This window comes from Rhinolophus ferrumequinum, chromosome X (assembly GCF_004115265.2).
Source record: "Rhinolophus ferrumequinum isolate MPI-CBG mRhiFer1 chromosome X, mRhiFer1_v1.p, whole genome shotgun sequence".
Classification (NCBI taxonomy): domain Eukaryota; kingdom Metazoa; phylum Chordata; class Mammalia; order Chiroptera; family Rhinolophidae; genus Rhinolophus; species Rhinolophus ferrumequinum.
The window spans coordinates 72,506,225-72,578,313 of NC_046284.1; the positions used below are offsets into that span (position 1 = coordinate 72,506,225).

General features: G+C 35.5%; 1 pseudogene; it reads left to right on the forward strand.

Annotated features, from left to right (window-relative positions):
• The first annotated feature begins 31,187 nt into the window (after positions 1 to 31,187).
• Positions 31,188 to 31,713, forward strand: LOC117027661 (transcription factor BTF3-like; annotated as a pseudogene).
• Positions 31,714 to 72,089: the final 40,376 nt, after the last annotated feature.

A 72,089-nucleotide genomic window follows, 5' to 3' on the forward strand; every position in this document is an offset into this window, starting at 1 on the left:
CTATGCTCTGCTGTGGTCTGAGCCAACCTCCAAGTATATTAGTTCTGGGGCCTCTTGCAAGAGGCTCCAGTGCAGACCCAGGTCGCCCACTGCCTGTAGCTGGCCAGGGACTACCTGGTAGGAGCTACAAAGTTATCTTAAGTTTTTAGATGCCTGTGCTAACCCTAGACACATGTGGGAGAGGCCATGCTGTGAACCGAGGACATCTGCTACCAGTACTGGGCGTAGGGTAGCTCCACAAAAAGCCAGGACACCCCAAGGCCTGTTGCCACCTACTGACTCAGTTAAAATTCAGCTACTAATAAAGCCTCATGTGGCACACAAGTTTAGTGACGTGGGGTCTTAGAGAGTCACTAGAGTGGGAAGACTGTAGTCAACAGGTTAATGTAGACTCTGGTTTGGTGTCAGTGCTGAGCCAGGACCTACTCAGCAAAAGTCTCAGAGCACACTGTTCTATAATTTAGTTCTAATTTTAATATGTTCTTGGAAGAAAGCAGGCACAGTGTGTGTCTACTTTGCCATCTTGGATCTCCTGAATCAACTCAAAGTTTTATTGATTTTCTTTTTGTGTTCTATTTTATATTTTGTTAATTTTTACTCCAATGTTTATTTGTTTCTTTCCTTTTGGTATCTTTAGACTTAGTTTGTAAATTCTTAATTTTCTTGTTCCTTAGGGTGTAAATTTAGGATGTTAATTTGGAATCTTTCTTCTTTTTTAATGTAAGCATTCATAGCAATCCATTTCCCTTTGAGTACTACTTTTGCAGCATAGTATAATTTTAATATGTTGTGTTTTCATTTTAATTTAACTTAAAGTATTTTCTAATTTCTCTTGTGCTTTCTTCTTTAACCCATTGGTCATTTAAGAGTATGATGTTTGAGAAATAACGAGAATTGGCAAAGATGTGGAATAAAGAGAACACTTGTGTAGTATTGGTGGGAATGTAAATTGTTGTAGCCACTATGAAAAACAGTATGGTGTTTCCTCAAAAAATTAAACATAGAACTACCATATGATCCAGCAATTCCATGTCTAGATATTTGTCCAAATAAAACAAAAACACTAATTCAAAAAGATATATTCATCCTGTGTTCATTGCAGCATTATTTACAATAGCCAAGAGATGGAAACAACCTAAGTGTCTATCAATGGATACTTCATAAAGAAGATCACACACACACACACACACACACACACACACACACACAGACATACACACAATTTATCCATAAAAAAATTAAATCTTGTCATTTGCAACAATATGAATGGATCTTGAGGGCATTATGCTTTTAAATAAGTCAGACAAAGAAACATAACATATGATTTCACTTATATGTGGAATCTAAAAAAGAAAAAGAGAAAAAAAAAAAAAACAAAAACAAACAAGCTTATAGATACAGAGGCCAGATTGTTGGTTGCCAGAGGTGGGAGACGTGGAAAATGAGTGAAGGGGGTTTAAAGGTATAAACTTCCAGGTATAAAATATTTGTCATGAGGATATAATGTGTAACATGGAGACTATAGTTAATGATACTGAATTGCATATTTAAAAGTTGCAAAGGAAGTAGATCTTTAAAGTTCTAATCACAAGAAAAAATTTGTTATGTATAGGGTCAGATATTAACTAGACTAATTGTGCTGATCATTTCACAATACCATGGTTCCCGGAAAATAAGACCTACTCCAAAAATAAGCCCTAGCATGATTTTTCAGGATGACATCCCCTGAACATAATCCCTAATGTATCTTTTGGAGCAAACCTTATTATAAGACCCGGTCTTATTTTTGAGGAAACACAGTATATACAAATATTAAACCATTATGCTGTATGCTTGAAACTAATGCTATATGTCAATTATACTTCAATAAAAAGAGCTATATCAGTAAATTGTTCTTAATTTTCAGTCTAACTCTAATAAAAAATTATAAAATGGATGTGTGTGCATATAAGTATAATATGCAATAATAATGATTCAGAAGAGAAGGCGTGAGATTGATAGGATACTTAACCCTCATCTCTATTCCAATATTTGAATTGATATTTATTAGAGGGTAGAAAAAGTGTGTTGTTTAATTTTCACATAATTTAGTATTTCATTTTGCCTTCTGCGATTGTTTTTCAGTTTCATTCCATTGTGATCTGCAATGGCGCTTCTTTTGACTTCAGTCTTTTTGAATTTATTAAGACTTGTTTTATAAGAATGTTCCATATGCACTTGATGAAAATGTGTGTTCTCTTATTATGAAGTGGAGTGCTCAAAGTTCAATTTGTGTTGTTCAAGTCTTGTATTCACTTACTCACCTTCTTTCTGGTTGTTATCCCCATTACTTAAAGTGGGATGATGATGTTTCCTGTTATTATTTTAAAGCCGTCTACTTCTCCTTTCAATTATTTCAATGATTGCTTCATGTTATTTACGATCTCTGATAAGATACATATGTGTTTATGAGGGTTATATCTTTTTGGTAAATTAATCCTTTATTATTATATAATGTCCTTTTTGTCTTCTACTAGTTTTTTCACTTAAAGTCTATTTTGTCTGATATTAATACAGTCTCCCCCCACACTTTGGGTAGTACTTGTATGCAATATAATTTCCCATCTTTTTCAACTTTGACCTATGTATGTCCTTAGGTCTCTTGTAGATAATTTATAGTTTGATCTTGTTTTTTTTTTTTAATTTATTCTTCCAATCTTTGACTTTTAATTGGGGAGTTTAATTTATATAGATAGATAGATAGATAGATAGATAGATAGATAGATAGATAGATAGATAGATAGATAGGGAATGGCTTATTATTTTTCTTTTCTTTTTTTAAATTAAAGTTTATTGGGGTGACAATGGTTAGTAAAGTTACATAGGTTTCAAGTGTACAATTCTGTAATACATCATTTATATATCACATTGTGTGTTCACCACCCAGAGTCAGTTTTTCTATCACCATATATTTGACCTCGTTTAACCTCATCTGCCACCCTCCTCTCCCCTTACCCTCTGGTAACCACTAAACTATTGTCTGTGTCTATGAGTGTTTGTTTCTTTGTTTGTTTGTCTTGTTCCTTTGTTGTTTTCAGTTTCATATCCCACATATCAATGAAATCATGTGGTTCTTGACTTTTTCTGTGTGACTTATTTTGCTTAGTATAATAATCTCAAGATCCATCTAAGTTGTCACAAATGGCACTATTTCATCTTTTCTTATGGCAGAATAGTATTCCATATTTTTATTTTCTTATTTGTTGCATGTATGTCTTAAAGTATTTTTAACCCTCATTTCCTCCTGTTATGTAATCATTTGTTTTCAATCGATATTTTGTGTTATCATATGTTGATTCTTTTTTCATTTACTTTTTATCCTAAATATATTATACAGTACATTGTTTTTGATTACCACAGAGATTATATAAAACATCATAAAGATATAATAGTCTATTTTAAATTTATACCAACTTAATTTCAGTTGCATGCAAAAATGTATTCTGTAGATTCCCCCATATTTTAAATTGATGTGATAAATTATATTGTTATTTCTTGTGTACTCATTGACATATTTATAATTACTTTTTATGTTTTTGTCTTTTGAATCCTATAAAAGAATAAAAAGTAGACTTATGTACCAAAATTACAACGTTAGAAGTTTTTATGTGTCTATTTAGTTATTTATTTTTAATTGACATGTAACATTGTGAAACTTTAAGGTGTACAGTGTTTTCATACATTTATATATCACAATGTGATTACTACTGCAACATTAGTTAAAACACTATTCATGTCACATAACTGTCTTTTGTTTATGTGGTGGGAACAATAAACAACTAGTCTCTTAGCAACTTTGAAGTTTATAACACAGTGTTGTTATCATTAACCCCAACACTGTGCATTAGATCTCCAGGATTTATTCATCTACTGGTTGCAAGTTCGTACCTTAAACGATATTTCCCCAATTCCCCTGATCCCTGGACTCAGGTAACCACCATTTTACTCTCTATTTTTATGAATTCAGCCTTTGCAGATTCCACACATAAGTGATATATCATACAGTAGTTTTTTCTGTTGGACTTACCTTGCTTACCATAATGACTTCAAGGTCTTTTCATATCGTCACAAATTGCAGGAATTACTTTTTTTTCTTGTGGTTGAATAATATTCCATTTTTAAATATATACCACATCTTATTTATCCATTAATCAAATGACAGACAGGTAACTTGTTTCCATAGCTTGGCTATTGTGAATAATGATGCAATAACATGGGAGTGCCTGTAACTCTTTGATATCCTGTTTTCATTTTCTTTGAATATATAACCAGGAGTGGAATTGCTGGATCATGTAATAGTTCTGTTTTTAATTTTTTGAGAAACTTCCATACTATTTTACATAGTATGTCACCGACTTTGAATTCCCACCAACAGTGTGCAAGGGTTCCTTTTGTCTCCATGTCCTTGCCAACACTTATCTCATGACTTTAATTTTGTTTTCAATTACAGTAGCATTCAGTATTATTTTATACTAGTTTGAAGTATACAGTACAGTGGTTAGACATTTACATAATTTACAAAGTAATCCCATCAATTAGTCTGGTATTTACTGGGAACTATATGCAGTTATTACAATATTATTGACTACATTCCCTATGCTGTGCTTTACTTCCCCATCACTGTTTTGTAACAACCAATTTGTACTTCTTAATCCCTTCATCTTTTTCACCCAGTCTTTCCCCAAGCCCCCTCCCATTTGGGAACTATCAGTTTGTTCTTTGTATCTATGAGTCTGTTTCTGTTTTGTTTGTTCATTCACTCCATTTTTTAGATTCCACATAAGTGAAATTGTATGGTATCTGTCTTTCTCTGTTTGATTTATTTCACTTAGCATATTACCCTGTACGTGCATCCATGTTGTTGCAAATGGTAAGATTTCATTTTTTGTGGCTGAGTAATATTCCATTGTAGATATGTACTATTTCTTAATCCAGTAGTCTATTGATGGGCACTTAGGTTGCTTATATCTTGGCTATTGTAAATAGTCCTGCAATGAACACAGGGGTCCATACATCTTTTTGAATTAATGTTATGGATTTCTTTGGATAAACACCCAGAAGTGGAATTGCTGGGTCATAAGGTAGTTTTATTTTTAGTTTTTGAGGAAACTCCACACTGTTTTTCACGGTGGCTGCACAAATTTGAAATCCTACTAAGAGTGCATGAGGGTTCCCTTTTCTCTACATCCTCTAAAACACTTGTTGTTGCTTGTCTTTTTAATAATAGCCATTCTAACAGGTGTGAGGTGATAACTCATTGAAGTTTGATTTGCATTCCCCTGATGATTTGTGGCATTGAGCATTTTTATGTAACCATTTATCACTTGGATTTCTTCTTTAGAAAGATATCTATTTAGTTTCTCTGCCCATTTATTAATCCAACTGTTTGTTTTTTAAATTGTTCTTGCTATTGAGTTGTACAAGTTTTTTATATATTTTGGATATTAACTCCTTATTCAATATACAGTTTGCAAGTATTTTCTCCCATTCTGTGTTTGTCCTTTTATTTTATTTTTATTTTGTTTCCTTTGCTGTACTGAAGCTTATTTGTTTTATTCATTCTCACTTATTGTTTTTTGCTTTTGTTGCTTTTGCTTTTGGTGTCGTATCTAAAAAGTCATTGCTATGACCAATGTCAAAGAGCTTCTTTCCTATGTTTTCTTCTAGGAGTTTTACAATATTAATTCTGATGTTTAAGTATTTAATCCATTTTGAGTTTATTTTTGTGAGATGTGTAAAATAGGGTTTCAATTTTTTTTTTTTAATGCATGTTGTTATCCAGTTTTACCAACACCTCTTTTTGAAGATGTAATCTTTTCCCTGTTGAGTGTTCTTGGCTCCTTTGTCTTCCATTTGCTCTACTCTACTGAGGCTGTTCTCCTTTGCATTTATCATTTCATTCGTTGAGTTCAGTTCCAGAATTTTTGATAGATTCCTTATTATAATTTCCATCTCTTTAGTAAATATCTCATTTTGAACCTGCAGTTTTTATGTGTGAATTTTACTGAATTTTCGTGTTCCTTGTAGTTTCGTGCTGCTGCTTTTACATTTGAAGTAATAGATACTTCCTTTAATCTTTGCTGGTTACCTTCAGAGTATTTTTACATTGGTGCTCTTATTATCTGGGATTATCTCTGCCTTTGTATTGGTACACCTATTCCACTTTTTTTCTTCTTCTTGGGGCAGAATCCTTAAGGTTTCTTTTCTTTCTTTTTTTTTTTTTTAATTGGGAAATATTGGGGAACAGTGTGTTTTTCCAGGACCCATCAGTCATCCTTCAATCTAGTTGTGGAGGGTGCAGTTCAGCTCCAAGTCCAGTTGCAGTGTTCAATCTTAGTTGCAGGGGGCACAGCCCACCATCCTATGTGGGAACTGAATCGGCAAACTTGTTAAGAGCTCATGCTCTAACCAACTGAACCATGTGGCCATCCAGCAGCTCAGCGGCAGCTCGTTGTCTTCAATCTAGTCGTGGAGGATGCAGCTTACTGGCCCATGTCAGAATCAAACCTGCAACCCTGTTGTTAAGAGCTCGCACTGCAACCAACTGAGTCATCCGGCCTCCCCAGAAACCTTAAGCTTTTGGTTTTCTATGATTTTTACAACTCACCAAACTGGCTCCTTGAAACCTCTCTCTTACTTTCCAGAAGGCAGTACTATAGGTCACATTTTTGGTTTCTCCCTTTTCTACAAATGTGGCCTGTTTACTGAGTGCCATCCTTGCCTACTGGTGTTTGTTCTCACCACAATGCTCTGGAGCACACAGAAAAAGCCAGCCACGGATTAGGGGAAACTGTGGCTTTAGCACTTGGGATATTGGGACTGCCTGTGGACCCAGTATGCATATCCTCAGGTTGATACACCCAGAGGCTTGTGGGTGGACTTCCTGTTAAGTATAGTCAGCAATAATAATTTCCCTTTAATGACTTTTGATATTCTTATCTGACTCTTTATCGATCTCCTCTCTCTTCCAAGACATGGAGGTCCTGCTGCAGAGAAACTGATTTATCTAGCTGTCTTGCAACACTGGGGTAGCTGGGCATTCACTCATCGTACTACTTTTTCCTGCAGGTGAGGTTGCTGCCACCTAATTCAGTGTTGCCTTCACTGAGGGTTGGTGATGGTAATGTTCCTACTATCTCTACTGTACCTAAACTTTTTGTTGCTGTTGCTCCAATGCTATGCTGGAATCTCCCTTTAGGAAGGCTGGATTTCTGCAATTTCTCTCTCATCCCTAAGTATCTCTCCAGCTTTGAACTCTCCATATTTTTGCATGGCTGCAGTGAGAGGGGTTGGGGCAAATTTGCTGCTCCACTAGATCTACAGCCCATACAGAGATCAATCTGCCTATTACTAGATGCACAAGTGGGCGAGCCTGATCTGCATATGGTCCTGGATCTCACAGCTCTCACAAAGATGCTCTCGTTCTTGGATGAATATTTATATAATTACTTGTTGAAAAAGAGGGACAAAAAAAGAGGATTTTCCTACTCTGCCATGATCCTGATGTTACTCCCATTTGTCCATGTGAAGAGAACTTTTCAGACAACTTTATATTTTTGCTTGCTTTTGAGTTACTGTCTAGATTCCTCTCATTTCAACTTAAAAGACTCTTTTTAACATTTTTTTTTCTATAGCAGGTAGATCTAGTAGTAATGGACTCCCTCAACTTTTGTTTTTCTGAAGAGTATTCATTTCTTCCTCATTTTTGAAGGACACTTTCGCCAGATATAGAATTCTCAGTAGACAGTTTTTTTTTCATTATTCACTTTAAATAAACTATCCCACAACTTTCTGTCATACAGTTTCTCTTGAGATAGCCGCTGCTAATTTTATTGAGTATCACTTGTATGTGACTGGTTGTTTTTTTTTTTTTTTCTTTTTTCAAAATTGTCTGTTTTGGCTGTATATGGTTTGAGTATAATTTGTCTTGATGTGGGTTTCTTTGGATTCATCCTACCAGGATTACTGAGCTTCTTTTCTTCTATTTTTTTTTTAATTTTTTATTTGTAGATCTATGTCATTTTTCAAATTAGGAAGTTTTGGGCTATTATTTTCTCAAACAAGTTCTGTGCCCTTTACTCTCTTGTCCTTCTTGGGCTCTCATAATGCATATATCATTCTTTTTTATGGTATTCCATAAATTTTGTAGACCTTGTTCAGTTTTCTTCATTCTTTTGTTGTTATTGCACTTTTCACTACTCTTTTTTTTCTTGAAATTTAGTAATTTGAAATAATCTGTCTTTAAATGGACTGATTATTTATTGTTCCTGGTTTAGTCTGTTTTTAATCTCTTTAGTAAATTTTAAGTTATTTTAAAATAACTTAAAATTTAAGTTATTGTGTTTTTAGTTCCAAAATTTCTGCTTATTTTTTTTAAATAAGTATCATGCCTTTGTTAATATTTTTATTTTGTACATATATCATTTTCCTAATTTTATTTTGTCCTCTGTCTGTCTTTTCCTTTAGCTTTTTAGGCATATTGAAATGATTGTTTTAAATCTTTGTTTAATAAATCAGAAGCGTCTCTTTCTTTAGGGTCAGGTTCTGGATATTTATCTTATTTCTTTGAATGATCCATGTTTTCTCTTTCTTTGTGTGTCTTATGATCTATATAACTGTGTGTGCACTGGTTCTTTTTATGATCATTTTTTGAATGTTGTAAATTTGAAAGAAAAAAAAAAACCTCTTCTAGTCTTTGCGACTGGCTTTGCAAGAGAACAGTTTCACTAATCAGCCTGACATGAAACAATTTTCAGGTTTTTACTAGGCATGCATTTTCCTGGTCCCGTGTGTGTGTGTTTTCCTCCAATTTACCCATATACATAGCTGCTTTTAAATGTCTTAATTTCCCTAATTGTCTCTCTTTTATTTTTACTCTTAGGTGTTTTATTGCATTCTTCAGCATGTAATATATTGTCCCCATGCTTCTGCTTGTCTGTAGTCCTCCTTTAGCATTCACATGCTTCAGTACCCACTACTGTTTTCTGTGGCATTCCCAGCCTGGGATCAGACCTATGCTACCTTATTCCTATCTGAGCTCTTGTCAGTGAGACTCTTGTCATTTGAGACCTGTCCCACAGCATCTCCCAAATAGTCCATAATTTTGCAAAACTGTTCCATTCTTTTTTTTTTCCATCCAGAAGAAAAAAAAATCAGGAATTTAGCAGCTTTCTCTTGACTGCACCACACCAAGGAAGGGTAGGTCAAAACAGAAAAAATGCTGTCATTTTCTACTATTTTAAGCATGGCTCTTAACTGATTCAGCATTTGTTTTGTTTTGTGCTGATCCTTGACTGATTTCTAGAGCTCCCATAAAGCTCTTTTAATCAGTTTTTTTCTTATTTAATTGATGTTTCCTTGGAGGAACAAAGGGCTGGAGCTTTCTAGTCCATAATTTTGTTGACATTTTAGTCTGTTCCATTTTAGTAAAAAACATATATATTAAAGGTCACAATTGCATTTTATGCATTGATTAGTAAGATTGCTTTCCATCATTTCAATGTTCATGGTTCTTTTTATGGTCTTTGCTACCATGCAAAGCAAGGACTGCCTCTATGTATTTTTATTCCTGGTATCTCATTCAAGCTCCAAACTTGTACTTCTTATTACTTTCTGGATATGATCATTTGGATGTCTTCATGGCACTTTGCTTAGCTCATTTAAAGATTAGCTTGCCATATTTCTGTTAAACTACTACTACTACCTCTGAATCCCTATCTTGCCTAATGGTATATCAAATCTGTAAATAACCCAGCCTCAATATTTCACAGTAATTTTATAGTTACATCTGATTTTTTTCTTCAGCTTCCTCAACCCTAGTTCCACTTTCTTTTAGAATCATTGAATTTTAGAGATATAAGGAGAAGTTTTAGAGATTATTGTATTAACCTCATTTATTTTTCAAATAAGAAAACAATGTCCCAGTGAGGTTGAGATATAAATTGCAGTAAATTTGGGTTAAAATATAGGTTTATTGACCTATATATAAAAGCATATTCAGTGCTCTTTGACAAAAATAAGACACGTTCTCATCCAATATCTCTATTTGTCCCTTATCTAATTCTTCTCCCATGCCATTGTTCTCCATCATGCCTTATATTATCACATGCTTGGACCAGTGTACTATCCCTCAATATACCTGTCTGCTTCTAGTTCCCCTATTCCCCTCCTTGCCATATTTTATTTTCTACTCTATGATGTTCTTTATAAAAACATTTTAATTACATGACAAAATGTTTAAACATCCCATGTCTTCCAGTTTAATTTCCAGAAGTTAGAACTCCATATTTGCTTAGTTGATGAATAATTTCCTCTCTGCGGTCGAAACATCATAATCAATTTTTTTCTCTGTCTCTTTCCATACTGCTCTTGATATTGTCATACATATCCCACCTATCATTGCTCCAATCTCATCTTTTTTTGAATCCTCTTTGATCATATTATTCCCATTTGGAAATTATGTAGCACTTATTGTCTGTATTACTTTCTAGCTCATGGAATCAGCAGCCTTTCAGGGCAAACATATTTGCCTTGTGCCTTTAATTACCTGATCAATTCTTGAATGCAAGAACCATATCATATACCACTTGAAAATTCTCTCATCCTTTGGCACAGTTCAATGCTCAGAGGAGGCTCTTAATATTTTATTAATTGCTAACTGACATGCAAAACCACTAAACAAATGTTGAACAAGTAAATAAATTAATAATCCCTACATCCTGTAAACATGCAATAGCATATGTTTACAAGATACTTAACACAATGTGAAAAGAGGCTGAAAAAATCTTCCCAGTCTACTCCCCTGTTACAAAAATGGACTTGCAATTGCTTCCAGATACTCCATCATGATTTTCTGCACTGAAAACTGAAGCTCACCCATCTATTTCCCCTACCCCTTGCTTATACTTTAAAAAAATAATTTCAGTACTGCCATTTTTTTAAACCAAGTTCTCGGCAAAGACTTCCAATTTGACATAATTCTTACAGTGCTTCCCCTTGGAGTCTGTGGTTGCTTTGTTTGTCACTGATTATTCCCATATGTAGTGCACTAAATTCTCCTGCAAGGGAGCGGCACCCAATTTCTCGAGAGAGAGAGTTCTTGTCACTACCCCTGCTGCCATGTACCTAAGTCATTTGGAACTCAGCTATAGAGTGGCACTGTAATGATTTAGTCCTCTTGCCCTCATGGGCCAAATTTGTTACTGGCAATTTAGAAAGAAAAAGGAAGAGGAAAATAAAATGAATTCTGATCCAGCTTTCTAGGAATCAGCAAATCTAGTTTCTACTACATTCAGTGGTTTCTGTATTTGCCCTTAGAATGTATTTTGGGCAATGTTAATAATGTACAATTTCCCTTGCTGAACATTTTATTTATTTGATTATATTTAGACAGATCTGAAGCTGTAATTTATCTTATTTTCTCCCAATGTTACTGCAACTGACTATTTCTTTCATACTCAGTTTATATGATACATTAATAAAAGAACACCAGTGACCAAAATACTGCAGGACCTGCCTCATAAATATTTCTTCACTATTTTTTGCTCTGGACATGCTAATTACACCATAGTTAGCTATATACAAGGACCTAAACTTGTTTTTCATTTACAGTGGGTGGTAAGAAGGCCAACATCTGCCTTACATAGCAGTTTGCCTACGTAACCCTGCATAGTTTTCTATTGTTCCGAGAACTGTTCATGCATATAATAAAAATTCACTGAGTTTAGACCTCCTGTTTACAATAATGTTTTAGGGAATTCATTTTCTGCCACACTTTGGATTGCATTATTTTAAGATGGTCACAAAAAGTAAAATATTCCTAAGGATCATTTATGTTATTAAAATGCATTGTTTTATTTCCATAATTGGCAATGTCTTATGGGGGTAGAAAAAGTGGTCCTTCAGATGTTATTAAAATGAAAATGTGTGACTCACTCTACATATTTTACAATACAACATTGAAGAAAATCTGTAGCACAATACATCTAGTGTGTGATAGGAATAATAATCTAGATACAGATTGAGATAATAACTAAATAACTTTACTCACCAACTCCCTTAACTATTTCAATTATATAAGATCAAATTCAGTTATCATCTATGCCAAAGTTTAAGATAGAGCATTAATATTCAAAGAGTTGTTAGAACATCAACTATTACAATATTGAATCTGGTATAAAACATGGCTCCCTAATCTCTAATCTTAATTGTTAGAATAATTTTTTTCCTAAGAAAACAAAACTCTGTCCTAGTCCATTCAGGCTTATTTACCCAAAATACCATAGACTGGGTAGCTTATAAACAACAGAAATGTATTTTTCACAGTTCTGGAGGCTGGAAAGTCCAAGAATCAAGTGCTGGTGGATTTCATGTTTGTTGTCAGCCCACTTTCCAGTTCATAGTTAACTACTTTTTCTCTGTTTCCACCCATGGCAGAAAGGGAGTCAAATCTCTCTGTGGCTTCTTTTTTAAGGACACTGATCTTACTTCTGAGGGTTTCACATTCATGATTTAACCACCTCCCAAAGTCCCTCATCTTCAAACACCATGGGGATTAGGTCTCAACATGTGAATTTTGAGAGGATAAATAATATTTAGTCCATAGCACTCTCTTTAGGTGATTCTTATGTGCAAGAACTTTAGTGAGTCTCTGTTACATTCAATATAAAATTCAAAAATTGTGTTCATCTTTTAAGGCCCATTTTCTTCTTATTCCATAATTTCTATTAAATTGGTGCAAATGTAATTGAGGTTTTTGCAATTATTTTTAACCTTTTAAACTGCAATTACTTTTGCACCAACCTAATATATAACTGTATTTCACACTCACCTCAAAACCACACTATCTTGTCTAGTCAGATAAATTCTATCTAGTCAGATAGAGTTTCTCATGCATTCCATGTGAATTACCAACTCCAAGCCTTTATTTTCTCTGTGCTCCAGACTGAATAACTTTTCTTAACCGCCACTATTTAAAATATATTAGTATTTCAAGGACCACCTGAGTTCTCATTGTTTCTACAAAATCTTTCCAGAATTACTTTAGTATGAACTATACTTATCACTTTTATAAGCTCCTATCACACAGAGGTTTGTTACCACAGGACATAAGTGATTGGAATTCAATCCTTACTGCTCTAATTGATAATTTCTCATCTTCGTAAGTGTATTGTAAGTTTCTTAGGGATAATAATTTCTTATATTTTACTTTTATATCCCACTGAACACCTGCAGTAGCTCTGAGCATGTAGCAAGTGTTGGCTAAAGTTTTGCTTAATAGATGCCAAAACACAAAATCAATGATAACACAAATATAGTTAGTATAAATTTTCTGTGATATAATTCCTCTAGTTAGTATACATTTTCAATGGAGTTTTAAGCTTATAGCATTCAGATATATCGTTGAAATTATGTAATGTCCATTTTATAATAGATCACTACATATTGGTTCTTTTAAAGGTGAAAACAATCATCTAGAAATTACTTGTAGACAATATCAGGACATTTATAATTAGATTAGAACAGAATTGTTCTGTATTAGGGGCACTAGAAATGGTTTTCCATGAAAGCATTAACCCAAGTATTTGAGTAAAAACTTTTACTCGACATTTATGTATATGTAAGTAACATTGACATTGTTAAGGAAAGACAGTATTTCCTGTAAATTTATTCATCTCTATGCTGAAAATATTGCAGCTATTGATATTACTCTTATGAACTATGACTAAGTTATGAAACCCAACAGTGGAGACTTCAGAATTTATTTTTTTTATTTTTTAAGATTTTTATTAAAATATAGCTAATATACAATATTATATTAGTTTTAGGTGTACTCAATAATTATTCAAATTTAATATACCTAAAGAAATGATCACCATTATGAGTCTAGAAATCATCTGACACTGTACCATGCTATCACAATATTATTGACTATATTCCCTATATTGTACATGACTTATTTGTGTTTTTTTAATCCCCCTCTTTGTTTCACCTCCCCCCCCACTCCAGTTCAAACCATTGTTTATCAGTCTAGTTGTGTAAGACAGCTCCCTGGCCCACGCTGGTATTATGAGCCTTGCGCTCTCCCCAGCTGAGGCAGTCCATCACTAGTTGTCAGTTGGCTGCTCACAGCAGCTCACAGCAGCTCTCGCTGGCTGCTGGCTGCTCACGCTGGCCACCAGCCACTCATGGCAGCACATAGTAGCCCACGTTAGCACACAGCAGCCTGTGACAGTACACAGCAGCCCAGCTCCAGGAAGAATTGTTGTTCACAATCTTAGCTGTAGAGGGCGCAGCTCACTGGCCCATGTGGGAATCGAACTGGCAACCTCGGCATTAGGAGCACGGCGCCCCAACCACCTGAGCCACCAGGCTGGCCCGACTTATTGTTTATTTTTTTCATTTTTTTTATTATTTTTTTTTTACTGGAAATTTGAACTTCTTATTCCTATTCATATTTTCTCCCTTTTAAAAATTTTTTAATTATAGTTGACGTTCAATATTATTTCATATTAATTTCAGATGCACAGCTCAGTGGTTAGACATTTATATGATTTATGAAATTATCCCCCTGACCAGTCTAATACCCACCTGGCATTACATATAGTTATTGCCATATTACTGACTATATTCCTTATGCTTTACTTTATGTCCCCATGACTATTTTGTAACTGAATTTGTACTTCTTAATGCCTTCATCTTTTTCTCCATGCCCCCCACCCCCTCCCACCTATCTCCCCGATAAATCTGTTACTTATCTAACACCCTACATAGTTATTACAGTATTATTGATTATATTCCTTATGCTATACCCTACATCCCCGTGACTACTGTGCAACAACCAATTTGTACTTCTTAATCCCTTCTCTTTTCAACCACTGGCAATGGTCAAAATGTTCTTTGTCTATGAGTTTGTTTCTATTTTGTTTGTCTGTTTGTTTTATTCTTTATATCCCACATAAAAGCAAAATGACATTACATCTGTCTTTCATTGTCTGACATACTCCACTGAACACAATACCTTCTAGGTCCATCCATGCCGCCGCGGATGGCAAAAACCCATTCCCTTCCCTGGTCAAGAATATTCCATTGCATATATGTACCACCTCTTCTTTATCCACTCATTTATTGATGGACACCCAGGCTGCCTCCACATCTTGGCCATTGTAAATAATGTTGCAACGATCATATGGATGTACACACTCCCTTGAAGTAGCATTTTGGGTTTCTTCAGAGACATATCCTGAAGTAGGATTACTGGGTCTTTTGTTGTCACTTGTTAAAGCCTTGGCTTGAAATTTATTTTGTCTTGTATAAGTACTGCTCCTCCAGTATTTTTTTTTAATTCCATTTTCATGAAATATTTTGCCCATCACTTTAAGTCTCAGGATATCTTGATCTGAAGTAGGTCTCTTGTAAGCACCATATTTAAGCATCTTTTTTTTCTTATCCATTTAGCCACCCTATCTTTTAATTGGAGCATTTAATCTAAGTATACTTAAAGTGATTGTTGATATGTAGTTATTGCCATTTTCTTATTCATATTTTGATTTTTTTTTCATTTTAAAGAAGTCCCTCTAGCATTTTTTGTAATACTGGTTTGATGTTGATGAACTACTTTAGTTTTTTTCTTCTCTGGGAAGCCCATTATCAGTCCTGCCATTCTAAATGATAGAGTATGTAATCTTGTTTGTATGTCCTTGCTTTTTATCACTTTGAATATTTTCTGCCAATCACTTCTGGCCTGCAAAGTTTCTGTTGATAAATCAGCTGGCAGTCTTATGGGAGCTCCCTTGTAGGTAACTAACTACTTTTTGCTTGCTGCTTTAGAGGTTCTTTCTTTGTCTTTAACCTTTGGCATATTAATTTTGATGTATCTTGGTGTGGGCCTCTTTTCGTTCATCTTTTTTGGGATTCTCTGTGCTTCCTGGGCTTGTATATCTATTTTCTTCACCATGTTAGGTAATTTCTTTGTCATTATTTCTTCAAACAGGTTTTTAATTGCTTGTGCTCTCTCTTCTCCTTCTGGTACTTCTAATAATGCAAATGTTGGTACACTTGATGTTGTCCCAGAGGCCCCTTAAAATCTCTTCATATTTTATTCCTTTTTTTTCTGTCCTGTTTGGGTGTTTTCTGCTACCTAATCTTATAATTCACTGATTTGATCCTCTGCTTAATCTAATCTGTTGATTCCCTCTAATGTATTCTTCATTTCAGTTATTGCAGTCTTTATTTCTTTTTTGTGTTTTTTATCTTCATTTTTAAGTTTCTTATCTCTTTGTTGAAGTTCAGCATCCTTATAACCAGTGTTTAGAACTCTAAGTCTGGTAGATTGCTTGTCTCAATTTTGTTTAGTTCTTTTTCTGGAACTTTGTTCTATTCTTTTACTTGGGTCATGTTTCTTTGTCCCCCTGTTTTAGTTGTCTCCTTGTGTTTGTTTCTATGTATTAGGTAGGGTTGCAATGTTTCTCAGTCTTAGTAGAGTGGCCTTATGTAGTAGGTGCCCTATGGGGCCCAGTGGCACAATCTCCCTGGTCACCAGAGCTAGGTGTTCCAGGTGTGTCCCTTGTGTGGGTTGTGTGTGACCTCCTATTGTAGTTGAGCCTTGGTTGCTGTCATTGGGAGGGTTGACCCTTGGGCTCATTGGTGAGACCTGGCTCTGACTAAAATTGTGGAAATGCTGTGGCGGGGCTAACTGCATGGAGGAAGATTTGCTTCAGTAGGGCTCTGGTACCTTCCAAGTGTGCCGTTTGAATATGTCATCCTTGGAGGCACCTCGGTGATGCTCCAGCTCTGTCTGATGCTGGCTACTGGGCATGCCCGCCTCAGGGCCTCCTCAAAAGGGCCCGTCCACAAACCATGTTCAGGTGCAGCCTGTGCTCTGATCAGGGCCACTAGCATGAGCCACAAAGCAATCCATAGATGGCCACCACCCATGCCATGCTTAGAGGTGCCTCAAGAGGCCAGACCATGAACTGAGGTTGGCTACTGCTAGTTTTGGGCTTGTGGCAGCTAGGCAAGTTGTATGGCACATGCCAAAGCCAGACACTGATTTTTGGGGGGGGGATTGTTAACCTTTGAGAGATTTTAGAAAAGCCTGCAGCATGGTACAAGACAGGTCATTCATGTGGAAAAGCCACTAGAAGCATATTGATGTGCCCAAATGTTTGGTGGGGCAGGCTCTCGGGGAACCACCTGGGCAGGGGTGAATTAATGAAGTTAGCCAGGTTGATGGAACCTTAGATATGGCTGCCAACTGTGTCTGCACACCAGGAGGTAGGAGGGTTCCACACACAAATGATAGCTTACACCAGTTCCTCAATCCAGAAGAAAGCTTCCCTTCCAGTCCTCACTATGAATCCAGACAATTCAGTTCTTATGTATATGTCCCTGGTGCCTTTTCAGCTGCTGATATACCACTGGAGCTCAGAGTAAGTGAGTCTGTGCATGGGCCATTTAAGAGGAGGGCCATGGACTGCAGTTCCCCTCTGTCTCAGTCACAATGTCTGCTGGTTTTCCCAACCAGAAGTTATTGGGACTTCTCTCCCTGGCACTGAAATCCTGGGCTGGTAAGCTTGGTGTGGGGCTGGGACCCCTCACTCCTCGAGGGGGGACCTCCAGAGCCAAGATATCCCTCCCAATTTTTAATTGTCACACATGGATGTGGGACCAGCCTGTTCTGTGTCTCCTCCCCTCCTATCAGTGTCAAGATGGCTTCTTCTATATCTCCTTAGTTGTATGACTTCTTTTCAGCTATACTTCAGGTGATTCTCAATGATAGTTGTTCTGTAGTTTAGTTGTAATTTTGATATGGTAGTGAGAGGAGGTAAACAGAGCATTTACCTACCTTGCCATCTTGACCAGGTCTCAAGAGACCTCAGAATTTAAATTTGAAGAGTTAAGCACTATATTCACATAGCACAAAATTTCCTATATAAAGAGCTTTCTCTGTCAGGTTTTTCATATCTATCAAATAATACAATCATTAGCCATATAGTTGATAAAATTAAGTATCTAGGTCACAGAAAATAACATTGTTTAAATAACAGTGTTATAACATGCTCGAATCTATAATTTTCATTAAAATATAAATATACACTTAACCATAAATATCGTTGTTGTTGTTTTTTTTTAATAAAGAGAAAAGAGGACCTGATCCTGATATGATTTTGGAATACTGAATGCAACAACAATATATCTGGATTGAGAGCTTAAAATATTAGGTATATATATATATATATATATATATATATATATATATACATATATATATATATATATAAATAAATAAATAAATATTACAAACATTAATCTACTACTCATTGACACCTTATTAAAAATGCATTAGGAGCTCTCTTTGTGGATAAGGACATTGTAGGTTGAAGAAGTTCTTCAGCTTCCCCAAAATCATTGTTAGCAAATGGCAGAGCCAAGATTTGAATCCAGGTATGTCCAACCCCAAATTTACATTAAGGACACCCTTTCTAAAATAGTTATTCAGTTATATTTCAACACATTCTTAACAGTGGAAAAAGGCTTTGCATCCCATAATGAGAAACATATTTAAACTATTTATAATTAGATTACATAATTAGATAAGTGCAGTTAACTGGACATCATCATTTAATTTGTGAAAGAGCACATTGATGATACATTTCAGGATATAAATATTGAGTTTTATATCAGAAATTAAAATTTGCACACATTTTGATTCAGAAATTTTACCACAAAGTATTTGTCTTAAAGAACATAACACCAATCTTTCTTAAGCTCTTCCAAAATATTGAAGAGGAATGAGTATTACCAAACTCATTCTATAATGCCAGCAAAAAACAAAGACATTAAGGAACTACACATGAATATCTCTTGAGAATTTAGATATAAAAAGTCCTTTACAATATACTAGCAAATTGAATGCAACAGCAAATTAAAACATTATATACTCTGACAAAGTGGTATTATTCCAGAAATGCAAGGGTGATTCAGGATATGAAAACCAATCAATGTAATACACTTCACTCATAGAATACAGATAATACCAAGTGCATTATCATATCAAATAATGCAATAAAAACATTTGACAAAATTAAATATACTTTGATGATAAAATAAAACACTAAGCAAATTAGGAATAAAAGGCATTCATAAAAATTCCACAACAAAAATCCTTCACAATGGAGGAAGTCTGAAGTCTTTCACTGTAAATTCAGGAAGAAGCATGGGTTGTTCACGTTAGCCACTTCTATTCAAACATTTTCCTAAATGTTCTATCCAAAGTAATTAGGCAATGAAAAGAAATACATGTCTGAGTAAGAAAGAAAGACACAAGATTATCTCTATCCGCAGTTGAAATTATCTTATGTCACGTCCAGTGCAACACGGGCAGTGAGAGAACGAGAAGGGGCAGTGAAGGGTTAAGAAAGAAACAGAAGTCAAGAGATTTATGCAATAGGGGCCAAGGGTCTCACAGCCTCAAAGGACTGAGAGCCCCGAATCAGACCACCTTGTGGCTTTTATTGATGTACACACAAGAAAGTAGCATTGTTTTTTCCACGGTCTGTGAGTCTTATACATCATACCAGAAAACTGATTCAAACTAATCACCCTCGCCTGCAAACAGCCTGAACCGAAAGTCTTATGTTGTCTTAATAATTGTCAAGTGTACCTCCCCTTAATAATTGTCAATTGACAAAACCTTTATGCTGAAACTTACTTATAAGAATAGATGGAGAACTGATGTTATCACATCATTAAATCACTTCCCAAGCAGGTTGTGGGAAGGAATATAGCCACAGAGGCAGAAGCTCTCCTTAGTTGGGGGAAGGTGCAGGTCTATGCCCACCTCTATCAACCCCGTGAGTTCTCCTGATGGCCCCCATGTGACTGTGCCTGGCTTAGGTTTTTCCTTCCTTGAGGAATCTTACCTGTCATTGACTATCCAGCCATCTTTTGGGGCCAAACAGGGAGACATAAGGTGTAAGCACAAAGGTGAAGCAAAGTCCCTGAAAGGATCAGTCTCACAGGCTCTTCTTTAAGGGTAGGCACGAGGGGACAGACGGTTAGGCTGCTGCTTGACAACAATCTTATATATAGAAAACCTTAAAGAATAAACAAAAATTATTAGATCTAATAAAAAAATTCAGTAAAATTTAAGGATACAAAATCAACACACAAAAACCTTTGCATTTCTGTACACTAGCAATGAACAGTCCAAAAATGGAATTTAAGGAAACTTTTCCAGGGTGTCCAGATGGCTCAGTTGGTTAGAGTGCGAGCTCTGAACAACAGGGTTGCTGGTTCAATTCCCACATGGGCCAGTGAGCTGCGCCAACATTCACATTACAGGGGTAACAGAAGAAGAGAGCAAGAAATTGAAAACCTATTTGAAGAAATCATGATGGAAATTTTCCCTAACCTGGAGAAGAAAGTAGATATACAAGTCGAGAAAGCACACAAAGTCCCTAAGAAGATGAACTCAAAGAGACCCACACCAAGACACGTCATAATTAAAATTCCAAAGGTTAAAGACAAAGAAAGATTCCTAAAAGCAGTTAGCAAAAAGCAGTTAATTACCTACATGGGAGCTCCCATAAAATGAAAAAAGTAAAAAAAAATATATATATATATATGAATAATAAAATGGCAATAACTACTTACCTATCAACAATTACTTTCAGTGCAAATGGATTAAATGCTCCAATCAAAAGACAGAAAGGCTGAATGAATAAGAAAACAAGACCCTTATATATGCCTACAAGAGACTTACTTCAGATCCAGAGACATACACAGACTGAAAGTAAAGGGATGGAAAAAGATATTGTATGAAAATGAAAACAAACAAACAAAAGAGCTGGGGTAGCAATATGTATATTAGATAAAGTAGAATTTAAAACAAAGGTTATAAAATGAGGCAAAGAAGGATGCAATAATGCCACTTTTGGGTATTTATCCAAAGAAATCCAAAACACTACTTCTTGGGTACATGCTCATCCATATGTTCATTGCAGCATTATTTACAATAGGCAAGATATGAAGGCAATCTGGGTGTCCCTGAATGGATGAATGGATAAAGAAGAGGTGGTACATATATATAAAATGGAATATTGCTCAGCAGTAAAAAAGAATGAAATCTTACCATCTGCAACAACATAATTGACCTAGAGGGTATTTTTCTGAGTGTAGTAAGTCAGACAGTGAAGACAAATGTCATATGATTTCACTTGTTAGTGGAATGTAAAGAACAAAATAAACTAACAGACAAAAGAGAAACAAACTCATGGACACAGAGAACATTTTGATGGTTACCAGATGAGAGGGGGGTTGAGGGTGTCTGAAAAATGGGAAGGGATTAAGACATACAAATTGGTTATTACATAGCAGTCATGGAGATGTAGGGTATAGCATAAGGAATATTGTCAATAATATTGTAATAACTGTGTATTATGTCAGATGGGTACTAGAGCTATTGGGATGATCGATGGGAGGGGTTATTGGGGCAGGGTGAAAAAGGTAAAGATTAAGAAATACAAATTGGTAGTTATAAAAGTCATGAGGATGTAAAGTAAAGCATAGGGAATACATTCAATAATATGACAATTACTCTGTGTAGTGTCAGGTGTGTAGTAGTTAGTGGGATTACTTCGTAAATTATATAAATATCTAAACACTATCCTGTACAATTGAAATTAATATAAAATAATGAATGTCAAATCTAATTGAAAAAATTTAAAAGGGGGAGAAAGATAAAGGGGAATAAGAGGTTCAAATTTCCAGGTATATAAAACAAATAAATCTTGAGGATATAATATACATCATAGGAAATAAAGTCAATAATATTGTGATAGCATGCATGGTATGGTGTCAGATGGTTGGTGGACTTATATCATGGTGATAACTTATTTAGCATAGGGAATATAATCAATAATGTGGCAATAACTATGTACAATGTTGTGTGTGTACTGTTGAATATCTATGATGTACACCTGAAATTAATATATTATTGTATGTTGGCTATATTTTAATATTTTTAAATAAAATTAAAAAACAATTTATTGAAAAAAAATTCCATTTACAATACCACCAAAAAGTAAATTCTATGGTGATAAATTTAACCAAGGATATGTAAGATATGTACACTGAAAACTACAAAACACTGTTGAAAGAAATTAAAGAAGTTCCAAATATGTGGAATGATATTCTGTGTTCATCAATTGGAACATGTAAAACTATTAAAATAGCAGTACTATGCAAAGTGATCTACAGATGCAATGTAATACCTATCAAAGTTACAACAATATTTTTGCAGAAATTAGAAAGGCAATCCTAAAGTTCTTACTGAGTGCAAGGGAGCCTGAATAGACAAAACAATCTTGAAAAAGTAGAACAAATTGGAGGACTTACACTACCCTCAGAACACACTACAAAGCAATGGTAATCAACATAATGTCATACTGGCCTATGGATAGACACATAGACAAGTGGAATAGAATTTAATTTCCATAAATAAACCCGTACATTTATCCTCAATTATTTTTGACAGTAGTGTAGGGATATTTTCTTCAACAAATCATGCTCAGTCAACTGGATACCCACATGCAAAAGAATTACGTTGAAATTCCTACTTCACAGCATAAACAGAAATTAACTCAAAATAAGTCAAGGATCTAATTAGAAGAGCTAAAACTATAAAAGTCTTAGGAAAAAACAAAACAAAACAGGGCAGTTCTTGATGATCTTGGGTTTTGCAATGGATTCTTAAAACATCCAAAACATGAACAACAAAGAAAAAAATAGATAAGTTGGATTTTATCAAAATTAAAAATGCTTGTGTATCAAAACACACTACCAAGAAAATAAAGACACAACCTACAGAATTGTGGAAATATGTGCATATCATATATCTGTTAAGGGTATGTTCTCCAAAATATATAAATAACTCTTATAACTCGACAACAAATACAGAAACAACCCAATTAAAAATTGGCTAGGGGCTTGAATAGATTTTTCTCTAAAGAAGATATACAAATGGCCAACAAGGACATGAAGTGAGGCTCATCATCATTAATCATTAAAGAAATGCAAATCAAATCCATGATAAAATTCTCCTTCATGCCAATTAGGATATATATATATATATATATATATATATATATATATATATATATAATCAAAATTTAAAAATAAAAAGTGTTGGCAACATTGTAGAAAAATCAAAACCCTTGTGCATTGTGAAAATGTAAAATGATGCAGTGCTATGGAAAACAATTTTCTGGCCTCTTGAAATATTAAGCAGAGAATTACCATATGACCCAGCACTTCCATTCTTAATTATATATTATTCACAATTAAAAACATGAATTCAAACAAGTATTTGTACATAAATATAAACAATAGCATTATTCACAATAGCCAAAATGTGGAAAGAACCTAAAAGTCCACCAAAGGGTGAATGAATAAATAAAATATTGTACATCTGTACAATGGACTATTATTCAGCTATAAAAACAAATAAAATACTAACATGCTACAATGTGGATAAACCTCAAAAACAATATGCTAAGTGAAAGTAATACATAAAACTCATATATCATTTGTTTCCATTTATATGAAATGGCCAGGATAAAAAGTGCACACAGGCATAAGGCAAATTAGTGGTTTCCAGAGGCTGAAGTAGTGGGGAATGACTGATTAATGTGCCCAGGTTCTCCTTTGGTGGTGATGAAAATGTTTTGGAACTTGATAGAGTTTATGGTTGCACAAGGTTTTGTATGTACTAACTGCCACCATATTGCTCACTTGAAAAGAGTTAAATAAGTTATGTGAATTTCACAACAATTAAAATATATTAAAATTATAAATGTGTATCAAATTAAAAATTGAGAAGTTTAACTTTAAAATAATTAAGAACTTCTGCTGTTTAAAATTTCTATTATCTGTAAAAAATAAAAAGACAAACCATAGACTTGAAGAAAATCATGCACTCCTTAAAAGACTTTTATCCAGCATGTAAAAACTTCTCTCACATATCAATAATCAGAATACCCAATTAAATAATGGTAAAAAGTTTGTTCAGATAATTCATCAAAGAAGATATATGGATGGCAAGTGATAACATTAAAAATATATTCAGACTCACTAGTTATTAAGAAAAATAAAATTAAATCTACATGATACCACGACATGCCTATTATAATAATTAAAAATTTAAAAGATGGACCAAGCAAATGTGTAAATAAATTGTGTCATTCTCATAAAATGGAACACTTAATAGAAATAAAAATGAAAGTGAACATGTAACAGTACAGATGAATCTCAAAATAATTATGCCGATTGAAAAAGAAACCAAACTAAAAAAAAAGTATATATGATCCCATTGATAAATTTACACAAAAATTAAACTTGACTATAATAACATAAAACAAATTAGTGGTTGCCTTAAGGATGACAGGAGTTGTGGAGTGAATGTGTGGGTAGAGTAGGAAGGAAGGATTACAAAGGGGCATAATGAATCTTTGGGAGGTGATAACTATATATGGCTCCACACATTTTCTTGAGTGTGATGATGACATCACAAGTGTATGTATATATGTCAAAATTACCTAACAGTATATTTTATTATTTTTGCATATATATTTTTTATTTTTCAATTATAGTTGACATACAATATTATATTAGTTTCAGGTGTACAACATAGTGATTAGACATTTATATACCTTACAAAGTGATCACCTTGATAAATCTAGTACCATAAATCTGACACCATACTTAGTTTTTGCCTTATTACTATTATTATTATTATTTCAAATTTTATTTCTATTAAGTATTCCATTTTATGAGAATGCTACAACTTATTTACACATTTTCTTGGTCCATCTTTTAAATTTTTAATTATTATAATAGGCATGTCATGGTATCATGTTGTAGATTTAATTTTATTTTTCTTTGAGTGTTTTTTCCAGGACCCATTAGCTCCAAGTCAAGTCGTTGTCCTTCAATCTAGTTGTGGAGGACACAGCTCAGCTCCAAGTCCAGTTGCCATTTTCAGTCTTAGTTGCAGGGGGGGCAGTCCACCATCCCATGCGGGAATCGAACCGGCAACCTTGTTGTTAAGAGCATGTGCTCTAACCAGCTGAGACATCTGGCTGTCCAATTTTTGCAATATTATTGACTATATTCCTTATTTTATACTTTACATCCCATGACTGTATTGTAATTACCGATTTGTACTTCTTAATCCTTTTCCCTTTTTCACCCATCTCCCAACCCCCTCCTATTTGGCAACCATCAAAATGTTCTCTGTATTTATGAGTTTGTTTAATAGTACATTTTAAATATGTGTTTATTCTGTGCCATTTTACTACTATAAATCTCTTAAGATATTTAGAAAAAAATGGAAATATTTTTGAACATGTATGTGCATGAACTGAATTCAGTGTTTTCATATTTATTATCTCATGTGAAATCTGGCTTTTGCTGAGGTTCCGAAAGTGATTTCTGCTCAAGAGATACAGTGAGCTCTCAAATGCATGTTATTTTCTACTGAAATGTCATTGCCAAATGTGTGGCATTATGCAATGCTACAAAACTTTTAGTAATTAAATATCAGAAAACCTAACCCCCTTTTGTTTTCTTTCTTTTTCCAAAATTGCATTTAATCATCTAATATACTTTTTTCTCTTTCTATACAGAATTCCACGTTTAGGAGTCCATTTAAGGTGATTTACAATGTGTGTTTGGCTTAATGAATAGAAGGCAAAAACATAATTTTCCTTAATGCTACATATGATATTTCTGTGGGAAATCTATGTGAATATTAAGTCCAACTTGATTAAAAATTTGTGTCATTGATGTTCATTAGAAAGTATTTAATCGGTTGTTATAATACTACGTGAATGTCCTTATATAGAATGGTGAAACTAAATATATTTTCTAATTCATATTGATTTTTCTAGTCTCAGTAAAACAAAGTTCATTTTTGGTTATGATTATAAAAAATGTTATCAAACTCTCTATTACCTCTTTAAATGATTGGTGTCAATAGTAAATTATTTTCAGAAAGTTAATCTACTGAAACAACTTGTGTCTTTTGAGAATAATTTGAAGTTTCATTCAAAAATATTATTTTATTCAAAAAAGATTTTGGAGGTTAGGACATTATTATCAATAAAAAAGTGACATATACACACTCAAAGTGAATATAATGTTAGATAACATAAGGCAGGATAAGAGTAAAACCCGTAACACCTTTAATGCCCCTGATACCTTGAGCTGTTGATTAGTGAATATCATGGATCATTTAAATTCTCAATGATTTCATATTATTATGATCTCTCCTTCCCTTCACATGTCTTTTTTTTCTGACTGCCATAAATGTAATGCAACATGTACTAAAGAAATCAAGTTAACAAATTAATTCATTGTTAACAGCCTATGTGCATGGTTCAATTTTAAGAATAGATTTCTCATCTCCAGATGGACTCCATATCCTATCTTACCAAACATTTTGAACAAATAACACCTATTGTAAGACCTCTTTTGAAACTAAAGCTAAAGGAAGTATATGTTGATTTCTTTCTTTTATGATTTAAACTTATTTTCAGTCAGCTTTCATTTTTTTTGTACACCAAATATGTTTTATCTCACAAATTGTAAGTCTAATGCTCATTATTAAAGTCTTGCTCTGTTTCCAATAATGAGTTTTATAAAAATGAACCTTAATTTGTTCTTTAAAATGTATAAAACATATTTGACTATCTCATCTGAACAAAGTTTCAAAATTTGTATTTCATTCTAATTTCATTTATTAGAACATCTCCAGTATTTACAGACCATAATATTTCCTGGTATTAATAGCATTAAATTATTTTGCTATATAGATCTATCTCTTTATACAACTATCATATATCTATGTATATCAAGAGAATGTGGAATTTTAAAATGAAAGATGTAGAACACAATTTTCCAAATAAAGAGACGATAAGTTCCACTAAAGTTTTCAAGTAATTCTAATATAAAGAAATAGTCCTTGAGATGTTTCATTAAATATCCAACAGGAACAAAGACAGTAATCACAAGGGATTGATTTACTTCCCCCAGGTAAAGTTTAAAAGATAGAACACAATATATTTGCGTACATGTTTTTAAATAAAAAACACTAAAATTATTTGTGAACAGATAATTTGGGATTATCTGTTAAACAGCTAAATGACCCAATGTACCTAAATCCAAAAATCTGGACTCACTGATTTTCTTCTAAATTGATGACTGTTTCACCCGTTGAAGTCATGAAATACCATCATCCTTGTGATTAGACAGTAAGAATAAGTGGGAGGGAAACAGATGATGGTAGAAAGTGAGGGGTTGTGGTTAGCTCATTATATTCTCTAATGTTAAGTACCTTTGATTCAGTTGTTTTATTATTAAGGGAACAATTGGGTGAAACATGTTGGAATGCCCAGTGGGTTCAATGACTCAAACCAATGTATGTACAATTAGAAGTTCATTATGAACAGACATTAAACACTCAATAGGTACAACTCTAAGTGCAGAGGTTTGAAAAAACAATTGATTTATGAAAAGCCTCACATCAGGTATGGTGTTTTCTGAAAGTAAATGTAGACTTGAATTAATAGCATTTTGGCAGTGATTTCAGCATTATATGGTGTCTAATCAAATTATTAGCTTAGCAGATTAACTTAATGAAAAAAATTGCTGGTTGTCATGTTTCTGTGCATATGAAATGCGGGCTGGTAATGAAAGATTTTTTTTTTTTTTTAGTATATGTAGAATTAAATCTCTATTTTTTAAAAAACTCTATTATTCCATTAACATTTTTTTACAATATTAACCATTTTACAGAGATGTTAGAATATCTTTTGGGGGCGATTTCATGTTGCATGAATGGGACTTGCATGAATGGGAGGAATGGGCTTGCAGATTCTGCCAAATGACTGAAATGATTATTCCCTTTCCCTTCACCCCCTTTCAGTATTTCTCTGTAAATTCTGCTTGGGCTTCAGCAAAGTTACTTCGGGGATGGGCCTCAAAATTAGAAATAGATATATCAAGGATATAGTATCCTCATTTATGCAAATACATGGCTGTCCTCAGTGAACTTTTCCTGAGACAGCTGTTTCTATGATGCCACTTCTCTTCACCAGAATGCACTGAACCTGTGTGAACTCTCGTGCCTGGCTATTGAGGATGCTCCTAGATTCTCAATACCCTGTATCATCATAACCTGTCTTACTTCATCAACCTCATTCTCTGAATGACAACATAAAATTAAGTGTATAGTTATTATAGAGATATTAACAGTTTCTTACTGGGTCAAATCTCGGATCTAAAAAGCCTAGTGACACTAATATACAGCAGCAGAAAATCTTGAACTTCCTGAGGTCTACTTTAGTGTTTAAAGATATTTGCTAAACTTACTGCATTTCCTTGACAATAGTAAGGCTCTGTGATCCTTAGATCAAAATCCATATTGACTCTATTTAGAGCTTCACACTCTATAATTCAAGCCAAACCAGTATGAAATATATATATATTCTCCTCACTGGGTAACCAAATGCAGGATAGAAATGGTGGGTCCCAAAACATCTTTTCAGACACTTTTATTCTTCTTTGTCACCCACTTCAAAAAGCAGCCAATCTGGCAGGAAGATGTGCTTGAGGGGGTCTCTGAATATCTTAGGAAAAACAGAAAACTTTTCACGAAATGGGGGGAGGGAAATGATTGCACAAAATTAATTATTGAAGGGCAAAAATTTTTGTATTACCTTTTAAAATGTAATTTTAGTCTCTACAGCTCAGGTTTTATGGTCTGTAAATTTAGCCTTAATAGTAGAGTGTGCCAAAAATATAGCTATCAAAATCACTGCATATTTAAAAAGCATTGTTAACATAATTTAAAAACTCTTCACCTCATTATATTTTCCATTGGATGGAATAGACTGTATTTAGTTCTTTTTCATTAGAGGAAAAAGAAACATAATTATGCATATTGACACTAAATAGTCTTATGTACATTTTCAATTTAGAGAGTAACTTGCATTTTAAGCATCTTAGGGTCACATATATTAGACTGAAGTTTCCATAGTAATGAGGAAAGTTTTGTGAAGGATAGAATTGGTTCACTCGTGTACAGCCACAACTCTGTGTAAGTAAGCAGGAATAATGAAATATAGGTAAACCATAGCCATTCAAAAAGCAAACAGGCATGTCATATGGTAGACCCAGTCCTTTAGCCTATTAAGAGTGTCACATTCTTTTGTTCTAGGTTTTCTTTTAGTCAAAAAATAGTAGACTCTCCAAAGTGTGCTACCAGACCATTTAATACGAAAAAGTTAATGTTGGAAAGGAAAATATATATCCTGACCTCTGCAAAACGAATGTGAACCTTAAAGACTTTGACGCCTGTTCTGCACTGATTGTTTGTGTCTCTCAAAAATTCAAAAATTTATACATTGAACCTTTAACTCCCAAGGTGATCATATTTGGAAGTGGGCCTTTGGGAGGTAATTAGGTTTAGAGGGGTGTAGGAGGGTTCATCCCTCATGATGGAACTAGTGTCCTTAAAAGAAGAATAGAGACTAGATTTCTCGTTCTCTCAGTCAGGACACAGCAAGGAGACTGTCTACTAGGAGGCAGAAAGTGGGCTCTTTCCAGGAACCAAACTGGATAACACCTTGATCTTGGACTTTTCAGTCTTCATAACTCTGAGATATAATCTATTGTTTAAGCCACCTGGCTTATGGTATTTTGTTATACCAGCCTGAGTTAAGACAAGTACTGTACTTAGGAGTTTCAAAAGAATAAAGAGCTTCCTAGGTATGAATGATATGCAAAAGATTGTATTAGTTACCAGAAACAATGCAGTGAGCTCTTTAAGGTTACCAGGGGCTCACAGTCTACTGAAGATAATGAAAACATATATAAACATTTTTTTTAATTTTATTAAAAATATAGCTACCATATAATATTGTATTAGTTTCAGGGGTAGATCACAGTTATTCAACTTTTTCATACCTAAAGAAACGATCACTATGGTAAGTCCAGCAACCATCTCACACCATCTTATGCTATCACAATAATATTGACTATATCCCCTATGCTGTATAGTACATTTCCATGGCTTATTAGTTTTATACCTGAAATTTGGACCACTTATTCCCCTTCACCATTTACCCCGTTTTTAATTTTTCAATTATATTTGACATTCACTATTATTTTATATTAATTTCAGGTCTACAGCATAGTAGTTAGACATTTATATAATTTAAGAAATGATTCCCCCCCACAAGTCTAGTACCCACCTGGCACTATACATAGTTATTGCCATATCATTGACTTTATTCCCTATGCTTTAATTTACATCCCCATGGCTATTTTGTAACTACCAATTTGTATTTCTGAATCTCTTCACCTTTTTCACCCTGCCCCCAAGCTGCTCCCATCTATTACCCCAACAAATCTAATACCCATTTGACATCACACATAGTTATTACATTATTATTGACCATATTCCTTATGCTATACCCTACATCCCCATAACTACTTTGTAACAACTAATTTGTACTTTTTAATCCCTTCCCATTTTTTCACCCACACTCCCAACCCCCCTTACAACTGGCAACCATCAAAATGTTTCCTGTATCTATAACTTTGTTTCTGTTTATTTCGTTCTTTAGATTCCACATATAAGTGAAATCTCATTGCATCTGTCTTTCTTTGTTTGACACTCTACTCAGCACAACATCCACCAGGTCCATCCAATCCACCATAGATGACAAGAACCCAATCCCTTCCATGGCCCAACAATAATTAATTGTATATATGTACCAACTCCTCTTTATTTATTCTTCCATTGATGGACACCCAGGCTGCCTCCCCATCTTGGCCATTGTAAAGAATGCTGCAATGAACATATGGCGGCACATGTCCCATTGAAATAGCATTTTGGGTTTCTTTGGATAAATCCCACAAAGTGGGGTTACTGAGTCCTTCTTTATCTCTTGTTATATAGCCTTTGTTTTAAAGTCTATTTTGGCTCTAGCTGCCATCTTGCATTCCCACATTTGTACGTGTGTTTTCAGCTGGTCTGCCTAAGATCCCCTGAGCTCCAACCCTAGGTCCCGATGCGGCATTCTTTTCTCTCCATCAAGATGAAATAAACTATCATGAACCAGGGAAAAATTGCCAAACTGCAGGCATAAGTGTGCATTGGTGGGAAAGGAGCCACTCGCAGAAAGAAGAAGGTAGTTCACAGAACAGCTACAGCAGATGGTAAAAACAAACAAACAAACAAACAAAAAAACTTCAGTTCTCCTTAAAGAAGTTAGGGGTAAACAATATATCTGGTATTGAAGAGCTGAATATGTTCACAAACCAAGGAACAGCGATCCACTTGAACAACCCTAAAGTTCAAGACTCTCTGGCAGCGAACACTTTTGCCATCACAAGCCATGCTGAAACTAAGCAGCTGACAGAAATGCTACCCTGCATCTTAAACCAGCTTTTTGAACACAGTCTGACTAGTTTAAGGAGACTGGCTGAAGATCTGCCCAAACAATATGTGGATGGAAATGCACCACTTGCTACTGGAGAGGACGATGATGATGAAGTTCCAGATCTTGTGGAGAACTTGATAACGCTTCCAAGAATAAAGCAAACTGAATTGAGCTAACTTCTAAGATAAAACTTGAAGAAGTTTTATTGACAGTTTCCTTTGCAGTGAAAAAACTTTTCAGTTTGATGTAATCCCGTATGTTTATTTCTTCTTTTACTTCCCTTGCCTGATGGGATATAGCAATAAAAATATCACTCAGTGTAATGTCTGGAAATTTACTTCCTATATTTTCTTCTAAGAGTTTCATGGTTCCAGATATTACATTTAAGTCTTTAATCCATTTTGAATTTATTCTCATATATAGTGTAAGGAGGTGGTCCAGCTTCATTTTTTAGCATGTGTCAGTCCAGTTTTCCCAGCACCATTTATTGAATAGACTGTCCTTACTGCAATGTAAGTTCTTGCTTCCATTGTGGTAGATTAAATGACCATATAGGTGTGGATTTATTTCTGGGCTCTCTATTCTGTTCCATTGATCTATGTGCCCATGCTGTTTTGATTTTGATTATTATAGACTTGTAGTATGATTTGATGTCAGGTAGCATGATACCTCCCACTTTGTTCTTATTTCTCAAGATTGCCATGGCTATTTGTGGTCTTTTATGGTTCCATATAAATGTTAGGATTATATTTTCTATTTCTGTGAAAAATGTCATTGGTAGTTTGACAGGAATTGTGTTGAATCTATATATTGCCTTAGGTAGAATGGACATTTTAACTATATTAATTTTTCCTATCCATGAGCATGGTGAGAATGTGGAAAAACGGAAACCTCGTGCACTGTTGGTAGGATTGCAGATTGGTGCAGCCACCATGAAAGTCCGTATGGAGGTGTCTCAAAAACCCGGAAATGGAATTACCTTATGAACGAGCAATTCTGCTCTTAGGTATCTATCCAGAGAAATCCAAAACACTAATTCAAAAAAATAGATGCACCCTTCTTTACTGCAGCACTATTCACAATAGCCAAGACATGGAAACAATGGAAATGCCCATCGGTAGATGACTGGATTAAGAAACTGGTACATTTATACAGTCGAGTATTACTCGGCCATAAAGTAGAATGAAATCTTACCATTTGTAATGATATGGATGGACCTAGAGAACATTATGCTGAGTGAAATAAGTCAGACTGAGAAAGACAAATAGCATATGATCTCACTTATATGTGGAATCTAAAGAATTGAATAAATGAGCAAACTAAAGAGAAACAGTCTCAGAGATATAGAGGAAAAACTGATGGTTGCTAGTTGGGAGGATCGTGGGGATGAGGGAGAAGGTGAGGGTATTTGAAAGCACAAATTGGTAGTCACAATATTGTCACAGGGATATGAAAGACAGTTTGAGGAATATAATCAATAATGTTTTAAAGATTTTGTAGGGTGTCAGGTGGGCACTTTTCTTATTAAGGAGACCATTTCATAGATAGTGTAGATGCCGTACCACTGTGCTGTACACCTGAAGCTGAAAAATATTGAATGTCAACTATAATTTAATATATATATAGTCACTGGATATGGAGTACAGCATAGGGAATAAAGTCAATGGAACTGTAACAGCTATATACGATATCAGAGGGGTAATAGATTGGGGGAGTGAGGTTATCACTTTGGGAGGGTTGTAAATGTCTAATTATTTCATTGTTTTGTACTCTTGAAACTAAAAAAAGAAAAGTAAGGAAAAGAAAAGAAAGAAAAACAAACAAACAAAGAAACAAAGGACCTAAAAAAAAAAAAAAAAAACTTGAAGAAGTTACTGGGAGCTGTTATTTTATGACTTTTTTTTAAAATTTTGTTCATAGAACTGCTAAAATCTTTATTTTTATTAGTTTCAGGTACACAAGACAAAGTAATACTTAGACGTTTATCATTTATATCCCTCACACTGTGTGAACCTCCCTCCCCCCATCCACTATCCCTCTGACATCGCACAGAACCATTACCCGCACAGAGCCATTACATAAAATCTTGATCTCTAACATTTTTAAGCCCAAGCCCCATGGATACTGCAGCTCTTTTCAGTTTTTCCTTCTACAGAAATCATTGTTTGCAGTTAATTAAGGTGAAAAAACTTGGGGATAAATTTTGAAAGAAAGGTTAATAAAGTTCTTTGCCTAGTAAAACAATAATAAAGTCTATTTTGTCTGGTATAAGTATTGCTACCCCAGCTTTTTGTTGTGTTTTCTTTTTGTTTCCATTTTCATGAAATATCTTTTTTCATCCCTTTACTTTCTCCCTGTGTGTCTATCAGTCTGAAGTAAATCTCTTCTAGGCAGCGTATATAAGGGTTATGTTTTCTTATCCAGCCAGCCCTCCTATTTTTTTTTTTTTTTAGTTTCAGGACTACAAAATGATGTAATAATTAGACATTTACCCCCAATTCACAAATTACCCCAATCTATTACCCCTCTGACAATGTATAAAGCTGTTACAGCTCCGTTGAATCTATCCCTTATGCTGTACTACATATCGAGTGACTATATATACCACACTATGTGTTTCCCTGAAAATAAGACCTAGCCAGACAATCAGCTGTAATGGGTCTTTTGGAGCAAAAATTAATATACGCTCTGATATTATACTGTATTACATTATATTATATTAAAGACCCAGTCTTACATTATAGCAAAATAAGACCTATATTATATTATATTATATTATATTATATTATATTATATTATACCCAGTCTTATAATAAAATAAGATTGGGTCTTATATTAAAATAAGACTAGGTCTTATATTAATTTTTGCTCCAAAAGATGCATTAGACCTGATTGTCTGGCTAGGTCTTATTTTCGGGGAAACATGGCATATATATATCTGTGTTTGTTTCTATGTATGATGTCTGACTATATATATATATATATATATATATGCATACAATTATATATATATATAAATATAAATATATATAATTATAGTTGACATTCAATATTATTCAGCTTCTGCTTCAGGTGTACAGTGGAGTTGTCAGGCATCTACACCACCCATGTAGTGGTCTCACTAATAAGACAAGTACCCATCTGACACCCTACAAAATCTTTACAACATTATTGATTATATTCCCCAAACTGTCTTTTATATTCCCATGGCAATATTGTAACTACCAACTTGTGCTTTCAAATCCCTTCACCTTCTCCATCATCCCCACCCCCCTCCCAACTAGCAACCATCAGTTTTTCCTCTGTCTTTTGATTAGAGCATTTAATCCATTTACATTTAAAGTAACTGTTGATAGATATGTTACCATTGCCATTTTATTATTCACAATTTTTATCTTTTTTTTTCCATCCAAAAGAAGTCCCTCTATCATTCCTTGTAATTCTGGTTTGGTGTTGACGAATTCCTTCATCTTTTTCTTGTCTGGGAATCTCTTTATCTCTTCTTCAATATTAAACGATAGACTTGCTGCATAGGGTACCATTAGTTGTATGTCCTTTCTTTCCATCACATTGAATATTTCACGTAAATCCTTCTGGCCTGCAAAGTTTCTGTTGAGGAATCAGCTGACCACCTCATGGGTGCTCCCTTATAAATTACTAGTTGCTTTTCTCTTGCTACTTTTAGGATTCTCTCTTTCTCTCTAACCTTTTCTATTTTAATCACAATATGTCTTGGTGTGGGCCTGTTTGGGTTCATCTTGTTTGGGACTCTCTGAGCTTCCTGGATTTGTATGGCTATTTCCTTCACCAAGTTAGGAAAGTTTTCAGTCAGTATTTCTTTAAATAGATTCACAATCTCTTGCTCTCTCTCTTATCCTTCTGGTACCCCTATGATGCAAATGTTGTTACACTTCATACCTTCCCAGAAGTCTCTTAAACTATCCTCATTTTGGGGGATTCATTTTTTTTCTTTTTCTGCTCCAATTGGGTGTTTTCTGCTACCTTGTCTTCCAAATCACTGATTTGATCTTTTGCTTCATCTAATCTGCTGCTGATTCCTTCTAGTATATTCTTCATTTTAGTTATTGTATTATTCACTTCTCACTGGTTGTTTTTTATTGTGGCTATGTCCTTTTTAATGCTTACTATCTCTTTGTTGAAGTTCTCACTAAGTTCCTTTAGCATCCTTATAACCATTCTTTTGAACTCTGTATCTGGTGGGTTGTGTGCCTCCATTTTGTTTAGCTCTTTTACTGGAGTTTTCTTTCACTCAGGATTTATTTCTTTGTTCCCTCATTTTGGCTGCCTCTCTGTGTTTATTTCTATGTATGAGGTCTGACAATTAGGTTCTTGAACTTGCCACTGTGCATTTACATTGGCAGCACTGTACAAAGAGCTCGGTAAGGTTTCATAACCTTGGTATATCAGTGTCTCACAGCTGTATTCATGTCAAAGTATGGCAATGTCTTATTGAGTGGCATTCATTATTGTTGTGTGTTTTTGTGTGCTGTCACAAGAATGTCTGAGCTTGAATTAGAGCAATGAACAAACATTAAATTTCTTGTTAAATTTGGAGAGAGTGGAAGTGAAATCAAGGACATGTTAGTCCAAGTTTATAGAGATAATTCCATGAAGAAAATGGCAGTGTACAAATGGACTAAATATTTTTCTGAGGGGAGAGAATGCATCACTGATGAAGAGTGGTTAGTAACAAGCAGAATTGATAAAAACATTGCAAAATTTCATCAAATTGTGCATCAAAACCATTGGCTGACTGCAAGAAGCATAGCAGACCATGTAAACATTGATAGAGAAACAGGAAAATTCTAACTGAAAATCTTGGCATGAGAAAGGTGTACGCAAAAATGGTCCTGAAGGAGCTCACCAATGAACAAAAGCAAAGGAGAGTTGAAGTTTACCAAGACCTCTTGGATAGGCAAGATGATGTTTTGGGCCATGTTACCACTGGTGATGAAACAGGGGTGTACCAATATGACCCTGAGACAAAGCATCAAAGTGCACAATGGCAGTCAACCAATTCTCCATGACGAAAAAAGTTCTGTCATTCCAAATCTAGAGTCAAAAGATGTTACTAACCTTTTCTGATATCAAAGGGATTATTCATTATAAATTTGTACCTACTGGACAAACCAAGTTTACTATTTGGAAGTGCTGAAAAGGCTGCATGAAAAAGTTAGACAAAAACGACCTGAACTTTTGACCAACAATTCCTGGTTCTTGTATCACGACAATGCACCAGCTCATATGGCACTGTCTGTAAGGGAGTTTTTACCAGTGAACAAATAACTGTATTGGAACACCCTCCCTACTCACCTGATCTGCTCCCAATGACTTCTTTCTTTACCTGAAGATAAAGGAAGTATTGAAATGAACACATTTTGATGACATTCAGGACATCAAAGGTAATATGATGATCGCTCTGATGGCCATTCCAGAAAAAAGTTCCAGAGTTGCTTTGGAGAGTGGAATACCGTGTTTCCCCGAAAATAAAACCGGGTATTATACCATATTTCCCCAAAAATAAGACCAGGTATTATACCATATTTCCCCAAAAATAAGACCAGATCTTACAGTAGTTTTTGCTCCAAAATACACCACTAAGGTGTTTTTTTAGGGGATGTCTTAAATTTTCATGCACAACAATCTACATTTATTCAAATACAATCATGTCATCTTCTGCAACATTGTCATACTGTACCAAATGCATCTGTCTGGCTGATGATCTTAACTGGGGCTCATTTTCAGGGTAGGTCTTATTTTTGTGGAAACACTGTATGTGCTGGCATCTGTGCATAGTTTCCCAAAAGGAATACTTGGAAGGTGACTGTAGTGATATTCAGTAATGAGATATATAGCACTTTTTCTAGCATGAGTTCGTGAACTTAATTGTCAGACCTCATATTAGATGGATTTACTATGTCTCCCCTTCTTGGCTGGGTAGTCTTCTGTAGTATGTACCCTGTGGGGCCCAGTGGCACAGTCTCTCTGGTCACCTGCACTGAGTTCTCTAAGAGTGTCCCTTGTGTGGGTTGTGTGTGTGTCCTCCTGTTATAGCTGAGCCTTGATTACTATTGGCAAGTGAGTGGGTGGGATTGACCCTCAGGCTGTTGGATTAAGGGGGTTGGCCATATCCATAACTTATAAGGTTCTACAGGAGGAGGAGTTATCCCACTGAGTTAGAGTTGTCCCAGTGGGCTCTGGTGCCTGTTGAGGTCACACTTTGTGTGTGCCACTTTTGAAGCTAATTAGGTGGTGCTCTGTTGTGGTCTGAAGCCAACCTCCAAATGTGTTGGTTCTGGGGCCTCTTGGGAGGGGCTCCAGTGCAGACCCAGGTCACCCATTCCTGTGACTGCCCAGGGACTACCTGGTAGTAGCTACAAAGTGATCTGCAGTTGTTCACTGCCTGTGTTAAACCTGGAGGCACGTGAGAGAGGCCATGCTGCTCACTTAAGACGTCTACCACCAATACCAGGCTTGGGGTATCTTGGTAAAAAGCCAAGACACCCTGAGGCCTGATGCCACCTACCAGCTTGCTTAAGGTTCAGACACTGTTAAAGCCTCATGCAGTACACAAGACGGGTGAGGGGAGGTCTCAGGGAGTCACTAGATGGGGAAGAGTTGTGGCACCAGGTTAATTTAAATTCTGGTTTGGTGCCAGTGCTGAAGCTACTCAGCAAATGTCTCAGAATATGCCCAGGCCAGTTGCCAACTGGCTAGGGTCAGTGAACTCTGATAATTTTCCAAGAAAGATTTCAATGTGGAGTGCGGGAGCCTGGCTCTTCACAGAGAAAGTGCCTCCAACCTTGGGGGAGTTGTGTGGGATGGGGTCCCAGCAGAGTCAGCAGGGCAGAGCTTCAGAGCTCACCAGACTAATTAAATTCAGATTTGGCCATAAGCGTAGGGGGAGGGCTCAACACAGGAAGGATGGCACCAGATGGCACCAGCCTGCTGGCTGCCTGGGACAAAGACCCCACACATGGAAAAGGCTGACTGTTTTCCAGTCCTTTTACTGAGGCCACACAACTCAGCCAGCCCCCCATATGTCTCTGATGCCCCCTGAGCCACTATCCCTCTGCTAGAGCCCAAGGTGAGTTCCTGTGAGTGAGAGAGTCTGTGTGCAGGCCCTTTAAGAGGACACCTGGGTTTCCCACAGCCTTCCATCCCACCTGGATAGTCAGAATCCTATTGTTTTTCACAGCTAGATGTTGTGGGGGCTCTTTTTCCCAGCACCAGTAGTGGGGCTGTGGGGTCTGTGGTGTGGGTGCAGTCCCTCAGTCCTTTGGGGGGAACCTCTGTAGCCAAGATATCCCTCTGAATTCTCAAGTGCCACGCAGGTTTGTGGCCCAACCACATCTCTGCTCCTCCTACCAGTCTCGATGTGGCTTCATTATATCCTTAGTTATAAAACTTCTGTTCAGGCAGACTTCAGATGGTTCTCCAGGTTGATTGTTCTACAATTTAGTTGGAATTTTAATGTATTCATGGAAGGAAGCAGGCCCAGTGTTTATCTACTCCGCCATCTTGGATCTCTTATATAGACAATTTTAAGCAAACCGAACCATAGCAAGTGACACAAAAAAGGTAAAGAACGTTCTGTGAAGTGTAGGGGAAAGTAGAAATTAATTTCTGATTGATGGGAAAAGCTTCTGAGAAGGCTGATGGGGTATGGAATTTGAGTTATTTATGCATGGATAGGACTTTAGCTGCTGATTGTAAGCTAGGAATGGTAGGGATTTTCTTTTTTTCACCATTATTCTAAAGTAGCTATATAATTTCCCCAACTCTCTTTTTTACTTATGTATAAAATAATCCTTCAAAACTGTTATAAAAAGGAAGGTGAGGGTGAAATATTGTAGCAGTTGGAATCGTGGCATAGCTCATAGGGTCACATTCTGTTTTCCCTAACTGGAGGGTATCCACTGCTTAGAAAATTAATACTGTTTTCTTTTTAAGTTATTTCAAAAAAGTCATTGTGCTTGATTACTCTGATGTTAAATGTAGCTCCCAATTCTCTACTTTTCCTTGAATCCTTTTCCTACTACAAATTCTTCTGCAATATCCTTGTTTTACATCCTAGGCCTATCTGTGGTCAGTGCTTCAGTAGAAAAGGTTCCAGAGTGGAAGCATACCCATAATTGTAGTTAAAGGTCAGAAAACACAGCTCTAATAGAATCAATACAAAAGAAGAAACTCTTTTTCTTCCCTCTCCTTATAAAAGATGTCTACAAATGTCGTATTACAGAAAGCACAGCATAGTTACAAGAAGATGTGAGTATATATCATTGCAGTCAAAAGATCATAATGTCTCGCAATAAGTCCAAAGTGTGCCTTCAGGACTAGATTGTAATTAAGCTGGCATGTAAAGAACACTGCAATCTAATTGATTACATTATAACCTGGCTGTCTGAGACAATGATTTATCAACAGAAGGATAATCTACATGAAGTTTAAAAAAGAGAGAGAATAAAAAAAAATATCTATAGTGCATATGCATTATCATATACAAAGAAAAATATTATCAGGGTAAACAGTAACGCTGTTACTCTTATTCAATGAGATCTTATTTAAGCCAATGTCTTTGTTTTCATTCCATGCTCATCAATCACCTTTTAATCTAATTTACTCTCCCAAGGAAATTTATCCTTAAATGTGTAGGCAAATATGAGCAATGCTAGTTATATAACCAATTATGTGGTGAAGAGTAAAACAAAAAAGATTAGAATTCTAGTTTTTTAGTCAAGACAATGTGAGTTTGATTAAGATAAGTCACATCTATGTAAAAAGATAAAAGCTAAAAATTAAAGCCAAGGATTTAGCCCAAAGGTTAAGACAACTAAACTGTTTCATGACAGCAAGGTCCTTGTCTGTCTTATGCACTGTCGAATACCAAGTGCATTGTAAATTATGTATTTTCAATAAATACCGATCAGATGAATCACTTCATAAAAGATAATCATGGGTATGACTGTCCTTTTGTCACAATATTCTATGAGAACTTGGGCAAGTTATCTACTATACTAAGCCTGAAATTTCTCAATTGAAAAATGCTGCCTCATAGGGTTAAGAGAGACATTGCATATAACATCTTAAATGGTGACAGGAATATAGTAATTACATTAAAAATGGCAGTAAATGCTATTACTGATAATAGCTGAAGTAATTGTGGCATTAATGGATGTAACTTACCAATCTGCTGCCATTCACAGAGGTTCAAATTGAGCATCTAGTTGTAGTATTAATGTAACTCTTTCAGTACAACAGTGTTTATCATATCTCACATTTATATCAACATTATTCAATCTGCATAAATGATGAGACTAAAGCCACTGTGAAAGATACCACCCCCACTGAGCAAAAACTGCAATCATTGTTATCATTGCAGCCAAAAGAAATGAATCTACTAGTCTAATGTAGACCCCTTCTTAATGGTTGATTAAATCCAACCATTATTACCTTCTCTGATTTTATAAATCTATGTCCAAAATGTAATCAATATCCTTTATGATTGTTTTGAAGTATTCATAAAATTATACATGAAAGGTACTTGGTAGAGTGTCTGGTGTATAGTAAGAGTTTCATAAATATTAACTACTAATAGTATCAATAGAAGTAATCATCAGAACAACCCTCTAAAGTAGTAACATTATTGTCCCCACTTTACAAATTAGGAACCACAAAGTGTCATTAATTTGCTTAACATCATATAGTCAGTAAGTGCTATAGGATTCAAACACAAGTCTCTGATTTCTTTACACAATTTCCCCACTGTAATGACTTCTGGCCACAAAGAACACTGATATGATAATCTTGATCGCATGGGTACTTCAGTAGCTTAGCGCATTTCCTCAGCCAGGGATATTTTTATTTTTGACCCCTTTAACATTTCAACTGAATACACACATTAATTATACCTCCAATCTGACTCTCCTGCTAGAGTAACATTTCCCCATAGATTTTAATTTCTCTAGTCAAATACCTAGGGATTTATTATTGAGTCATATGGCTAGTGTATATTTAACTTTATAAGAAACTGCCAAAATATTTCCAAAGTTGCTGTACCATTTTACACTCCCACCATCAATATATAAGATGCCAGATTCTCCAGATCCATGCCAACATTTGGTACTAAGTATATGGTTATATTTGTTTGTTTGTTTTGCTTTGTTTTGTTCCGTTTTGCTTTATCTTGGCCATTTTAGTAGACATGATATGGTGTTTCATTGTTATTTTTTTTGTAATTGAATTCTATTTGACATAAAATATTGTGTAAGTTTAAGGTGTAAACACAGTGATTTGATACATTTATATTACAATATGATTGTCATGGTGGCATCAGCTAACATCTATATTGAGGTGCATAACTATAATTTATTTTAGTGTTGGCAACAATTGAAATCTAATCCCTTACCAAGTTTAATGCTTATAATACAGTTTTGTTATCTACAATCACTGTATTGTGCATTAGGTCTCCAGGACTTATTTATATACTAATTTATATTTTCCTAATGACTAATGGTGTTGGACACATTTTCATTTGCTTATTTGCTGTATCTCCATTTTGGTGTCCTATCTGTTTGCATCTTTTGCCCATTTTTAAAAATTGAATTTTTTGTTCACTTTTTATTGATTTATGAGGGATCTTTATATATGATGGATGTAAGTCATTTACCAGATATGTCTTTTGACAACACAGTTGACCCTTGAACTATGTAAGGTTTAAGGAAACCAACCCTTCACACAGTCACAAATTTTCTTGTAACTTTTGACTCCCCAGATACCTAACTACAGCCCCTTGGTGTCTGCAGGAAATTGATTCCAAAACTCCCTGTGGATATCAAAATCCATAAATGCTCGAATCCCTTATGTAAAATGGTGTAGAGCAATGCACACAGTTAGCCCTTGACATTCATGAATTCCCAAACATGGGTCAAAAATACTTTTCAATCCATGGTTCGTTGAATCTGTGGATGCACAACCTTCTGGTAAAAAGGACTGACTGTATATTTATTGATAAAAAATAAATATACATGTATATGTAGACCCACACAGGTTAAACCATGTTGTTCAAGGGTCAGCTGTAGTTTCCTCTGGTCTATGGCTTGTCTTTTCAGTATCCTAACATTGATTTTCAGAAACAGAAATTTAAATTTTGATGCAATTTAATATTTAATTTTTTAGTTGTGCTTTTGGGGTTCTATTGAGAAATATTTACCTAAACCAAATCACATTATCTCCCATTTTTCACTAGAGAAGTTTTTATTTTAAGCTGAAAGATGGTTTTCTTAGCTAATTTTACAGATTTAACAATCTGAAGTTCTGATTTTTTTATCTTTGTTCTTGCTGTATTGAGGTATAAAATACAAATAAAACGTACATATTTGTTATATAACAGGATAATTCACTATATACATACATTGTGAAATAATTACCACAATGAAGTTCTTTAACACATCCATCACCTTATATAGTTACCATTGTGTGTGTGTGTTGTGTGTGTGTGCATGTGTGTGGTGAGAACACTTAAGATCTCATAACAGATTTTAAGTATACAATACAATATTATTAACTATATCACTATGCTGTACATCAGATTTCCACAACTTATTGAACTTATAACTAAAAGTTTACAATTTGATGAACATGTCCCCATTTTTCCCACCCCTTCCCCCAGGCCCTGGTACCTACCATTATGTTATGTTTTTCTAAGTTCAATTTTTTTTCAGATTCCACATGTAAGTGAGACCATACAGTATTTGCAATTTTCTGCTTGGCTTACTTCACTTAGCATAAAGCCCCCAGAGTTCACCAATGTTGTCACAAATGGCAGTATTTTCCTTCTTTTTAAGGCTGGGTAGCATTGTATGTATATGCCACATTTTCTTTATACATTCAAATGTCAATAGACATTTAGGTGGATTCCATGTCTTGGCTTATGTGAATAATTCTGTAGTGAATATGGGAGGGCAGATATCTCTTCAACATAATTATTTTATTTTATTTTTTGATATATACACAGAAGTAAGATTACTGGATCATATAGTGTTCCTATTTATAAATCTTATGAGGAACAACCATATTGTTTTCCATAGTGGCTGTACCAATTTCTATTCCCATCCACACAGTTCTCATTTCTCTACATATTCACTAACACTTATTATATTTTGTTTATTTGATAATAGCCCTTTTAACAGGTATGAAGTAATATCTCATTATGGCTTTGATTTGCATGTCTCTGATGATTAATGATGTTGACCACCACTTTATGTTTCTGTTGGCCATTTGTATGACTTCTTGGAGAAATATCTATTTGGTTCTTTATCCATATTTTAAACAGATTATTCTTTTTCTATTGAGTTGTAGGAGTTCCTGATGAATTTTGGATATTAACTCTTTATTAGATACATAGTTTTCAGATAATTTCTTTCAATCAGTATGTTGCCTTTTTATTTTGTTGATTGTTTACCATGCTGTGCAGAACTTTAGTTTAATGTCCCAATTACCTATTTTTGCTTTTTTTACTTTGCTTTTGGTGTCATATCTAAAAATCGCCGGTCAAAACTAATGTCAAGAAATTATTCTGTAGGTTTCTTTTACAAGTTTTATGGTTTCTTTTTTTTTTCAATTAAAGTTTATTAGGGTGACAATTGTTAGTAAAGTTACATAAGTTTCAGGTGTAGGTGAATTCTGTAATACGTGATCTACATATCACATTGTGTGTTCACCATCCAGAGTCAGTTCTCCTTCCATCACCATATATTTGATCCCTTTTACCCTACACATTATGCTTAAAGCTTTATTGTGTTTTGAGTTAATTTTCGTGTACAGTATAAGATAAGGGTTCAATATCATTCTTTTCTTTTTTTTTCTTTTTTTTCAGTTTCAGGTGCACAAGACAAAGTAATACTTACACGTTTATCATTTATATCCCTCACACTGTGTGAACCCCCCGCCCCCATCCATCATTGCCCTGACATTACACAGAGCCATTACATTTCCACTGTCTCTATTCCTAATGCTGTGCTCCGCTTCTTGTAAGTATATACATACATATATATATACATACATATATATATAAAATCATAGTTGGCATTCATTATCATTCAGCTTCAGGTATCCACATCATCCCCGAGGTGGTCTCCCAAATGGGACATGTGTCCATCGGACACCCCAGAAAATCTCTACATTATTGATTACGTTCCCCAAATTAATTTTCAAGACCCCGTGGCCATCTTGTGGTTACCGACTGTTTTCTAATCCCCTCACCTTCCCCCTTATCCCCACCCCTCTGCCCATCTAGCAACCCTCAGGTTTCCCTCAAAACTGTTTCTGATAAGGTCATTCACTTACTCTTTTCTTTGGATTCCGCATATAAGTGACATCATATGGTATTTGTCGTTCTCTGTCTGACTTATTTCACTTAACATAATGTTCTCTAGGTCCATCCATGTAATTGCAAATGGTAACACTTCTTTCTTCTTTATGGCTGCGTAATACTCCATGGTATAAATGTACCACAGTTCTTAATCCAGTCATCTACCAATGGGCATTTTGGTTGTTTACATGTCTTGCCTATTGTGTATAGTTCTGCAATAAACATAGGAGTGCAGAAAGATTTTTTTTAAATTTATTGGGGTGAAAATTGTTAGTAAAATTACATAGACTTGCGTAAGGGGGTTGGGGGGTGGGGGATGAGGGTGAGGGGGATCAAATGTATGGTGATGGAAGGGGAGCTGACTCTGGGTGGTGAACACACAGTGTGATTTATGGATGATGTGATACAGAATTGCACAACTGAAATCTATGTAATTCTACTAACAATTGTCACCCCAATAAATTAAAAATAAATTAAAAAAAAAAAATTACATAGACTTCAGGTGCATTACAATTCTGCATTACATCCTCTATAAATCCCATCGTGTGTTCACCACCCAGAGATAGTTCTCCTTCCATTACCATATAATTGATCCCCCTTACCCTTATCTCCCACGCCCCACCCCCTTACCCTCTAGTAACAACAAAACTATTGTCTGTGTCTATGAGTTCTTGTTTCTCATTTGTTTGTCTTGTTCTTTTGTTGTTTTTGGTTTATATACCACATATCAGTGAAATCATATGGGTCTGTGCTTTTTCTGTCTGACTCATTTCGCTTAGCGTTATACTCTCAAGATCCATCCATGTTGTCACAAATGTTCCTATATCATCTTTTCTTACCGCCGAATAGTATTCCATTGTGTATATATACCACAACTTCTTTATCCATTAATCTATCGAAGGACATTTTGGTTGTTTCCACGTCTTGGCCACCGTAAACAAAGCTGCAATGAACATTGGAGCACAGGTGTCTTTATGTGTAGATGTTTTCAGATTTTTGGGGTAGATACCCAGGAGAGGGATTGCTGGGTCATATGGTAATTCTATTCGGAATTTTTTGAGGAACCTCCACACTGCCTGCAATAACGGCTGCACCAGTCTGCATTCCCACCAACAGTGTATGAGGGTTCCTTTTTCTCCACAGCCTCTGCAGCACTTCTTACTATTTGTCTTGTTGATGATAGCCATTCTGACTGGGGTGAGGTGACACATCATTGTGGTTTTTATTTGCATTTCTCTGATGATTAGTGATGTTGAGCATTTTTTCATGTCTCTTTGCCACTTGTATGTCCTCTTTGGACAAATGTCTCTTCAGGTCCTCTGCCCATTTTTCAATTGGGTTGTTTGCTTTTTTGTTGTTGAGTTTCATGAGTTCCTTGTATATTTTGGATATTAGCCCCTTACCGGAGGCACTGCTTGCAAAAATCTTCTCCCATTCAGTTGGTTGCCTCTTTATTTTGTCACTCGTTTCCTTTGCTGTACAGAAGGTTTTAAGTTTCATGTAGTCCCGTTCGTTTATTTTAGCTTTTACTTCCATTGCCTTTGGAGTCAAATTCATAAAATGCTCTTTGAACCCAAGGTCCATAAGTTTAGTACCTATGTTTTCTTCTATGCAGTTTATTGTGTAAGGTCTTATGCTTAAGTCTTTGATCCATTTTGAATTAATTTTGGGACATGGTGACAGATAGCATTCCAGTTTCATTCTTTTGCATGTGGCTTTCCAATTCTCCCAGCACCATTTATTGAAGAGGCTGTCTTTCCTCCATTGTATGTTTTTAGCTTCCTTGTCAAAAATTATCTGTCCATATTTATGTGGTTTTATTTCTGGGTGCTAAATTCTATTCCATTGGTCTATGTGTCTGTTTTTCTGCCAATACCATGCAGTTTGATTATTGTAGCCCTGTAGTACAACCTAAAGTCAGGGAGTGTGATTCCTCCAGTATTGTACTTTTTCTTAAAATTGTTTTGGCTTTTCGAGGTCTTTTGTGGTTCCAAACAAATCTGATGAGTTTTTGTTCTATTTCTTTAAAAGATGCCACTGGGAGTTTGACGGGGATTGCATTAAATCTGTATATTGCTTTGGGTAATATAGCCATTTTAACTATGTTGATTCTTCCACTACATGAGCACGACATGAGTCTTTCCATTTCTTTGTGTCTTATTCAATTTCTTTCAAAAATGTCTTATACTTTTCAGCATATAGGTCCTTCACATCATTGGTTAAGTTTATTCCTAGGTATTTTATTCTTTTTGCTGCAATTGCAAAATAAATTGTTTTTTGAATTTCTTTTTCTGAGATTTCATTGTTACTATATAGGAATGCAATGGACTTTTGTACGTTGATTTTGTAGCCAGCAACTTTACTGTATTCGTTGATTGTTTCTAATAGCTTTTTGATGGAGTCTTTAGGGTTTTCTATATATAGCATCATGTCATCTGCAAAGAGTGATAATTTAATTTCTTCATTACCAATTCGGATGCCTTTTATTTCTTTCTCTTGCCTGATTGCTCTGGCAAGGACTTCCAACTCTATGTTGAAAAGCAGTGGTGATAAGCGACAGCCCTGTCATGTTCCTGAATGTAGACCAAAGGGCTTCGTGTTTCACCATTAATTATAAGATTAGCTGAGGGCTTGTCATATATGGCCTTTATTATGTTAAGCTATTTTCCTTCTATACCTATTTTGTTAAGTGTTTTAATCATGAATGGATGTTGTATCTTGTCAAATGCTTTTTCTGCATCAATTGATAAAATCATATGAGTTTTGTACTTTTTTTTGTTTATGTGATGTATCACATTGATGGATTTGCGGATGTTGAACCATCCTTGTGCCCCGGGGATGAACCCCACTTGGTCGTGATGAATGATCTTTTTAATGCATTGTTGTATTCGATTTGCTAGAATTTTGTTTAGGATTTTTGCATCTCTATTCATCAGAGATATTGGTCTGTAGTTTTCTTTTTTTGTGCTGTCCTTACCAGGTTTTGGTAGCAGGGTAATGTTGGCCTCATAAAATGAGTTAGGGAGTACTGTCTCTTCTTCAATTTTTTGGAAGAGTTTGAGCAGGATTGGTATTAGATCCTCTTTGAAGGTTTGGTAGAAGTCACTAGGGAAGCCATCTGGTCCCAGGCTTTTGCTTTTGGGAAGGTTTGGATGACTGATTCAATTTCATTACTGGTGATCGGTCTGTTAAGATTTTCCGGTTCTTCATGGTTCAGGCTTGGAAGGCTACATGTTTCTAAGAACTTGTCCATTTCTTCTAGGTTATTGAATTTGGTGACATATAGTCCTTCATAGTATTCTTGGATGATCCTTTGTATTTCTGTGGTGTCCGTGATAACTTCCCCCTTTTCATTTCCGATTTTGTTAACTAGTGTCTTGTCTCTTTTTATCTTAGTTAGTCTAGCCAAGGGTTTGTCAATATTGTTAATCTTTTCAAAGAACCAGCTCTTTGTCACATTAATTTTTTCTATTGTCTTTTTGTTCTCTGTTTCATTTAGTTCTGCTCTGATTTTTGTTATTTCCTTTCTTCTGCTGACCTTGGGTTTCACTTGTTCTTCTTTTTCTAGTTCTTTAAGGTATAATATGAGGTTATTTATTTGGGATTTTTCTTGTTTCTTGAGATAGGCCTCTAATGATATAAATTTCCCTCTTAAAACTGCTATCTCTGCATCCCAAAAATTTTGTTAGAAATGTATTTTCATTGTTATTTGCTTCAATGTATCTTTTCATCTCTCCTATAATTTCTTCTTTGAACCAGTCGTTATTTAAAAGTATGTTGTTTTATCTCCATGTATTTGTGTTTTTTCCTGCTTTCTTTTTGCTGTTGACATCAAATTTCAAAGCCATGTGATGAGAGAATATGTTTGGTACGATTTCAACCTTTTTATATTTGCTGAGGGTGATTTTATGTCCCAATATATGGTCTATTCTTGAGAATGTTCCATGGACACTACAAAAAAATATATAGTCTGATGTTTCAGGATGAAGTGCTCTATATATGTCAATTATGTCCATTTCATCTAATGTGCCATTTAGGGCTGCTATTTCATTATTTGTTTTCTGTTTGGATGATCTATCCATAGCTGTCAGTGATGTATTTAGGTCCCCTAGTATAATTGTGTTTTGGTCGATTTCTCCCTTTAGTTCTGTTAGTAGTTGCTTGGTATATTTCGGTGCTCCCTGATTGGGGGCATAAATATTGATGACTGTTATGTCTTCTTGTTGTATAGTCCCCTTTACCATTATGAAATGTCCATCTTTGTTTCTTGTTATCTTTTTCACCCTGAAGTCTGTTTCATCTGATATCATTATGGCTACACCTGATTTTCTCTGGGTACCATGTGCTTGGATTGTCAATTTCCACCCTTTCACTTTGACTGTATGTTTGTCCTTGTAGCTGAGATGTGCCTCTTGGAGACAGCATATAGTTGGGTTTTGTTTTTTGATCCAATCTGCTACTCTGTGACTTTTTATTGGTGAGTTCAGTCCATTTACATTTAAGGTGATTATTGATATGTGAGGATTTCCTGTCTTTCTATCTTTAGTTTTCTGGTAAGGCTGTGTCTCCATTGTTTCTTTGCCTTTTTGTTGTTTATTATTTCTGTATGGTGGTATTCTATGTTGTTTCCCTCTGTTTCTTTTTTTATTACATTATGTATTTCAGTTCTGGATTTTTCTTGAGTGGTTACCCTTAAGTTTAGGTAAAAGAAAGTTTGATATTTAGAGTATTCTATTTTCTTTAGCACACTTAGTTTCTCCATTCCCGTATTCCAGTTCAGGCCTTTACTCTCCCCATTTTTATGTTTCGGTTGCCACAAATTGTCCCTGTTTTAGGTGGTCGAATAGCCTCTTTTAGTATTTCTTGTAGTGCAGGTCGTGTATTAGAAAATTTCCTCAGTTTCTGTATGTCTGGAAAGGTCTTTATTCCTCCTTCATATCTAAAGGATATCTTTACTGTGTACATTATTCGTGGCTTATAATTTCTCTCTTTCAATAGCTTGAATATTTGGTTCCACTCCCTCCTGGCTTGTAGAGTTTCTGCTAAAAAATCTGATGATAATCTAATGGGCTTTCCTTTGTAGGTTACTGTCTTCTTTTCCCTGGCTGCCTTGAGGATTCTTTCTTTGTCGTTGATTTTTGACAGTTCAATACAATGTTCCTTGTAGTAGGCCTGATGGGATTGAGGTAATTAGGTGTTCTATTTGCTTCTTGGATTTGAGGATCCAGTTCTGTCCACATGTTTGGGAACTTCTCATCAACAATTTGTTTGACTATATTCTCTATTCCCTTCTCTCTTTCTTCTCCTTCTGCTATGCCGATTATTCTTATATCGCTCTTTCTGATGGAGTCAGAAAGGTCTTGTAGAGTTCTTTCATTCCTTTTAAGTCTCAAGTCTCTTTCTTCTTCTATTCCTGCCATTTCCAAGTTTCTGTGTTCGATGTCACTGATTCTTTCCTCCATCTGGTCAACTCTACTACCTAAGCTGGCTGTTTCATTCTTAGTTTCTTTTATTGAGTTCTTAATCTCCAGAAATTCTATTTGGTTCTTTTTTAAAATTTCAATGTCTTTCGTAAAATGCTCATGTTGTTCTTTGATTGCGTTTCTGAGTTCATTAAACTGCCTTTCTGTGTTTTCTTGCATCTCATTGAGTTTTTTTTAGAACTGCAATCTTGAATTCTCTGTCGTTTAAGTCACATATTTCCATATCTGTAAGTTCCTTTTCTGGAGACTTTTCACTTTCTTTCTGAGCTGTCTTGTTGCCTTGGTTATTCATGGCAATTACCGATTTATTATTTCTCTTCCTAGATATCTACAGGAGTGGCCTCTGCAACAGGTTGTTAGGAAGAGGTCTTTCTTTTGTTTTCCAGTACTTGTTGGTAGAATGTTTTTTTTTTCTCTCCAACTGCAGCATTTTATTTCTCTCACACGGTGGTGCTATGTTTTCTCTGCACTATTTCAGCTTCTGACACAATGAGGGGATTTCCTGGGAGATGGGCTTCTCCTCTGTTAATAGTTTGCTTGGGTGACAGGGCGCAGTGACTGTGTGGGAATGTGGAGAGGTTTTGAAGTTCCAAAGCTCTTCCTGAACCAGATTCAGAGCTCTATGTTTCAGCAGTTCTGTTTACTCCTGCAGGGATCCGCCCAGATAGGTGGGGCCAGGTGTGGGGTGAGTTGTGAGAGGTGGCCCAGAGCAATAGATGTGACCACCACCACAGCTGGTCCTGCTTCCACAGCTCCCTCCCGTGGGCCAGAACTAGTTGGGCTGTGAATTTGTGTCTGTGGTCCACAGTTCTCAGAACAGCAAATATTCTGTTCTTTTGATCTGACACTGCTACTGTTTGGCTTCTAGCACTGGGCAGGTGGGGGCGGGTTGAGCTCTGGGAGGGTAGGGAGGGAGCGGCTAGTCTCATGCCTAAGGCTTCCATTCTCTGCTCGGCAGTGAGGGCTTAAACCACTGTTTTCAGCCTTCTTCCCTCAGTCTTTGTTCCGAGGTCTCTGCTGTGAGCGTTGGTTTCAGCCATGTTGTATTCTGCCCCCTCAGGCCTGTGGGCCATAAGCAGAGCCCTTGGAGTCCGAGTTCTTCCCTCTCCTGCAGCTGCGGTAGTTCTGGGATGCAGAGAGCTCAGAGCACTGAGCTAGGTCTGTGTCCTGCGCCCGCCCGTGCGGCTCCGTCTCCGCACTTCTCCCTTTCCTCCTGCCCCGCTCACGCGATTAGCCCACCTTTCAGTGAATTCAGTAGTGGGCCTCTTCGTCTTGCCTGTCTGCTGTGCAGGAAGTCCTTTGTGGAGTTATTGTTGTTTGATTAGTTGTAAATTCCAGGGAATCTTTACAGAGGCTCACCTGACGCCACCATTTTGATGACGTCCCTCCCATAACGTTTCATCATTGAGTTCTCTCTTTCTTTCCTCCCCTGTGATTCCCTTCCACCACATTACCTTTACTTCTCTCTCTATATTAAGTTTTCAACCTTGAAATCACATCAACATCATGTGCTTTAAATAAATATTGTCAGTCTGTACTGCTATCCCCAACATGTTCAATCAGAATATCTTGGGTGGAGCTTTAGCATGCATACTTTATAAAATCACTTCAGGAAAACTTAATGCAAGATTTCTTCTGTATTCTTTAGACTCCCTAGTAATGAATTGATTCACTATTATGGCTTCTATTGTCACCAATATGTTGGTAGCCTGTATAGATATGTACCTAAAACTTAGTTTCTAAACTCTAGGTATTTACATCCAAGTGTTTACTGGATATCTCCATATGACACTAAAACACAATCATTCAAAACTGAATTTTTCACCTTTTTTTCAATTCTAATAAGGAAGATAAGAATCTTGTACTCTCTCAAATCAATGCATTCTTCTCTATCTTCAATGTAATTGTTTTAGTTGACCCATCATTACCCACCATCTTGTTTCCTCAGTGCTCTGCCTGGCATTAATATAACTATCTTTCAATTCACTCTTCATGCTTCTGCTAGTGTGATCTTTCTCAGATGCAAATCTGGCAGTGCCACTTACCTGATTATAACAGATTACCTTCAGAATAAAATTGAAATCCCATAGCACTTTTTACTTGATCCTCAATAATCTGATCCTATGTCTTCCAGCTTTGTTTCTTGCCATTCAAGTCTCTTCCATTATACTCTATGTTCTATTAATGCTGAAATATGTGTTGGTTCACTCTTGCTTCCAGGATTTTGTACATGTTATTTCCAGTTTATGAAATACCTTACTTCAATGCAATCATTTTATTCCTATTAATGCCTCAGGACTTAATGGCAACTCCTTCAAGTAGGTGAGGTGAGCTTCCCCTGCCTTACAGATATCTCTTAGATAAGTGATTCTCCAAGTGTGATCTCTGGAACAGCATCATCAGCAGTACCTGAGAACTTGTTAGAAATGCAAATTCTCAAGCAGGATCTCAGACCTACTGAATTAGAAACTGTGTGTTTGAACAAATCATCCAGAGAATTTGGATGCATCCTAAAATATGAAAATTACCACCCTAATTTACTGTAGTATAGTATATTATGTTTGCATACATCTTTGTCATCATTATGTGATATTAGTTGATGGGGGGACTATGACTTCCCTATCACTGTCACCACAATACTGACTACAGGTCTAAGAAAGTTGTTAATATTAAAAAAAATAGTTGCTTTATTATTAAATCTATGAGTACCTGACAATTATAAATTTCTAAATTTAGTAGCATATCAGTTAATTGTTAAAATTTAGAGACAAAGTGACTTTAAGGCACATTGCATAGGTATATAAGAGACTTTTCTTAGGTATACCCGAATAACTTTTACATAAAATAAATTGGATATGCCTGGATTTTCTCACAGTGTATTGGAGTACATTCAGCTCTTCACATACAAGCTCACAATCACCTTAATAAAGCCACTATGGAAGGCAGTGTGGAGGTTTCTCAAAAAATTAAAAATAGAATTACCATATGACACAGAGCTCCATCTCCTGGGTATCTACCTAAAAAATCTGAAAACATTTATCCATAAAGATATATGTATTTCAATGTTCATTGTAGCATTACTTACAATGGCCAAGACATGGAAACAACCAAAGGGTTCTTCAATAGATGATTGGATAAAGATGATGTGCTACATATACACAACAGAATACTATTCTGCCATAAGAAAAGATGAAATACTGCCATTCCTGACAACATGGATGGATCTTGAGATTATTATATGATGTAAAATAAGTCAGACAGAAAAAGTTGAGAACCATATGACTTCACTGATATGTGGGATATAAAACTGAAAGCAACAAAGGAATAAGGCAAATAAAGAAACAAAAACTCATAGACACAGACAACAGTTTAGTGGTGACCAGAGGGTAAAGGGTGAAGAGGGGATGGTGGAAGAGTGTAAAGGGGATCAAATATGGAAGGAGAACTGACTCTGAGTGGTGAGTACACAATGTGATATACAGGTGATGTATCATAGAATTATACACTTGAAACCTGTGTAATTTTACTAACCATTGATACTCCAATAATTTTTTTCTTTCTTTTTTTTTTAAATTAAAGTTTACTGAGGTGACAACTGTTAGTTAAGTTACATAGGTTTCAAGGGTACAATTCTGTAATACATCATCTATATACCACATTATGTGTTCACTACCCAGAGTCAGTTCTCCTTCCATCACTATATATCTGATTTCTTTCACCCTCTACCACCCCCCTCCCACCTTACCCTCTGGTAACTACTAAACTATTGTCTGTGTCTATCAGTTTTTGTTTCTTCATTTGTTTTTCATGTTCCTTTGTTGTTTTCAGGGATTTTTGCTTTGTTTTGTTTTTTTAAACTTATGAATTGTTTATTTTTGGAGTTTTCCATCTTATATTTTCAGACCATGGTTGACCACAGGTAACTGAAGCCACAGAAAGTGAAACCACAGATAAGAGGGGAGTATTGTACTCAAAAAATATTTGTTGAATGAATGAATAAATGAGATTTCCAGGCAAGAAGGAACCTAGGAACTCAATCTTCCTTTTTCCTTACCCCAGACCCTCTTTGGGATTCTCTCTTTTTTTTTCTTTCTTTTTTTAAATTCATTCGGGTGACAATTGTTAGTAAAATTACATAGATTTCAGGTGTACAATTCTGTATTACATCATCTATATATCCCATTGTGTGTTCACCACCCAGAGTCAGTTCTCCTTCCATCACCATATATTTGATCCCCCTTACCCTTATCTCCCACCCCCCACCCCCTTTACCCTCTGGTAACCACTAAATTATTGTCTGTATCTGAGGTTTTGTTTCTCATTTGTCTTGTTCTTTTGTTGTTTTTGGTTTATATACCACATATCAGTGAAATCATATGGTTCTCTGCTTTTTCTGTCTGACTTATTTCGCTTAGCATTATAATCTCAAGATCCATCCATGTTGTCACAAATGTATTCCATTGTGTATATATACCACAACTTCTTTATCCATTCATCTATTGAAGGACATTTTGGTTGTTTCCACGTCTTGGCCACCGTAAACAAAGCTGCAATGAACATTGGAGCACACGTGTCTTTATGTGTAGATGTTTTCAGACTTTTTGGGTAGATACCCAGGAGAGGGATTGCTGGGTGATATGGTAATTCTATTCGTAATTTTTTGAGAAACCTCCACACTGCCTTCCTTAACGGCTGCACCAGTCTGCATTCCCACCAACAGTGTACGAGGGTTCCTTTTCCTCCACAGCCTCTCCAACACTTGTTACTATTTGTCTTGTTGATGATAGCCATTCTGACTGGGGTGAGTGTGGGGAGCCATGATTTCTTGTTTATTCTGTAACCTTGCAGACTGACTGGGGTGAGTGTGGGGAGCCATGATTTCTTGTTTATTCTGTAACCTTGCAGACTGGCTCAGTTTTAGCTCTTAAGGCGTTGTCTCTGCTTACACCTGGAGGGTGCTTGCAAGCTGCTAAGGAATGAGGTGGGAACGGCCAGTTCCCGGACACAGATCACTGATGATTATCAGGGTAATTGGTGGGCTTTGTCCTTGAGATAATGACTTTGGGAGAGTTTCAGTGAGTCTGTAGTTCATATGTAAAAGTTGCAAATTTTACTTTCAATGAGGAAATGCTCACTCGTGATTGTTAAGCTGCACGTACACAGGTGGTATATATTGGTAAAGGAAAGTAAACTCCGCGCTTCAGGATCACTGAAGACCGGCCGCATCATCAATTGTGTGAGTGTCTCTTTTTCATTCCCACTCCCCTTGTCAGGAACTGTTCGACTCGTAACGGCTGGTCCGCTACAGGTGAGGTGATATCTCATTGTGGTTTTTATTTGCATTTCTCTGATGATTAGTGATGTTGAGCATTTTTTCATATGTCTATTTGCCATTTGTATGTCCTCTTTGAAGAAATGTCTCTTCAGGTCCTCTGCCCATTTTTCAATTGGGTTGCTTGTTTTTTTTGTTGTTGAGTTTCATGAGTTCCTTGTATATTTTGGATATTAGCCCTTTTTCGGAACTCATGAAACTCAACAACAACAACAAAAAACAAACAACCCAGTTTTCAGTTTTATATACCACATATCAGTGATATCATATATTTCTCGGCTTTTTCTGCCTGACTTATTTCGCTTAGCATTATAATCTCAAGGTCCATCCATTTTGTCACAAATGACACTATTTCATGTTTACTTATGGCAGAATAATATCCCATTGTGTATACTGTGTTTCCCCGAAAATAAGACCTAGCCAGACAACCAGCTCTAATCCGTCTTTTGGAGAAAAATTTAATATAAAACCCGGTATTATATTATATTATATTATATTATATTATATTATATTACATTACATTATATTATATTATATTAATTATATTATATTAAAGACCTGGTCTTACATTATAGTAAAATAAGACTGGGTCTTATATTAATTTTCGTTCCAAAAGACGCATTAGATCTGATTGTACACCTAGGTCTTATTTTTGGGAAAACACGGTATATACCACATATTCTTTGTCCAATCAGGTGCTGAAGGACACTTTGGTTGTTTCCAAGTCTTGGCCACCATAAATAAAGATGCTCAACATCACTAATCACCAGAGAAATGCAAATAAAAACCACAGTGAGATGTGACCTCACACCGGTTAAAGTGGCTATCATCAACAAGAAAAATAATAAGTGTTGGAGAGCCTGTGGAGAAAAGGAAACCCTCATACACTGTTGGTAGGAATGCAGATCGGTGCAGCCGCTTTGGAGGCAGTGTAGAGGTTCCTTAAAAAATTATGAATAGAATTACCATATGACCCAGCAATCCCTCTCCTGGGTATCTACCCAAAAAAATCTGAAAACATTTATCTGTAAAGATATACGATATGAAATCCAATGTTTATTGCAGCACCCCAATTCATTTAATCTTAAAAAAATAAAATACCAGAAAAAGCAATTGTGTTCACTTTTAAACTTAGCTGACTCTTTTTGATATCTTTTGCATTCCATGGTCTTTAGTAGATGTTTTCACAAATGCTAATCCTTACACTTCTATCTAGATCTATAGAATAATAGGAATAGCAAAATTTCCTTTAATATTTACATGTACTCAGTATTTTATGGTTTAGAATATGTTTTATACCTGTTGTCATTTCACCCTCACAATTATCCTATGAGGTAAACTTGTAAAACATTTACTCACCATTTTATCTGTGAGAAAATTGAGACTGAGATACTGAAATAGATACTCAATCCACACATGAGAATAGTAATGAAGCCAAAAATAGACCAAGATTTTTGAATTCTAGGTCACTTATTTTTTCAATAGATTATCATGCGTTCCAAATAGCAGCTGGCTTTTTAAATTGAAGAATCAAGATATGCATATTCACTGATGTTCATAGACAGAAGTCTAAAAAATAGGGTTTGTAAACAAACTAACTAACAAACAAACAGAACTTTGTCTATCATATGATATTTTGAGGATTCCTTTTTCATTTGGTTTCCAGATAGGCAAAATTAAGGTCAACAACTCCAGGGCAACCATGTGACTGACAAGAAATGCCAATACAGAATATGATTTACTAATATAATTAGACTAGAAAATTAAAAATATTTATCTTTCAATCAACTGTTCAGATTAATGATCCATATATTTATCATGACCAATTACCAGTAATTTTCCTTCATGAAAGGAAAGAATAACTTATTATTATTGCTTTCACTCCATTCTTGTATTATGAAACAATAGAATGTTTTAAGTTTGACTATTACTTTGAAAACTTCAAAGGGAACTTTTAAATAGAAAAAAAATTAACAAATTTGTAAATAAAATGTTGTCTTCAAGTCAGAAAAAAAATTTTGAGCATTTTGAGATATGATACTTTATTTAGACGTCCCTAGCCATAAATGATATTTATGATATGACCAGACTAACAAACTAATGCAAACATAAAAGAAGGTGCACACAAATTGTGTTTCTCTTTCCAGAATGGTAGGCTCTAATTCTTGCAAAACAATTTGCTCATTACTTCCTTGGACAGATTTCCCTCAGGCCAGTTTAAAAAGAGAGTCTATTCTGTATATCAAAAGATAACTGCTTCATTTATGCCAATTTTCAGACTCAGAAGTAGGCCAGAATCCTCTCAAAACCACTGCAGTTTTATTTTCAATAACTGAGACATTGCATTATTTTTGTAACTTCTTACCTAAAATAATTTCTAAATTTTACAAAGTTTATTTTTTAAATGGACAAAATACTTCAACAAACACTTTACCTAAGAAGATATTTAGATGAAAAATAAGCAAATGAAAATGTTCGTTTTCATTCGTCACTACGGAAATTCAATTAAACAATGATGAAATACCATTAAACATCTACTGAAGTGGCTAAAAGAAAAAGAAAGAGGAGAATATAGTTACAATATCAAGTGCTTATCAGGATGAATAACAACTAGTATTCTCATGTGTTACAGGTTGAGAGTAAAATGGTACAACCACTACGTAAAATTGTTTGGCAATTTGTTTTAAAATTAAAATAACATTTACTATGTGACCCAGCAATCTTTTTTTTTTCTTATATTTACCCAATAGAAATTAAAACTAATGTTTAATAAAAAGCATGTACATGAATGACTATAAAAGCTTGATTCATAATATCTCCAAACTAAGAACAACCCAGATATCCTTTGATAGGTGAATGGTTAAACAAAATGTGGCATATCCATATGATGAAATGCTATTCTGCTACTAAAAGCAATGAGCTATTGATATATGTTAAAATTGAATAAATCTTAAAAGCATAATACTGACTGAAAAAACTAAAACCTTGAAAAGTTATATACACTGTGATTCCACTTATTTGACATTCTTGAAAAGATAAAACTATAGTGATAGTGAATGGACCAGTGGTAATCAGCATTAAGATGGGGTGACTCTAATTATAAAAGGCTAGCATGAGGGGATAATTTAGACGTGATGGAATTGTTCTGAATTCTAACTGGTTGGCACTATTAGAAAACTATGCATGGATTAAAGTGCATAGAACTGTACAATAAAATTTAATTTAATTTATGGAAATAAAATATAAAAATGTAAAAAAGAAGACATGAAAAAACTGTATGTGAAAAACTATGTAGTGTTCCTGAAATAAAAGATCAAATAAACAAACAAACAAAAAAATCAAGGTTGTTAAAATTGCAGTTCCTTTGAAATTGGTCTATAGAATCAACACAATTCTTATCAAGCTCTTAACAAATTATTAAATCAATAGCAATTGACATGCAAAAAGACGGTTAGGAGAAGGAAGGGGTGAGGAGATGTGTGAAAAGGGAAGGGGAATATAATCAATAACATTGTGACAAGTTTGCATGGTGACAGATGATTACTAGAATTAATGGAGTGATGACATTGTAAGGTATAAAAATGTCAAATATCTATTTTGCACACCTAAATCTAACATAACCAGTGTAATGTTGTATATCAACTATACTTAAAGTAAAAAAAAATATTAATAGTAATTAACCACTTTATTCTAAAATTTATGAAAACCAAAATTCAGACCAGATAAAACAATCCCAAAAAGGAAAAAAATAATAATAAAGTTAGAGGTCTATCACTACTTGATTTCTAGAGTTGGTATACAGGTACATTAATGAAGACAGAGAAACATTTGCATAAAAAATAGATTAATGCTAGAGAATAGAGCATTTAATATTATCCCCACACATATGTAGGTGCTTAATTTCAACAAAAGTATCAAAGAAAGACAATAGACAAAAAAAAGTCCTTTTAATAAAGGATGGTAGAATAACTGGATATATGCATAGAAAAATAATCTTAATCCTTACCTCACCTCACAAAATTAATTTAATTTGAAATTTATCATAAACCTGCATGTAATAGCTTATGGAAGAAAACATGGAAAAATGTCTTCACAGTGTTGGGGGAGAAAAAGTTTTTAATTAAGACAGAAAAATCACTAGAGATAAAAAAATAATTTGCACTTAATCAAAACTTTTTAATTAAAATTTATTGGGATGACAATGGTTATTAAAATTACATAGGTTTCAAGTGTACAAATCTGTAATACATCATCGATATATATCACATTGTGTGTTCACCACCCAGATTGAGTTCTCCTTGCATCACCATATATTTTACTTCATTTACCTTCATCTATCACCCGCCTCTGCTCTTACCCTCAGCTTACCACTAAACTATTGTCTGTGTCTATCAGGTTTTTCTTTGTTTGTCTTGTTCCTTTGTTGCTTTCAGTTTTATATCCCACATATCAGTGAAATCATACGGTTCTCGACTTTCTCTATGTGACTTATTTCACTTAGCATAATCTCAAGATCCATTCATGTTGTCGCAAATGGCATTATTTCATCTTTTCTTATGGCAGAGTAGTATTCCATTGTGTATATATACCACATCTGCTTCATCCAATCATCTATCAAAGGACACTTTGGTTGTCCTTATGTCTTGGCCACCGCAAAAAAAGCTACAGTCAACATCGGGGCACATATATTTTTTATGGATAAATGTTTTCAGATTTTTGGGGTAGATACCCAGGAGAGGGATTGCTAGGTCATATGGTAATTCTATTCTTAATTTTTTGAGGAACGTCCACACTGTCTTCCATAGTGGCTGCACCAATGTTCATTCCGACCAACAGTGCATGAGGGTTCCTTTTTCTCCACAGTCATTCCAACACTTCTCATTATTTATACTGATGATGATAGCCATTCTAATCGGTGTGAAGTGATATCTCATTGTGTTTATTTTCATTTCTCTGATGATCCTTTTTGGGATTGTTTTATCTGGTCTGAAAAGATGATGTTGAGCATCTTTTCACATGTTTATTGGCCATCTGTATGTCCACTTTGGAGAAATATCTATTCAGGATTTAAAATTATTGTCAACACATCAGTGTTAAGAAATCATTTGTAAAAATGACATCAGCTTCCCTCCCCCTATATCTCTTAGTCTACTTCTGTTTTGTTTGTTCGTTTATTCTGTTCTTTAGTTTCCACATATAAGTGAGATCATATGGTATTTGTCTTTCTCTGTCTGACTTATTTCACTTAGCCTAATATACTCTAGGTTCATTCATGCCATTGTAAATGGTAATATTTCATTCTTCTTTATGTCTGAGGAACACTCCATTGTATAAATATACCAGTTTCTTTATCCAAATGTCTATCGATGAGCATTTCAGTTGTTTCAACATCTTGGTTATTGTGAATAGTGTTTCAATAAACATAAGGATGCATACATTTTTTTTGAATTATTGTTTTGGATTTCTTTGGATGGATACCCAAGAGTGGAATTGCTGGGTAATAGGGTAGTTCCATTTTCAATTTTTTTAGTTACCTCCATACAGTTTTCCATAGTGGCTGCACCAATCAGCCATTTCACCAACAGTGCACGAGGATTCCCTTTTCTCCACATCCTCGCCAGCACTTGAGGTTTGTTGATTTATTGATAGCTATTCTGACCAGGGTGAAGTGGTATCTCATGGTGATTTTTATTTGCATTTCTCTGATGATTAGTGATGTTGAACATTTTTACATATGTCTGTTGGACATCTGTATGTCCTCTGTAGAGAAATGCCTCTTCATGTTCTCTACCCATTTTTTAATTGGGTTGTTGTTGGTTTTTTTTTGGAATTGAACTTTATGAGTTTTTCTGTAAACTTTGGGTATTAACCCATTATCAGATGTATCATTGGCAGATATCTTCTCCCATTCAGCAGGATGCCTTATAGTTTTATTGACGGTTGCCTTTGTTGTGGAAAAAAAAAACACAAAAAACTTTTCAGTTTCTCTTATTAGGGAAACCACTTAATGGACTGCATAGATGTCTGACCACTGTGCTGTACACCTAAAGCTGAAGTTGAATAATATGGAATGTCAACTATAAATATATATATATAATCACAGGATGTGGAATACAGCATAGGGAATAGAGTTAATGGAATTTTAACAGCTATATATGATATCAGAGGGGTAGTAGATTGAGGGAGGGGGTTAACAATTTGTGAAGGGTGTAAATGTCTAACTATGACATTATTTTGTACATCTGAAACTAATAAAAAAATGACATCAGCAAAATGATAGACTGGGATGTCCCACTGCTCATCTCCTCCACAGAAACAACAATTCATAAACAACTACAAATAAAAAAAAAGGTTATTATCAACAAATCAACAAATAACAGCTGTTGGCGAGGATGTGGAGAAAAAGGAACACTTGTGCACTGTTTGTGGGATTATAAACTGGTGCATCCACTATGTAAAACAGTATGGACATTCTGCAAAAAACCTAAAACTGTATCTACTATATAACCCAGCAATTCCACTTCTGGGTATTTATCTGAAGAACACAAAAACACTAATTCAATAACATATATGTGCATACTTAGGTTTATTGCAGCATTATTTATATAGCTAAAATATGAAAGCAATGTATGAATAGGTTCCATCAATTGATGAATAAAGAAGATGTGATATATACATATATACACATACGTACAATGGAATATCACACAGCAATAAAAAAGGATGAAATCTTGCCATTTATGACAACATGGATGAACCTAGAGGGTCTAAGGAAATAAGTCCGGTAGAGAAAGACAAATACCGTATGGTTTCATTTATATGGAAAATCTAAAAAACAAACAAACAAACAAAAGAAAAAAAGACTCAAAGAAACAGAGGCCAAGGGATGGTTGCCAGAGAGAAGGGAGTGAGGAGATGAGTGAAAAAAATGAAGGGAAATATAATCATTAATATTGTGATAAGTTTGTAGATGATTACTAGAATTAGTGGGGTGATCATACTGTAAGTTATAAAAATGTTGAACCACTATATTTTACACCTGAAACTAATATAAGTAATACAATATTTTATACTACCTATACTTAAATAAAAAAGATAACATAAAACAGCTCTGGGAAAGCTCTGGACTACAATAAAAAAGCAGCAGAAATACTGTGTAGCACAAAAACTGAGGATGGCTACATAGAAAAGCATAAGAAGAATTTTACCTACATCCCCCATTCCCTAATATGAAGCAGCTTGGTGTAAAAAGAGATCCCCTTAGAGGGATTTTACCTTATGGGAAAGGGAAATGAAGAGGACCCCAATTCTTGTCACTGCCATGATATTTGCAGTCTTTGCTGCAGAGACCTCCCAAGTCTTCACCAATGCTAAACCCAGATGATGTAGTTACCTGGACAACTGTCACTGGCCTTTGCAACCTGGGCCCATGGCAACACTGTACCCTGCTTTCCTTGGGCCCAAGATACATTATAATCTCACCCAAAGCCCAAGTTGTGGCAGCAACCTCAGAGACCTGCATCATAGTATCACGGATAATTTAAACAGGCCTGCATCTCAGACCCTGTAGTCACCACTAAACAAGCGTAACTCTGCCCCAAACACCATGATAGTAACACATACTTCTGAGTCTAATACCCTGCTTCTGCTTCCACGCTGAGTGCCAGTGAACCAGACTCAGCATTGAAGGTATCCCCTCTGTTATATCTGTCTTCCATGGGCATAAAGGAGGGCAGGAGGACCACATCATCCTTTGCCACTGAGGACATCAACAACCCTAGTCACCACTGCCTTCATAGACATCTTTAGAGTTGGCCACTAGGACCCCTGAAGTCTTTGATGATATTGACCTTAGCTGACAGAGCTGTATGGATAATATGCCACTGTGCCCTCAAAAGAAAAGGAGATGCTGCACTTTAACCAGCCACAGCTACACAACCACCTGCAGGTGAAAGTCTTTCCTCAATAAAGCAATACTAAAAAGGCTGACAGAGATGACTGTTAACTCAAATGTGCAAATATCAATGCAAAGCAACTACAAACAAAAGAAAGGAAACATGACACCACCAAACATACACAATAACCTTTGTCGTGCTGGGCGGTCTGCGGGGTCTCAGCTCCCGCTCCCCACATAAGAACGCAGGACACGGTGAGGCCAAAAAGAAACACCCACGGAGCCATAGATAGGCGAGCCATACTACTATAGTCTTGCTGGCGGCTGGGTTGGAGACAGGAAGCAAGAGCCACACGATACGCAACCTGCCTTCCACATCTCTGTCTGCCAGCCAACCAACCCCTGCAGCTGCAATCTGCTGTGCTAACTGCAATCCGCCTGCTAACTCAGCCACCATCTTCTTGCTAGCACCCATTTTTCTGCTAGCGTAGCCACAGCAGTTATATTAGGGGCCAATCGTTCACAGGTTACAGCTGACAGCCAACAAGCCACAGCTGATGGCCATCCAATCACAATTGATGGTCATTTACTACCTAAGCCAGCACCTTTCCACGTGAGGCCAAGAGCCTGGAAACTGCACTCCTGGCTCTGTCCCCACAACCTTAAAGTAACTTACCCAATGAAATGTAGATATAAAACTTATCTGAGAAAGAATTGAAAATAATTAAAGAAGCAAATCAACAAACCCAGGAAAACAATACATGAGTCACAGGAGAAGTTAAACAAAGAAAAAACGTCATAAAAAAGAATCAAATAATTCTGGAGACGAAGACTACAATGAATAAATGAAAAATGCAATAGTGAGTTTTGATGACAGACTCAATCAGGCAGGACAAAGAAATGCAAACTTGAAAACATCTGTTGAGACATCATCAAAATGGCGGGGTTAGGTGAGCCTCTGTAAAGCTCCCCTGCAGTTTGCAACTGGTGGAGCAGCAAAGGCTCCACGGGGGACTCCCTGCACAGCAGACAGGTGCGAAGAGTGGGCCCATTGCTGAATTCACCTAAAGGTGGGTGAGTCGTGTGAGCTAGGGAGGAGGGAAGAGAAAAGTACAGAGGCGGAGACGCGTGGTCCCAGGACACACACCTAGCTCGATGTTCCTAGCTCACTGCATCCCGGAGCTGCCGAGGCTGTGGGGGAGAGGAGGTTCGGACTGCTAGGGCTCCACTTGTGGCCCGCAGGGCCTCAGGGGCAGCGTGTAATACAGCTGAACCCAACATTCACAGCACAGACTTCGGAGAAAGGACTGAGGAGAAAGGGTTGAAGGTGGTGGTTTGGGCCCTCACTGCCGAGCAGAGAAGGGAAGACTTCCGCACGAAGACTAGCCACCCGCTCCCTACTCTACCAGATCTCACACTGCCCCCACCTGCCTAGTGCTGGCAGCGGAATACTAACAGTGTCAGATAAAAAGAACAGAATATTTGCAGTTCTGAGAACTGTGGACTGCAGACACAGATTCGCAGCACAACTAGTTCCGGCAAAGGGGAGGGAGATGTGGAAGCGGGACTGGCTGTGGGGGTGGTCCCTGCCATTGCTCTGGGCCACCTCTCACAACTCACCTTGCCCCTGGCACCACTTATTTCGGTGGATCCCTGCAGGAGAAAACAGAACTGCTCAAACATATGGGCTCTGAATCTGGTGCAGGAAGAGCTTTGGAACTTCAAAAGCTATCCGCATACCCGCAAGGACACTGACTCCTGTGACCCAGGAGAACTATTAACAGAGGAGAAGCCTGTCTCCCAGGGAATCCCCCCATTGTGTGAGAAGCTGGAATAGTGCAGATAAAACATAGCACCACCATGTGAGAGAGAAAAAAAAGTCTGCAGTTGGAGAGAAAATAAAACATTCTACCAACAAGTACTGGAAAACAAAAGAAAGACCTCTTCCTATCAACCTGTTGCAGAAGCCACTCCTGTAGATGTCTAGGAAAAGAAATAATAAATCAGTAATTTCCATGAATAACCAAGACAACAAGATAGCTCAGAAAGAAAGTGAAAAGTCTCCAGAAAAGGAACTTAAAGATACGGAAATATGTGACTTAAATGACAGAGAATTCAAGATTGGAGGTCGTAAAAAGCTCAAAGAGATGCAAGAAAACACAGAAAGGCAATTTAATGAACTCAGAAACACAACCAAACAACAATGTGAACATTTTACGAAAGAGATTCAAATTTTAAAAAAGAACCAAATAGAATTTCTGAAGATTAAGAACTCAATAGAAGAAATGAAGAGTGAAATAGCCAGCTTAGGTGGTAGAGTTGACGAGGTGGAGGAAAAAATCAGTGACATCAAAGATAGAAAACTGGAAAGGACACGGATGGAAGAAGAAAGAGACTTGAGACTTAAAAGAAATGAAAGAACTCTACAGGAACTTTCTGACTCCATCAGAAACAGTAACATAAGAATAATCGGCATACCAGCAGGAGAAGAAAGAGAGAAGGGAACAGAAAATATATTCAAACAAATTGTTGATGGGAACTTCCCAAACTTGTGGACAGAACTGGACCCTCGAATCCAAGAAGCAAATAGAACACCTAATTACCTCAATCCCAACAGGACTTCTCCAAGGCACATTGTACAGAAGATGTCTAGAATCAACGACAAAGAAAGAATCCTCAAGGCAGCCAGGGAAAAGAAGACGGTAACCTACAAAGGAAAGCCCATTAGATTATCATCAGATTTTTCAGCAGAAACTCTACAAGCCAGGAAGGAGTTGAACCAAACTTTTAAACTATTGAAAGAGAGAAATTATGAGCCAAGAATAATATATCCAGCAAAGATATCCTTTAGATATGAAGGAGGAATATAGATCTTTCCAGACATACAGAAACAGAGGGAATTTTCTAATACAAGAACTGCATTACAAGAATTACTAAGGAGGCTATTTGACCATTATCAACAGGGGCAATTTGTGACAAACAAAACATAGAAAGGGGGAGAGTAAATGCCTGAACCTGAATATGGGAATGGAGAAAGTCACGTGCTGAAGAAAATGGAATACTCTAAATATCAAAATTTCTTTTACATAAACTTAAGGGTAACCATTCAAAAAAAAAATCCAGAACTGAAATACATACTGTAATAAAAGAAGAAACAGAGGGAAACATCATAGAATACCACCACACAGAAATAATTGACAACAACAAAAAGACAAAGAAACAATGGAGACACAGCCTTACCAGAAAACTAAAGATAGAATGACAGCAAATCCTCACATATTAATAATCACCCTAAATGTAAATGGACTGAACTCACTATTAAAAAGGCACAGACTAGCATATTGGATCAAAAAACTAAACCCACCCATATGCTGTCTCCAAGAGACACATCTCAGCTACAAGGACAAGCATAGACTCAAAGTGAAGGGGTGGAAATTGACACTCCAAGCAAATGGTACCCAGAGAAAATCAGGTGTAGCCATAATGATATAAGATGAAACAGACTTCAGGGTGAAAAAGATAACAAAAGAAAAAAGATGGACATTTCATAATGGTAAAGGGGACTATACAACAAGAAGACATAACAGTCATCAATATTTATGCCCCCAATCAGGGAGCACCGAAATATACCAAGCAATTACTAGCAGAACTAAAGGGAGAAATTGACCAAAACACAGTTATATTAGGGGACCTAAATACATCACTGACAGCTATGGATAGATCTTTGAAACAGAAAATAAATAACGAAATAACAGCCCTAAATGACACATTAGATGAAATGGACATAATTGACATATATAGAGCATTTCATCCTAAAATATCAGACTATGCATTCTTTTTTTGAGTACATGGAACATTCTCAAGGATAGACCATATATTGGGACATCAAATCAGCCTCAGCAACTTTAAGAAGATTGAAATCATACCAACCATATTCCCTGATCTCAAGGCTTTGAAATTGGATATCAACTGCAAAAAGAAAGCAGGAAAAAACACAAACACATGGAGATTAAACAACATACATTTAAAGAACGACTGGGTCAAAGAAGAAATTAGAGGAGAGATCAAAAGATACATAGAAACAAATGACAATGAAAATACATCCTACCAAAATTTTTGGGATGCTGGAAAAGCAGTTTTAAGAGGGACATTTATATCATTAGAGGCCTATCTCAAGAAACAAGGAAAATCCCAAATAAATAAACTCATGTTACACATTAAAGAACACGAAAAAGAAGAACAAGTGAAACCCAAGGTCAGCAGAAGAAAGGAAATAACAAAAATCTGAGCAGAACTAAATGAAACAGAGAACAAAAAGACAATAGAAAAAATTAATGTGACAAAGAACTGGTTCTTTGAAAACATTAACAAAATTGACAAACCCTTGACTAGACTCACTAAGACAGAAAGAGAAAAGACACTAATTAACAAAATCAGAAATGCAAAAGGGGAAGTATCATGGACACCACAAAAATACAAAGGATTATCCAAGAATACTATGAAGGACTATATGCCACCAAATTCAATAAACTAGAAGAAATGGACAAGTTCTTACAAACATATAGCCTTCTAAGGCTGAACCAGGAAGAACTGGAAAATCTAAACAGACCAATCACCAATAACGAAATTGAATAAGTCATCCAAAACCTTCCCAAAAGCAAAAGTCCAGGTCCAGATGGCTTCCCTAGTGAATTCTACCAAACCTTCAAAGAGGATCTAATACCAATCCTGCTCAAACTCTTCCAAAAAACTGAAGAGACAGTACACCCTAACACATTTTATGAGGCCAACATTACCCTGATACCAAAACCTGGTATGGACAACACAAAAAAAGAAAACTACAGACCAATATCTCTGATGAATACAGATGCAAAAATCCTAAACAAAATTCTAGCTAATCGAATACAACAATGCATTAAAAAGATCATTCATCACTACCAAGTGGGGTTCATCCCCGGGTCACAAGGATGGTTCAACATGCACAAATCCATCAATGTGATACATCACATAAAGAAAATAAAGGACAAAAATCATATGATTATATCAATTGATGCAGAAAAAGCATTTGACAAGATACAACATTCATTTACGATTAAAACAATTAATAAAATAGGTATAGAAGGAAAATACCTTAACATAATAAAGGCCATATAAGACAAGCCCTCAGCTAATCTCATAATTAATGGTGAAACACTGAAGCCCTTTGCTCTACGTTCAGGAACACGACAGGACTGTCCCCTATTACCTCTGCTTTTCAACATAGTGTTGGAAGTCCTTGCCAGAGCAATCAGGCAAGAGAAAGAAATAAACGGCATCCACATTGGGAATGAGGAAGTTAAATTATCACTCTTTGCAGATGACATGATGCTATTTATAGAAAACCATAAAGACTCCACCAAAAAGCTATTAGAAACAATCAACGAATACAGTAAAGTTGCGGGCTTCAAAATCAACATACAAAAGTCCATTGCATTCCCATATACTAAAAGTGAAAGCTCAGAAAAAGAAATACAAAAAACAATTCCTTTTGCAATTGCAGCAAAAAGAACCAAATACCTAGGAATAAACTTAACTAATGATGTGAAGGACCTATATGCTGAAAACTGTCAGACAGTTTTAAAAGAAATTGAAGAAGACACAAAGAAATGGAAAGACATTCCGTGCTCTTGGATTGGAAGAATCAACATAGTTAAAATGGCCATATTACCCAAAGCAATATACAGATTTAATGCAATCCCCATCAAAATCCCAATGGCATTTTTTAAAGAAATAGAACAAAAAATCATCAGATTTCTTTGGAATCACAAAAGACCCCGAATAGCCAAAGCAATCTTAAGAGAAAAGAACAATACTGGAGGTATCACCCTCCCTGACTTTAGCTTGTACTACAGGGCTACAATAATCAAAACAGCATGGTATTGCAGAAAAACAGACATATAGACCAATGGAATAGAGTTGAGAACCCCGAAAAAAAAACAACACATAAATATGGACAGATAATTTTTGACAAAGAAGCTAAAAACATACAGTGGAGGAAAGACAGCCTCTTCAATAAATGGTGCTGGGAGAATTGTATAGCCACGTGCAAAAGAATGAAACTCGACAGCTATCTGTCACCACGTACCAAAATTAATTCAAAATGAATCAAAGACTTAAGCATAAGACCTCACACAATAAACGTCATAGAAGAAAACATAGGTACTAAACTTATGGACCTTGGGTTCAAAGAGCATTTTATGAATTTGACTCCAAAGGCAATGGAAGTAAAAGCTAAAATAAATGAACGGGACTACATGAAACTTAAAAGCTTCTGCACAGCAAAGGAAACCATCGACAAAATAAAAAGTCAACCAACTGAATGGGAAAAGATTTTTGCAAACAATGCCTCCGATAAGGGGCTGATATCCAAAATATACAAGGAACCCATAAAACTCAACAACAAAAAAACAAACAACCCAATTTAAAAATGGGTATACGACCTGAAGAGACATTTCTCCAAAGAGTACATACAAATGGCAAATAGACATATGAAAAAATGCTCAACATCACTAATCATCAGAGAAATGCAAATAAAAACCACAATGAGATATCACTTCACCCCTGTCAGAATGGCTATCATCAACAAGACAAAGAATAACAAGTGTTGCAGAGGCTGTGGAGAAAAAGGAACCCTCATACACTGTTGGTGGGAATGCAGACTGGTGCAGCCATTATGGAAGGCACTGTGTTTGGTTCCTCAAAAAATTTCAAATAGAATTACCATATCACCCAGCAATCCCTCTCCTGGGTATCTACCCGAAAAATCTGAAAACATTTATACATAAAGAATTGTGTGCTCCAGTGTTCATTGCAGCTTTGTTTACGGTGGCCAAGACATGGAAACAACCAAAATGTCCTACGATAGATGAATGTATAAAGAAGTCGTGGTATATATACACAATGGAATACTATTCGGCGCTAAGAAATGATGATATAGGAACATTTGTGACAACATTGCCGGATCTTGAGATTATAATGCTAAGCGACATAAGTCAGACAGAAAAAGCAGAGAACAATATGATTTCACTGATATTTGGTATATAAACCAAAAAGAACAAGACAAACAAATGAGAAACAAAAATTCATACACACAGACAATAGTTTATTGGTTACCAGAGGTTTAGGGAGGTGGGGGGTGGGAGATGAGGGTAAGGGGTATCAAATATATGGTGATGGAAGGAGAACTGACTCTGGGTGGTGAACACACAATGAGATTTATAGATGATGTCATACAGAATTGTACACCTGAAATCTATGTAATGTCACTAACAATTTTCACCCCAATAAATTTAAAAAACTAATAAAAAATTTTAAAAAGAAATGGTAATACCTACATACCTATCAATAATAACTTTAAATGTAAATGGATTAAATATGCCAATGAAAAAACATAGGGTAGCTGAATGAATAAGAAAACCCTTACATATGTTGTCTATGAGAAACCCACTTCCGATGGAAAGACACACAGAGCCTGAATGTAAAGGGATAGAAAAAGATATATCACGAAAATGGTATGAAAGTCAAAACTGGTGTAAAAATACTTATATTAGAAAACAATAGACTTTAAAATAAAGGCTATAATAAGAGACAAAGAATAACCTATCATAATGATAAAGGGATCAATCCAACTAGAGCCTATAACCCTTGTAAACTTTGGAGTAACCAATGTATGAGTACATAAATATATAAAGCAAATAATGACTGACATAACTGGAGAAATTCACAGTAATACACTAATAATAAGGGACATTAGCACCCCAGTGATATCTAAGTGGATAGATCTTTCACGAAGAAAATATACAAGGAAACAGTGGCCTTAATGACACATTAGATCTGATATATATTGTTGATATTCGTAGAGCATTTCACACAAAAGAGCAAAATATTCACACTTTTCAAGTGCACATGGATCATTTTCCAGGTAGACCACATGTTATACCAGAAAACAAGTCTCAATAAATTTAAGAAGATTGAAATCATATCATGCATCTTCTCCAAACACAATTGTATGAAATTCAAAATTAATTACAAGAAAAAAACTGGATTACACACAGAAACATAGAGGCTAAATGACATGCTACTAAACAATGAGTGGATTAAAATGAGATAAAAAAGATACTTTGAGACAAATGAAAATGAAAACACAATTACTCGAAATATATGGGAAACAGGAAAAACAGTTCTAAAAGGGAAATTTATAGCAATACAAGCCTACCGTAAAAAACAAGAAAAGTCTCAAAAAACAATCTAGTCTTACACTTAAAAGAATGACAATAATAAATATCAAAGTGGAAATAAATGAAATAGAGTCTAAAAAAGACAATACAAATGATCAATGAAACCAAGAGCTGGTTCTTTGAAAAAATAAACAATATTAATACATCTTTAACGGGACTCATCA